This window comes from Nicotiana tabacum, chromosome 7 (genome assembly GCF_000715075.1).
Source record: "Nicotiana tabacum cultivar K326 chromosome 7, ASM71507v2, whole genome shotgun sequence".
Lineage (NCBI taxonomy): Eukaryota > Viridiplantae > Streptophyta > Magnoliopsida > Solanales > Solanaceae > Nicotiana > Nicotiana tabacum.
The window spans coordinates 91604993-91677081 of NC_134086.1; positions in this window are offsets into that span (position 1 = coordinate 91604993).

Here is a 72089-nt window from a genome sequence, read left to right on the forward strand (position 1 = left end):
CTATTTTATGACTTGTGGGGATGGTTGATCGGGATTTGGAAGGGTTCGGGTTGAATTCGGAACACTTGATTCCTTAAGTTGGCCTTAAAAGGCTAAGTTTGACTTCGGTCAATATTTTGAGTAAACGACCTTGGAATAAGGATTTTACGGTTCCAATTGTATGATGATTTCGGACTTGGGAATATGTTCGGATCAGGTTTTGGATGACCCCGGAGCATTTTGGCGCCTAATAGTGAAAGTTGGTTCTTTGAAGGTTTTAGAAGTTTTTTAAATTTGGTTTGGAGCGGGTTTTGGTGATATCGAGTTCCAAATGGGATTTCGAGACCGAGAATAATTCCTTAATGTTATTTAAAACTTACACGCAAAATTTGGTGTCATTCCGAGTGGTTTAAGCACGTTTCGGCGCATTGGGAGTAAATTAAAGAACTTGAAGTTCATAAGTTTGATTGAATTGGTTTTGGGGTACGATTCTTAGTTTTAATGTTGTTTCGGGCATTCTGAGAGTTTGCGCGAGTCCGTTTTATGATTTCAAACTTGTTGGTACATTCGGTCGAGGTCCCGGGGCTCCAAGTGTCAATCGGACGAGGCTCGAATCAAGTTGGAAATTGAGAGCAACATCTGAAGCTCCCAGTTGCTGTCATAATCGCACATGCGCTTGGCCAACCGCAGGTGTGAGCCACTAACCGCAGAAGCGAACCAGCCAGAGAAGGCCAGTAAACGCAGAAGCGGACAAAAGACTGCACCTGCAAAGGCGCATGTGCGAAGCCAGCCATCGCAGAAACGACACTCACACTGTAAAAGTGGGGCCGCAGGAGCAGCCTATGCACTGTAGGTGCGAGAATCGCTGGAGGTAGACCCCAAATTTAATGCGGGACTTAGCCCTTTTGAGCTCATCTATTCCATTATTTGGGCGAGTTTTGGAGCTCTTAGAGAGGGGATTTCACCTTAGCATTTTGAGGTAAGTAATTCCTACTCAATGCAAGTTAAATACATAGTTTATGTGTAGATTATAACATGTAAATTAGTGAAAATAATGGGTTTAGGAGATAACCTAGATTTTTGATAAAAATGAGATTTAACCACGAAATTTGTTATGGAATTTAGTAAAACTCACATATTTGAGTTTATGAGGTTATGAGTAACAACTTTCTTCGATAATTTCCAGAATCCGGGCACGTGGGACTAGGGATGAATTTTCGGAATTTTGCAAGTATGCCTAGGAAATCACTATGATTGTTAAGTTATGAACTATTAAGCATGTATTAATTATTTTATATGGCATTTGACTAGTTTCGACTTGTTTGGCGCCAAATTGAGGATTTGGGCACAATCTTCGACGGGAAAGTAGGCCTTAAGACGAGGTAGGTCGCTTTTCTAACCTTGTAAGAGGGAATTAACCCCATAAGTGAACTAAATTTATATGTGTTGCTATTTGTGGGGTCTACGTGCGCACGAGGTGACGAGAGTCTGTACGTAGCTACTATTCATGCTTATGTCCGGGTAGTTTTAGGCTTACACCATGCTTTGTGGCACCGTTATTTGATTATATCTGTTAATTGTATTGAATTGGGTTAAGTTGAGGATCTTAAGGTTTCAAAAGTTTCAAGTTGAATTTCTTTATTTTGAAAGGAAATGAGGGATTTTATGATTAACTTGAGAAATTTATATTTAACCGCCCCGCAAGTATATTCTACGAGCGGGGTGACTTTTCCACTACTCTCATGGGAGCGGGCATTCGTAGTTTGATGATGAGGTTTCGGCCTAGACCGTTCTAACAGGGCCAGCTCAGGTTCCAGAGGGGTTCATCGCTACCCTGGTACTTCAGGATGCTTTGGTCTTTCTAGTGGGCCTTATGGAGAGTATCACTCAGGCACGCATACTTCCTGTAGAACCATCCATCTCTCAGGCTGAAGGAGGAGCACAGACTCCTGCTACTCGCACTCCAGAGCAGATGACTCCCCAGTTCCAGACTCCAGCAACTCAGCCAGTAGGAGTAGCTCAGTCAGTTGTTGCAGTTCAAACCGCTGGTGGATTATCTATGTCTTTTGAGGCATTGTTGAGGTTGGATAAGTTCACCAAGATTTTCCTGATTCATTACAGTGGGGCAGCTTCTGAGGACCCCTAGGATTATCTTGACCACTGCCATGAGGTGTTGCGGAACATGGGGATAGTAAAGACCGATGGGGTCGACTTTGCTGTATTCCAGATGATAGGGTCCGCCAAGAGATGGTGGAATAATTTGTGTTGACCAGACCAGTTGGGTCACCTACATTGACTTGGGACCAGTTCTCCCAGCTATTTCTCGAGAAGTTTCTTCCTATCACCCAGAGAGAGGACTACCGCAAGTGGTTCGAGCATCTTCAGCAGGGTTCTATAACTGTCACTCAGTACGAGACTAGGTTTGTTGATTTTGCTCGTCATGCTCTTCTCATATTCCCCATCGAGAAAGAGAGAGAGAGAGAGAGAGAATGAGGAGGTTCATTGTGGGACTCGCTCAGCCTATCAGATTGCAGATGGCTAAGGAGACGGGTAGCGAGATTTCTTTTCAGGATACGGCCAATGTGGCCCGGTGAGTTGAGGCAGTTCTAGCTCAGGGGAGTGGTCAGGGGTCTGACAAGAGGCCTCGTCATTCGGGTAGGTTTAGTGGTGCCTCGTCTGCAAGCAGGGATTATTTTGGTAGGGGCCATCCTCCCAGGCTGTTTCATTCAGCTTCTCACGGTGCTTCAAGTGGTCGTGGTTCTCATACGCAATATTCTGATTAGCTACTCTATAGTTCACCACCAACCCCTATCAGTGCACCTCCGTTCCAGAGTTTTTAGGGTGGTTACTCAGGCCGTCAGGGTAAGTTTCAGGGTCAACAGTCCTAACAGACGTGGACTTGTTATACTTGTGGCGATTCGAGGCACATTGCTGGATTTTTTCCTCGAGCCTCAAGCAGTTCTCAGCATCAGGGTTCTCGTGATATGGTTCAGGCACCGGGTGTTCTACCGCCTGCTCAGCTAGCTAGAGGTAGGGGTCAGGCAGATAGAGATGGAGGTTGAGGTATTAGAGGTGGAGGTTAGGCCGCAAGAGGAGGAGGCCATCCATGTCACGACTCGGTTCGCCCTTCGTGAACCATCGTGACGGCACCTAGTCGTAAGACTAAAATGCGGAAAATAAACCAAACTTGCGGAAGAAAAGAAAACATAAATAATGTAGTATAAAAGCGTTTTAAAAGTGCTGCTCGACATACAAAATATAACTCTCAAATCCAATATATATATCTCTCCCAAAACCCGAAAACCCATGAATCACAAGCTAAGAATATTACATAGTGCTCTAACTCTAGAATAGTCTAAAACAAGTAAATAGAGAAGGTTTGTAACTACAAGAGAGAATAGAGAGAGACTCCTCGGTCTGTAGACGCGACAGATATACCTCGAAGTCTCCGAAGGGTCACCTCGCCTCAAGGATGGTAAGTCTAAGTCAAGGTACTTGGATATGAAAACATGCGCAGAAAGGGCATGAGTACACCACAGCGGTACTCAGTAATTTCCAAGCCTAACCTCGGTCGGGTAGCGATGAGGAAGGTTAGGGCCCTACTGAGATAACATAAAAATATAAGATAATACAGTATAAGATAAGCAGAATAGTTGAAAAACTAACACTAAGAATTAGATACTGGAAAATAAGGAATTCAATAACCGAAATAGAGGCAAAACCAACCACAAAGAAATAATCGGGGATCTCTCAGTATCCCGAGGATTTCTTAGTACCCTCACTATATGCCAGGGATCTCTTGGTATCTCGAGGATCTCTCGGTATCCTCAATATATGCTAGGGATCTTTTGGTATCCCGAGGATCTCTTGGTATCCTCAATATATGTGCTAGGGATATCTTGGTATCCCCAGGATCTCTTGTATCCTCAATATACATGCTAGGAATCTCTCGGTATCCTGAACCTTAGTTCAATTCATAAAAACGTACAGGGGATCTCCCGGGATGTCGTCCCGCAGTCCCAAAGTAAAACACATAGTAGTAACACAAGAATACTCAATTAAGCTCAATTTCGTATCAAGTAAACAAGTAATTCTAATCTAACATGTTTCACTTAATTCAATTAAGGCAGTTTAAGCAAATAAACAGTTTAGTCAATTAGACATGCTTCTTCTAAGCTAACAGCAGGTTTAAATTGCAAGTAAAATGAAACAGGAAAGGAACACAATTGAAATTACTTAAAGAAAGCCAGATTTTCAACAATTAGCTCAAGTACACACTCGTCACCTCACGTACAAAGCATTTCAAATATCAAATATACCAAATCCTAAGGGGAAGGTCCCCCACACAAGGTTAGACAAGCCACTTACCTCGAACCGGGTCAATAGTCAACCTGAAACCACATCCTTGCCACGAGTACTCGACTTCAAATGGCCCAAATCTATTCAATTTAATTGTATAATGTAAATAACACTTCAAGTAATTAATTCTACAACGAATTTCTAAGCTAATACACGATATTAGGTAAAATGACCAAAACGCCCCTCTAGCCCACATCTTGGAATCGGGTAAAACTTATATTTTTAGAAACCTCATACTCCCATGAGTTCATGCATACCAAAATTATCTAAATCTAAGGTCAAATACCCAATTAAAAGTCGAATTCTAGGTCTAAGTACTTTCTTCCAACTTTCCCCCAATTTTCATCTCCAATCCGAAATTAAATGATGAATTCATATTTAGATTAATAAGTTACAAGCAAAAAGGAGTAAGGAATCGTTACCCAATTGATATCTCTAAAAATCCCTCAAAATCTCGCTCAAATCCGAGCTCCCAAACTCTAGTTTTGAAAATAATAGTTAAACCATCGACTTTGAAATTTTATAATCTGACCAGGTAAATCCTTCTTCGCGAACGCGGAAGGACCCTTGCGTTCACGAAGCATAACTTTGCTTGGCCCAGTTTTCCTTCATCGCGAACACGATGCCCCTGTCGCGAATGAGGTAGCAGCCTTCTCCCTCCTACGCGAACGCAGGACCCTCTTCGCGAATGCGTAGGCATACTACCTCATAGCTTCGCGAACGCGGGGCCATCATCGTGAACATGAAGCGTTAAGCTTCCACCAGCCCTAGCTCCTCTTCGCGAACGCGAGACCCCACTCGCGAACGCGAAGAAGGAAACCAGAACTGGAGACTTGTTGCATTTTCTACAATTATATAAGTCCAAAAATGACCCGTTGTGCATCCGAAACACACCCGAGGCCACCGGGACCTCAACCAAACTTGCCAACCAATCCTAAAACATCATTCAAACTTTTTCCAACCTTCGGAGCGCTCAAAACAACATCAAAACACCTATTTTTCATCGGATTCAAGCCTAAGAATTCCAAAAACTCAAAAAATACGCTTTCGATCAAAAAGTCTATCAAACCTCGTCCGAATGACCTAAAATTTTGCACACACATCACATTAAACACTACAGAGCTACTCCAACTTCTGAAATTCCATTCTGACCCTCAAATCAAAATCTCACTATCAAACCGGAAAAACTTCAAAATTCGACTTTCGGCATTCCAAGCCTATATTAGCTACGGACCTCCAAAACACAATTTGGATACTCCCCTAAGCCCTAAATCACCCAACGGAACTAATGGAACCATCGGATTTCCATTCTAAAGCCGTCTTCACACTGTTCCGACTACGGTCAACTTTCCAACACATAAGCTCTTAATTAGGAACTAAATGTCCCAAAACACTCCGAAACTCACAACCGAGCATAGAGACATACCTGAAGTAGTGAAAAGATAAGGGTAAAGGCTACACATATCCTTCTCGGTCTCCCAGGTCGCTTCCTCTACCAGCTGACCCCGCTACTGAACCTTCACGGACGCAATGTTCTTTAACCTCAGCTTTCTAACCTGCCTATCCATTATTGCCACTGGCTCCTCAACATAGGATCATTATGATACCTCCGGAGCATCAAGACATGAAATACCGAATGAACTCCTGCCAAGCTGGGAGGTAAGGCAAGCTCATAAGCAACCTCCCCAACACGCCTCAATATCTCAAAAGGGTCAATAAACCTCGGACTCAACTTTCCTTTCTTCCCAAATCTCATAACGCCCTTCCTAATTCGAGCTCTCTATCTCAAGTTTTGATAAAAAAAAAGGCTAAACTCTCGTTTTTGAAATGTTATAGACTGTCCATGTATTTCCTTCTTTGTGAACGTGGCCATACCCTCTCGTTCGCTTTGAACAGTTAAACACTGACCAAAAATCCCTACTTTGCGAACGCGAGTGACCTCTCGCTTACGCGGAACTTCCACTGCCTGCTTCTTCGCGAACGTGTTCTCCACTACGCGGACGCATAGAACAAAGCCTTAGGGTCCCAACTGCTCTACTTCCTCTATGCGAATACGATGCCCTTCACGCATTCACAATGCCATTCTGAACGAACCTTCGCGAACGCGGTCCCACTTCATGAACGCGATGAAGAATTCTCCTCCTACCTCCAGCTCCTCTTCGTGAACGCGAAACTCCCCTCGCGAATGCGAAGAAGGAAACCAGCAACTGGAAAACCAGAAAATGTGCAATCTTTCACAAGTCCAAAATGATCCGGTAACCACTCGAAATCAACCTGAGGCCCTCGGGACCTCAACCACACATACCTACAAGTCTTAAAACACCATATGGACTTAGTCGGGCCCTCAAAACACATCAAACAACAACAATAACACGAATCATTCTCCAATCCAAACTTAATAAACTTTGAAACTTCATACTTCTATAATCGATGTTGAAACCTATCAAACCATGTCCGATTGACCTCAAATTTTGTAAACAAGTTATATTCGACATTACATACCTATTCCAAATTTCGGTATTAGAACCCGATCCCGATATCAAAAAGTCCACTCCCGGTCAAACTTCCCAAAAACTCAACTTTCGCCATTACAAGCCTAATTCAGCTACAGACTTTCAAAACACAATCTGGACGCGCTCCTAATTCCAAAATCAAGCAACGCAGCTAATGGATCCGATGAAACTCCATTCTGGGGTCACCATCACACGGTTCCAACTACGATCAAAATTCTAGAACTTAAGATTCCGTTTTAGGGACTAAGTGATCCAATTTACTCCGAAACCAAAAACAGAATCTCCTGGCAAGTCACCTAAGCTGGAAAAAATACGGGGGAAGCAGCAAATAAGGGATCGGGGCTATTACTCTCAAAATGACCGGACGAGTCGTTACAATAAAGTTAACAAATTCAACAATCAATATTATTATTCTAATTTCGTATTGTCTTTTTTCAATCTAAAATTCATTATTTTTATATTTTTACTTTATCAGTATATATTGCCTTTTGAACGTTTCTTACCTAATATCGATAATGTATCAAGAATTTAAATGAATTGCCTTTATATTATATAGAGAACACAATTATTAGAAGAAATCGATTATTTACAAAAAATTAATATTGTTGCATTTTAAAATAGAAAAAATGAAAATATATATATATATATATATATATATATATATATATATATATATATATATATATATATATATATATGCAAGTGTGCCTGCGAGGGTGCACTTAATTTTTTTTATATTTGATTAAAGGCTTATTATTAAAGTTTGATTTTAGGCCACTAAATGAGTTGAGCCGCTCCTGGGAAGAGAGATTCCTTTATCTTCTTGCCACAAACCAGCACAAAAAATGAGGATAATAGGTTTTTTTTAGGATGAGTCCATTAAATAGGTAGATCTCTTATACTTGTCTGCTTCAAGGGTCATTATATTACTAAATTGGCAAGAGGAACAAATCATCCGAAAAAAGAATTAAGGAAACTTTCTTTTTCTTGTTAGAGATAGAATTCACTATCAAAGAAATCATTCAAAAAAATAATGCAAGAATTAAAAAAAATAGAAGATTTAAATCATTTACAAAGTACACTTAACAATAAAATTAATGGTCATAAGGATAAAATCAGTTGTTTGCCGTGAAAATGGTAATAACAATTGAATTTGATTATGGGACTCTAAAAATATGTGATCTATTTTTATGCTATTTGTTAAGCAGTTGATGCTATGTATGTGAGACTTAGAAACGAAATGAGAGTTAAGGATAAGGTGATAACCAAACCAATAAGTTAATTATCGGGGCCTTGAGCTTGTCAATTCGGGGGCCTAGAGGTTGATTCCGGAGCTCGACTGGGAGCTATCGAAGGTGGTCGAAGTATGACTAACAGTTACAATAAAATCAGTGAAAGCTCTTTATAGCCAATGGTAAGCAATAAATGATGAACAATAATGAAGATAATAAATAGAAGCAATAATATAAAGAGAATGTGTTAGAGAGCAGGGAGAATGTTCTTGTATATTTCGTGTGGAGCAACTGAAGCAATAGGGGTTTACAAAATGACAAGGATCCCCTTATATAGGAGGGGAATCCTAACATAGTACAAAATACATTAATGACAAAGAAGCGGAGATGGGACAGCTAGATAGCACCCTGATTCAGGGTTAGGGCAGTCCACTAGGCTCTGTCAGTCTTAGCCGTGTACCTTGGGAACTCCCCATTTCTACCATAGTCGTGGTCAACATTGTCCCAAGGTCGGGCATCAACGAAACTCGAGGGAGTAAACTCGACCATAGCCTTGTAGTCTCGAGGCTTCGAGATGATCTTCTGAGGTACCTCGATAACAAGGAATTGGACCCTTCGATTTTACCATATACAGATAGTCCCCGCATTTCTTAGAGAGGAGCAACAAGAAACAATTTTGACATCCAACTCTTCGGACTTCCCATGATGATGTAATGTTGATGATATCATACTTATGACGTAAGCCTTCACAATAACCGGGAGATCCCATGGACTTATCTTTTCAGCGTCGTTCAATGCGCTGCCAATTCCTATTCCTCAAAGCGACAGTATCGCCGTCTATCCAGTTTCCAATGATGCATTGATTAAGCCTGTCAATCCGTCTTTCAAAGGCATTGATGGTGTTGTTGGCCATACTATCACCTCTTATAAATGGGGGGAATTCCGGTACTATCTGCTTATCCAAGTTCCTTTCAACACCTTTCCATCCCTTTCTTCCCACTATCCTCTTCCATTGCTACCCACCATGTTTGGGGTCTATGGCCTTAAGGTCTTATGGCGACGTTCTCATCAACCATGCCATGGCCTTTTGCCTAGACTTTTCTTTGCCGAGAGAGATTATACTGTCTTGTCGCTGTTGTTGTTGTTGTTACGGTTGTTACTGTTGTCGTCGTTGATCCGAGGTGATAAGATAGGGGGCCAACTTCTTCCGACTTAGGAGGACATTTGGACTCTACATTGCTGCTCGAGAGAGCGTTCGGACTATACACTGCTGCTCACTCTCCTACCCTGGCCTGGTGTGGCACTTCATCCCCTTGGTTTTCTAAGGGATAAAATGGCACAACCGGCCATTAGAATTGCACGACTCGATGTCCCAGAAGGTAGACGCGGAGTAGCTGTGCAAGTAGGGTTGATGCCCGTCGAATCTTCAACCTCTGGCTTCGGCGGGCTATGTCTCTTATTTCTGCTTCTTCTGCGTCATGTGAGCACGTGATTTTTGCCTCATACGAATTACTCCAAAATAATCCCCAAAATTAGGTCTTTTCTTTGATTATGTGTTGTTTTTAGGAAATATTGTGCGATTTTCCTGTTTGTTTGCATAGGTATATGTGCGTGTGTAATTTTATTAATGCATTTAAAAATACAAAAATAATATAATGTAATATGTGTTGCATGTGCATTTAGGATTTAGTTTTTCAATTTAGGAATTAACAGGTTTGTTTTACAAAAAAAAAAAAAATCACAAAAAATATGTAATTGTTGTAATTTTTGTCATTTAAATGTGCCCTTATGTGATTTCATTGTTTCTTTGATTTGCTTGTTAATTATTGTAAGTATTAATTAATATTTGTAGTTGTATTTAGATTTTAGGAATTGTATTTAAAATCAGAAAATTAAAGAAGAAAAAAGAAAAGAATTCAAAAAATAAAGAGAAAATTCGGACTAGGCCTGTTTTAAGCCCAAAAAATTGCACTTCCTACCCAGCCCAAATTTGTCAACCCAAAAGCCATCAAATGACGTAGTATAGGGCAGAAGCTACGTCGTTTTGATGGTGCCCATCCAGGTAATTTCCAGACAATCAAACGACGCCGTATTGGTATTTTTATCTGAACCGTTGATCAAATAGATCCAACGGTCCAGTTCAGTTCTTTCATTAAACCAAACGACGACGTATGATCGTATTTAATCGGGACCATTCATTGTTTTAAATCTAATGGTTCCCAGGCCCTCCCCATGACCCGACCCACTCCCGTCTGAGATCGACCCATTCCCCCAACCTAAACAAGAGACACCGTTTGGTTAAATAAATTGATCCAGGTCGTAGATCTTACCTGATCCAACGGTCAAGATCAGACCACCCCTCCCCTATATAAACTAAATTCTTACCCCAGCCCCTAACCAAGCACCCCCCTCGCCTTCCTGTTCATCATCGTCTCTGAGACGACACCCCCCTAAACCATAGCCGCCCTAGTTCCCTCTCACCTGAAACCCAGCGGCAAAGACGCCGCCGGTCACCACCTTAACACCCCTGAACCTCCTCGACCTCCTCTTTCCAACCATCACCATAACTCCCCTCGAATCAGGTCCTAGCTCTTCGAATCTTAAATTGAAGGTGGGCCTGAGGACACGACCGTCTCCGATGACCACCAAACTAACACCCAGTGACCTTCCAGCCACCCCCAATACAGATCTTCAAACCGTTTGGTTCGAATCATCTCAGAGCTTCTCGAATCTTCATTTGAAGATTCGAGCCAAACGTGAACTCGTCCAGATCCGTCCCAAATTCAAACCAAATAACCCTAGGCCTCCTTCACCCCTAAGTCGTCTTTGGTTCCCTTCGAATCTGCCGAAAAATGTTCGAACCCCAAATTCGAAGAAAGACAAAACCCTAAAAATTCAAACCATGGAGTCTGTCCAAATTAGATAAAAGATTGGGGTCTAATAGACCTTAATCGAGGTATTCTCAATCGAGAATACTTCGATTAAAGTCTGTTCGACCTCAAAGTGTCCAAATTCAAGTTCGAGCCTGGGTCGGAATATTTCTGAGGTTCTGAGTTATTTTCCTTTTTCTTTTATTCCATATTTATGATTTTTGTTTATCTATGTATCTGTTTAGTATAGTTTTATTAGTTTTCCATCTTCTATCAGTCAATTATTCTCATCTTCAGCGGACTTTTTATTTTGTCCAATTCTTTCACTTGTTTATTGTTTGCTATAATTGTTATATGCTATAATTTGTGTAATCGATCAAATAAGTGTTGTTGATTGGTCTGGGATGTTTGAATGTTAAGATTAGCCTGATAATAGTCTAAGTTATGGTTCATTCATGTCTGTTTCCCCTCTTGCCTCGTTCATGTTCTGAAGTTGTACTAAAATGAGTTCATTGTTATATTTGAACTTAGAATTGAGCCTGTTGGTATATTCAGTTCCTTGAACTGAAGTTATTGGCTACCCTGGATCATTGTTCTTATATTTATGCCATTTGATCTGATTTAAATCCATCCTGGTTTGAATGGTCATTTGAGTTCACATTGAATTGGTTATAGCTGTTCAATCAGAAACTAGTGTTGATAATAAACTTTGAACAGATTGTAAAATCTGTTTTGTATTGGATTCTGATTTTGTATTAGGGTCAGTATTATTGGGAGTTTTCAGGAGTTAGTTAAAGGTTAGTTTGGGGAAAATAAACTACAAGAATACTTGTTTAAAGGCTGCTGAATATTTAAACTTGTTAGTGGACTGATTTGAGACATTCCTAAGTGGGTTTGTGTAAAGATAATAGACAACTAATGGTAGGGTTCAATAATGTATTTGTTTAAAGAATACTGGGGAACAAAAGAAGATGGGGGGCTGAAATTAAGGGAAAAGGTGTCCTTATTGGCTGATTAAATGAAACTTTCAAACTTAGTGCTATGGGAGTGGAAAAAACTGTTTTGAAAAGAAAAAAAAGGGGGTCCGGGCAGTAGGCTGGAAGAAAGGGAGTTAATTGTATAAAGAGGGGGTGTTGGGACTGATTTCACAGACACAGAAGATAGACAGAAAGAAAGGACAGAAGGGAAAAAACAGAAAGAGAAAACAGAAAAAAAGAGCACACACACACACACAGAAAAGAGAAACAGAACAGAAAAAATAGAGAAGAAAGAGAGAAAAATCAGAAATATTGTTTCCTCATATCTGTCCGGGTTTGTTTGGTGATATTGTTTGGATTGAATCTGGAGTTTTTTTGAGTTTACTACTTTGTTTGGTTTTTTTCACGAAATTTTTTGGGGCTGTCCAATCTGTTGAACTGATGTATGTGTGCTGCTGTAAATTTTGTTGACCTTCATATTTCTCTGCTGCTGGTTTTTTGCTGCTGCTATTGCTGAATTTTACCTCTTCTACCCTCATTTCCAGGTATATATATTTAGACTCATGTTATTGCAAAGTTGCAATGTTGCAAAGAAATGACATCTGGAATTCTAAATATGTCTGTTATCCATTTAAATTCATTAGTTGAGTTTCAACAATCAGTCAACTAATATAGCTTATGCTCGGTGTGGAAGCTATTAGTCCATCAAGACCTCTTTTGAAGTTAGTATAAGCTTTGCAATAGTTCTATTTATTTCAGAATATCTTTAAGTATAGTTATATTTGAAATGTCGAGACAGGGAGCTTGGTAGAAAGTTGACTATTCTTTAAACTTTGTATTTAGACAATGATTAATTAAGTGCTTGGTAACATGAAAATATCGAGGGACCACGCTAGTAAACTTCCTCAAGCCTGATATTGTTTAATTCTAGTTGACATAAGTATTCTCGTTTATACAAAATAGGGCCTAATAATGGGGATAACTATAAGTGAGAGGTGAATCGATATAATTTGTTACGATTAAGACATTGGAATATTCCGGATGGTTTAGATGTGTATTTGCGGTATATAATGTCAATTCATTTAATCAAATTTGTAAATTAGTTTTCTTTCTTAATAACAAATGGCCATTTATTTTAGGAATGTGATTAACCCAATTCCTTATAAAATAGTATATAAAAATAATGTCAATGATTTGTACAAAGTATAGATTTAGTATTTGTAAATAGCTTGCATAAGCCGAGATAAAAATTGGTTTGATTTTTATCTATCCCAAACTCAATCATCGTAAGCAAATTAACCAAATAATTAGACCTTTGGACTAAAAACAAGTTGTGTAGAAGAAGGTCGGATTTATAAATACGAATTTCAACATTTTAAGTCAAAGATATACAAAGTAGAGTTCGCTCCGAATAGAATAATGGAAATTCTTCGAAAACTATTAGTTTGCTTATCAATTAAATTTTTCCTAGTTTTTACACGTAATTCGCTTTTGGTAAGTTTTCAAACATATACACTTAGTCTTAAGCTTAGGAAAATAATAAATAACTTGTGCATATAATTATCAAGTACTGAAAATACATAAATAAAATACGAATACCGTATTCACGATAAAAATGGTATTTTAATTGCACGTTATTTTTTTTTTCATCTCATTAATTCTTTTAATTTGAATAGTTTTGAGGTATATAATTCACACGTTTAAAATATAACCTGTGGTCAACACCTAATAAATTTTGATTTTTTTTAAAGAAATCTCGAGACATTCCATTCGGTGATTTCCCATGGCTTTCATATTTAAAAATAGATGGACATAATAAACATTTGTAGAAAATTTATATTACCATCAAAAAATATTTTGTGTAATTGGGGACACGTTCGCGTGACATGATTACATTTCTAAAAATAATTCGGAGTATGCGTTCGCGCAACTTCGAGCAAACTTTCTTAATAAAAGGGGTTTTTTCGGAGGATATTAAATTAATTTATTTCATATAACCCGAGATGTACAGTTCACTATTTAATCATATAATAGTGACGAATGTTCGTAATTTTATTTTAAGCACGCGCAATTTCGGCCATAAATTCTTTTTATAATAAAAATATAAAAAATATTATCAATCTTATTGTGTACACGTATGCGTGACATGATTCTTTACATTTATATATAAAAAAAATACGAATATACGTACGCGTGATTCGTTTCAAAGTAGGTCTATAGTTGTAAACAATCTAACCAAAAGCGGTAACAAAATCATGCAACAAGAAAAAATGTATTTAGTAAATCAAGATAATTAAGCCAAGTATAAAATGGTTAAGCGACCGTGCTAGAACCATGGAATTCGGGAATGCCTAACACCTTCTCCCGGATTAACAGAATTCATTACTCGGATTTCTGGTTCGCAGAATGACAAACAGAGTCATATTTTCCTCGATTCGGGATTAAAACCGGTGACTTGGGATGCCATAAAATTCCCAGGTGGCGACTCTGAAATTAATAAAGAATCCCGTTTCGATTGTCCTTTAATCGGAAAAACTCTCTTTACACCACGGCCCCTCCGGAATGTTGTGTAAAGAAGAGGTGTGACAGCTCTGGCGACTCTGCTGGGAACGAACCCAGAATCTCTGGTTCAGGGTTCAAGAATTCGAGCTTAAAATAACTGTTATAGTTGGCTTTGTTTGTTATCTGATTTTTTTCACATATTTATGCTTAATGTACTAAATGTTGCTTTTTACCGCTTCAATATTATCTGACTTGTGTATATAAAACTGCTACGAAACCTTCTTCTTTCTGAGTCTTCTGAATTTATGGTGCACATGTGCGCGTGGCCCACCTTTCTATTAGAAGTCATACCAAATAAGATGAAGTTGGGACAAGTAACTAGGCCGGGTAGACTTTCGTGCTCCCGGTACGTTGCCCCCATTTCGGCTCAAGCTGTCCGTTTGGGTAAGCCAGGTCTAGAACAATCTGCCTCAGGTTTTTCACTTAGAATAACTCATCCTCGTACCGGATCCCTAGTAAGAACGTCTATTTGCATCATGTACATTTGACCTTGGAGACTCAACACAGGGGTTGGGTCTGTCTAGGGCAGGTGAACCCGAAATGAAAATACCATCCTGATGCATCCTACTTGCTACTTGTGCATTCATTTGCCTCGGATTTGCATATTGACCAGCTTAATTGAAACAAAAATCATTGTGAGAGCCGAGAAATAAAATGGGCTGTTTTAGAAAATTCTCAAAATAGTTTTACATTTTGAAAAAAAAAAGAATTGTTAAATAAATAAAAAAAATGATTTTCTTTTTATGAGTGTCTGTTTTCAAAAGGAGTCTTGATTTTGTTAAAATTAATCGCAGATACAAAATGAGCACCACCCAAAACCCACCATTCGCAAATGTAGATGAGTTTCTATTTCGGCTTCAGATATGGTGGCATGAGTTAGGAGAAGATGGTCAGAAATGGGTCATTAAGCATTTGGGAACTCTCACAGATATTATGAAAGTTAAACCACGTGATGATTTGATTGCGGCGTTAGTAACTTTTTGGGACCATGTTCACAATGTCTTTCGCTTCTCTGATTTCGAGCTTGCTCCTACATTAGAAGAGATAGCTGGATATGCCGGTTTTGACGGAGATTTAAGAAACCAAAGTCTTATATTCCCAAAAGCTCCCTCAGTGCATCGATTCTTTGGTCTCCTGAACATCAGTAATCAAATCAGAAAAAGCAACGTTGTCAAAGGGTGTTGTTCTTTCAACTTCCTGTATTCAAGGTTCGGAAAGCCGGATGGATTTGAAATTCATGAAAAGGGCCTTACTAACAAACAGAACAAAGACACCTGGCAGATTCACTGTCGCTTCACTTTCATGGTGGCTTTTCTGGGAATCATGGTCTTCCCAAACAAAGAACGAACAATTGATATTCGCACAGCGAAAGTCGTGCAGGTCCTCACTACCAAGGAAAATCACACCCTTGCCCCGATCATTCTCTCAGACATTTATCGGGCGTTGACTTTATGTAAATCAGGGGCAAAAGTCTTCGAAGGGTGCAAAATTTTGTTGCAAATGTGGATGATTGAGCATCTCCAACATCACCCCAAGTTCATGCAGTATGGTCCAAACAATGACAATTTCATCGAGAGTTAAGAAAGAATAAAAGATTATAAATCTCCAGAAGGGGTGGAAGCCTGGGTATCTCATCTAAGATATTTAACGGCAAGTCAAATTGAGTGGACTTTGGGATGGCTCCCGGTAAGAGAAGTGATACACATGTCAACCTTGAATAGTTATTTGCTACTATTGGGATTGAGAAGCGTCCAGCCATATGCGCCACAGAGAGTTCTAAGACAACTAGGGAGATACCAAGTGGTGCCTGATGATGAGGATTTGAGTATGCAAGTGATCGAGTTACACCCCGAAGCCACTCTTCCTGAGGCTTTAATTCAGCAGATGTGGAATGGATGTCGATACTTGAATGATGATACTCAAGTTCCAGACACTACAAAGGGCGAGATAAATCCAGGATATGCAAGGTGGTTTGAGAAACTATCCCGCGTGGATGATGCACCAGAACCCGATCTAAGAAGGCCTATAAAAAGACCCCATGTTCAAACCTTTAACGATAAAATCCAAGAATGATTGGTTTGGGGAGAAAAGGAAAAGGGATACAAAGCAACTATTCATGCCTTAAAGGAAAGTGTGAGGAACCTCAATTTGGAGAAAGACTTACAAGCACAAGAAGCAGAAAGTGAAAAGAAGAGTCTGGCTTGTGAAAATAAAAATCTTCACGCTCAATTTCAAAAAATGAAGAAAGCTTCTGAAACACCAATGAGAAGTTGGAAAGATCAAAAAATCATCGCCAATCTTTTGGAAAAAATGCAGGATTATGACTCCATTTTGGCAAAAACCGAAAAGGCATTAGGCAAAGCTAAAGAAAGAATCATCCAATTAAACAAGGAGGCCAGATCTAATAAGGAACGCCAAGTAATGCAATCCGAAGAAGACAGGGCACAATTCAAGAAAGAGAAAGACTGTTGGATACATTCAGAAGCTCAACTCCATGCACAATTGGAAGAAGCGAGAAGGTACAATAGAGAACATCAGCACGTGGACATCGACAGAGAAAGAGCACAGGCAAGACTCGATCAGGCCAGACTCCGAGCTCAATTAGAGTCAGCTTTAGCTCGCGAAGATCGTATAAGAGATATAGCCACAACTCGCCAACAGCAACTGCAAAACCAAGACCAACGTCTCCAAGATTTCAGGGCACAAATCCATGATTTAGCGGTTTACACCTCTCAAAGTTATGTGAACTACCAAGGGATGGATTATGAAAGGTTTATAGAGCATGCACCTATTTTTGCCCGTCATCTGGCAATGGAGTTAGAAAGAATGTATCGTACGCTAGGAGGTCAGCCGGGTCAAGCCCCACCGTGAGCAGATGATCCAATGATTGAAAACAAAAGTGGGGAGTGGAGCATGTTCACAGCTGTTAAGAGTTATGTCTTTTGTTTGATTTAGGTTTGTGTCAAGTTTTTAAAAACCATTTTCTTATAATGTTTGTAATGTCCGTTCCATCTTTGTATTATTTCAAGAATAAATAAAAGTGTTGACAATTGCCTTACGCCGGAACTACGCACGGTCTGATTCATGCGGGGACATGATACGTAGGCAATCTCTATAAGATTCGACCACAATCAAAAGAAGGAATAAAATAAAGAGTGAGTGACAATAAAAAGAAATATCAAGAAAAGCTGGGATGACACAAGCAACCGAGCAAATGCATAATAGAAAGGGGTTATTTATCTAGGAACATTGCATTTCAACGTGTAATTATATATGTATTAAACTCTCAAAACTAACAAGTTTGTTCATTTCCAGAATTCAAGCAGTTAGTTTTTCTAAGAGTATACTGGCACATTATCATTATCACACCATATCAAAAGGACCGATACCCGAAAGCATGTCTATCCCGGATGTCGACACAGGTATTGAGATAGAGGAGATGGACGTCGGTAAAATGAAAGAAGAGATGCTTAAACTTAAGCAACAAATGGCCGAGATGTATCGGGCTTGGTCTACAGGGCAATCACCCCCATCTTACCCAGCTAACCCTACCTCCACCCCATCACTAGCCCAAACTCAGGATAATCCTGGCACTGAACTATCCCCGAGTTTCCCCATCTACCAGCACTACCGAGGCACCACCTCTCATGCACCGCAGTCTCCACCTCCTAAACCAGTTCCATACCCCCCTCCACCAGTAACTCCTGTCTTCGTAGCACCTCCCCCAGCTACATTCCACAAATCTCCTAGTGAGCCTATATTCCAGGCCCAGGACAACCAATACTACCCCCCGGAGCCCACTTTCAAAGCTTCCGAAATCCATTCATTTACTCCTCGTTTTGACCTCCCAACAGAAATTGACAAGCCAATCAAAAATACCGAACAAGAAGAGATGTTCAGGAAGGTCAAAAGCTTAGAACAATCGTTCCGAGACATGCGAGGGTTAGGAGGGCAAGTCAGTGTGGCCTACAAGGACTTATGTTTGTTCCCAAATGTGCAATTACCAGCTGGTTTCAAGATGCCCAAATTCGACCTATACAACGGGCACGACGATCCAGTAGCCCACTTGAGGGGTTTTTGCAGCAAGATGCGGGGAGCTAGGGGAAGAGACGAATTATTAATGGCTTACTTCAGTCAAAGTTTGAACGGATCAGCTTTGGAGTGGTATACCCGCCAAGACCATGGGAGATGGTACACCTGGGATGACCTGGCACAGGCCTTTGCTTGTCACTTTCAATACAATCTGGAAATCATCCCAGATCGACTATCCTTGACAAAATTTGATAAAAAGCACAGTGAAAGATTTAGAGAGTATGGTTTCCGGTGGAGGGAACAGACAGCAAGGGTGGATCCTCCAATGAAGGAAAGTGAGATGGTAGATTACTTCCTACAATCCTTGGAACCCACTTACTATGCCCATTTGGTTTCAGTGGTAGGGAAATCATTCAACGAAGTAGTGAAGATGGGAGGAATGGTATAAGAAGGCCTCAAGTCGAATAAAATCATGAGCTATTCGGCTATTAAAGCAATTACTCAAGCTATTCAAGGCGGAGTAGGAAGGATTGGAAAGAAGAAAAGAGAGGAAGTGGCAATGGTTGATTCAGGAACTTGGTCGGGATCCAGAGGTTCACCTCATTACTACAATCAACATCGATCCCACCAACCAACTTATCACCACAATTCACCCCAACACTACTATCACCCGTCGAAACCTCATTTTTCCGTCAACCATGCGCAAACATACAATCAGCCACCTGCCCACGCTCATTGGCGTGCTCCTGTCATACCAAGTACCTACCCTTATCCACGAACCTATCCCATACCAGGTTTTAGGCCTAATCAAGCACTCAGGGGTGAAAGGTTGCAGAAAAAGAAAACCTTCACTCCATTGGGAGAATCCTACACTAGTCTGTTCCACAGGCTAAGACAGCTAGATATGCTAAGGCCGATACAATCCAAGCTTCCCAATCCTCCTCCAAAGAATCTGGACTACACCGTTAGCTGTGAGTATTGTTCTGGTACACCAGGCCATGATACAGAAAAGTGCTGGCATTTAAAGAATGCAATACAAGAGCTGATTGATACTAATAAAATTGAAGTTCAAACCCCCGAAGCTCCCAATATCAACAGAAATCCAATGCCAGCCCATCAGGAGGCCAATATGATAGAGATAGTACGGGCTAATGGGGAAACAAAGAAGCCGTCACAAACTGTCATGATGATTCGGTCGCATGAAGCCAAGCCAGATGAACAGTTAGCAGAGGAGAAGTCAGTACCTAAGCAGAACAAAAATGGTGATGAGACATCTGTGGTAGTTGAGAAGGGATCTTCGAGCAAAGTTGCCACGAAGAAGGAAGGGTCAAAGGTGATTGTACCAGGGGTGGCCAGCAAACCCATTATAGTCGTGGAAGGAGCCCGTGTAGATCGGGTTATTATCAAGCCAGTAACCTAGTTACCAGTGATCAACAACAAGGCTATTCCATGGAACTACGAACGGGTGACGGTAATGTACAAAGGAAAAGAAGTCAAGGAAGAAGTCTGTGAAGTGCAAGGCTTGACTCGCTCGGGAAGATGTTTTACTCCCGAAGAGTTAAGAAAAACTAAAAATAATCCAACACCAATGAAGAAAGCCGTGAATAAAGAAGAAGCAGAAGAATTCTTGAGAAAGATGAAGCTGCATGTCTATTCTATCGTGGAACAATTGAAAAAGACGCCCGCTCAAATTTCATTATTGTCATTGCTGATCCATTCAGACGAGCACCGTCAAGCTTTAATGAAGATCTTGAATGAGGCACACATTCCTGATAAAATCTCCATGAATCACTTGGAAAAAATAAAAGAAAATCTTTGAGGCAAACAGAATCACATTTTCTGATGATGAATTGTCTGTAGAAGGTACTGAGCACAACAGAGCTCTTTACCTTACATTGAAATGTGAAAACTCCGTAGTGACCCGGGTGTTAGTTGAAAACGGGTCAAGCGCAAACATCTGTCCTCTCTCCACTCTGAGCAAGTTGAAAATAAAAGAGGAGAGAATCCACAAGAATAGTATTTGCGTAAGGGGATTTGACGGTGGAAGCAGAGATTCATTTGGCGACATAGTGCTGGAGCTGACAATAGGGCCAGTTGAATTCACAATGGAGTTTCAGGTGTTGGATATAGTTGTTTCTTATAATTTACTATTGGGTCGACCATGGATCCATGCTGCTAAAGCAGTCCCATCAACACTACACCAGGTGGTCAAGTTTGAATGGGATAAACAAGAAATAGTTGTGCATGGGGAAGACAGTTTAAATGCTCACAGCAGTGCCATCGTACCGGTCGAGGGAATAGAAAATGACCAGGGACCATGGGTTTACCAGGTTTCCGACACAATGTTGGTAGAGAAAATTCCGGAGGGGAAATACATTCCGAATCCAAAGATAACCGTTGCATCAGTCATGGTAGCTTATGAAATGTTGAAGAATGGTTTTGTACCCATCAAAGGTTTGGGATCATCTTTGCAAGGCATTATACAACCAGTATCTCTTCCCGAGAACTGGGGAACATTTGGTTTGGGATTTATACCCACTCTCACAGACACAAGAAAGGCCAGAAAGCCAAAACATAAGGCATGGGTCCTTCCAAAGCCAGTCCCACATCTATCAAAGTCTTTTGTCAAGTCCGATACAAGAAATCACCCAATAACAACAATTCCTAAATCCATGATTAATCCTGAGGAGGAATTAGTTGAAAGATTCGAAAAGCTATTTGACGATGTGAACATGGTGGAAAGCGGTGAAGGTTCTAGCGACGCAGAAGTTCAATTCGTTGGGCCAGAGACAAAGCTTAATAACTGGAAAGCCACTTCTCTCCCCATTCGAAAGGAGTCTTGGTAGTTTATTTTGATTTTCCTTCAGTTTGTTTAGGTTACTTCAGGGTTGTAATCCAAATTTTTATCTTATAGTTTGTTTGAAGTGTGCAAACCTTGTTATCTTTCATCATCCAATGAAATACAGTTTCCTTTCCATTATCATTCCTGATAGTTTTCTTTTTCTTTTTCTTCTTTTTCTGTACAGTCCTTTTTACGCTGGCTTTAGTGATATGGCATGCATAAGGAATCCTCAGCCCAGTCTTAAAAATCAATTTGATTCCGAAATAATAATTCAAGAAGTATATTGTGATTATGAATCAGAATATGATGAGGATGAGGTTTTCGAAGAGATTAGTAAAGAGTTAATCCATTTTGAAGAAAAAACCAAACCTAACCTGAGTGATACCGAAGACATCAATTTAGGAGACACAAATAATATCCGAGAAACTAAAATAAGTGTCCACCTCGAACCAAAGATCCGGGAAGAGTTAATTAAAGCACTCATCGAATTCAAAGATGTTTTTGCATGGTCATATGACGACATGCCAGGCTTGAGCACTGATTTAGTGGTTCACAAATTGCCAACTGATCCAATGGTGCCTCCTGTCAAGCAAAAGTTGAGGAAGTTCAAGACTGATATGAGTGTGAAAATTAAAGAAGAAATCACCAAACAGTTGGATACAAAGGTCATTCGAGTCACTCGATATCCTGTTTGGTTGGCTAATGTCGTTCCTGTGCCAAAGAAAGACGGCAAGATTAGAGTATGCGTCGATTACCGCAATCTCAACAAAGCAAGTCCAAAGGATAACTTCCCATTACCCAATATCCATATTTTGATCGATAATTGTGCCAAGCATGAGATAGGATCTTTTGTGGATTGTTATGTCGGGTATCATCAAATTCTAATGGATGAAGAAGATGCAGAAAAGACGGCATTCATCACACCATGGGGAACTTATTGCTACCAGGTAATGCCGTTTGGTTTGAAGAACACCGGGGCAACTTACATGAGAGCAATGACCATGGTGTTACATGATATGATACATAAGTAGATTGAGGTATACATGGACGATGTGATCATAAAATCAAAGCATCAGGCCGACCACGTCGGGGATTTGAGGAAATTCTTCCTAAGACTTCGCAGGTACAACCTCAAGCTTAACCCTGCCAAGTGCGCATTTGGTGTTCCATCTGGAAAGTTTTTGGGATTCATAGTTAGTCGGCGAGGCATCCAGTTAGACCCATCAAAGATCAAAGCCATCCAAGAATTACCACCTCCAAGGAACAAGACTGAAGTAATAAGTTTGTTAGGGAGGTTGAATTACATCAGCAGGTTTATTGCTCAGCTCACGACAACTTGTGAGCCTATTTTTAAATTTTTGAAGAAGGATGTTGCGGTCAAATGGACTGATGAGTGCCAAGAAGCGTTTGATAAGATAAAAGGATACTTGTCAAACCCACCCGTGCTGGTTCCGCCAGAGCCAGGAAGACCTTTGATTCTTTACTTAACAGTCTTGGAAAATTCATTTGGTTGTGTACTGGGGCAACATGACATCACCGGCAGAAAGGAACATGCCATCTATTACCTTAGCAAGAAGTTCACAGCTTACCAGGTTAAGTACACTCATCTGGAAAGGACATGTTGCGCCTTAACTTGGGTAGCTCAGAAATTGAAACACTATTTGTCATCCTACACTACTTACCTCATTTCGCGTCTGGATCCGTTGAAATATATTTTTCAAAAGCCTATGCCAACAGGGAGACTTGCAAAGTGGCAGATATTGCTCACAGAATTTGACATCATCTATGTGACTCGGACTGCAATAAAAGCCCAAGCATTGGCCGATCATTTAGCCGAAAACCCGATCGACGAAGAATACGAGCCATTGAGAACTTATTTTCCCGATGAAGAAGTAATGCATATCGGTGAGATGGAGCAAATTGAAAAACCTGGATGGAAACTTTTCTTTGATGGGGCTGCTAACATGAAAGAAGTCGGGATAGGAGCTGTGATTATTTCTGAAACCGGGCATCACTATCCTGTTACGGCTCAACTTCGGTTTTATTGCACCAATAATATGGCTGAGTATGAAGCTTGTATTTTGGGGTTAAGGCTAGCTACAGACATGGATATCCGGGAAATCTTGGTCTTGGGAGATTCGGATCTTCTGGTACATCAAATTCAAGGAGAATGGGAAACACGAGACTTGAAGCTCATACCATACCGACAATGTTTACATGATCTTTGTCAACGGTTTCGATCAGTGGAGTTTAGGCATATTCCAAGGATCCATAATGAAGTCGTCGATGCATTGGCTACCCTGGCATCAATGTTGCACCATCCGGACAAAGCTTATGTGGATCCACTGCATATTCAAGTCCACGATCAACACGCTTACTGCAACATAATTGAAGAAGAATTTGATGGTGAACCATGGTTCCACGACATCAAGGAATATATCATAATGGGGATATATCCAGCACAAGCCACAGGGGATCAAAAGAGAACCATTAGACGGTTGGCAAGTGGATTCTTCTTAAGTGGAGGAGTTTTGTATAAAAGAACACCAGACCTTGGATTATTAAGATGCATAGATGCTAGACAAGCTACGACTATCATGTCTGAATTACATTCGGGAGTTTGCGGACCCCACATGAGCGGATATGTGTTGGCAAAGAAAATTCTCCGAGCTGGTTACTATGGGCTTACCATGGAGCGAGATTGTATTAGTTTTGTGCGCAAATGTCATAAATGCCAGATACACGGAGATTTGATTCATTCTCCACCATCCGAGTTGCACACAATGTCGGCATTATGGCCCTTCGTCGCTTGGGGCATGGATATTATCGGACCAATTGAGCCGGCAGCATCCAATGGGCATAGGTTCATTCTAGTAGCCATTTATTATTTCACCAAATAGGTTGAGGCCAAAACATTCAAATCAGTGACCAAGAAAGTTGTGGTCGATTTTGTTCACTCAAATATCATATGTCGATTCGGAATCCCAAAGGTGATCATCACAGATAACTGTGCTAATCTTAACAGTAACTTAATGAGAGAGGTATGTCAACAGTTTAAGATTATACATCGCAATTCTACCCCATATCGGCCCAAGGCGAATGGAGCAGTCGAAGCAGCCAACAAAAACATAAAGAAGATACTTCGGAAAATGGTAGAAGGTTCAAGACAATGGCACGAAAAATTACCATTTGCGTTGTTGGGATATCGCACTACTGTTCGCACTTCGGTAGGAGCAACTCCTTATTTGTTGGTATATGGCACTGAGGCGGTAATTCCTGCAGAAGTTGAGATTCCTTTCCTTCGGATCGTCGCCGAAGATAAGATTGATGATGATGAATGGGTCAAAACCCGTTTGGAACAGTTAAACTTGATTGATGAAAAACGATTGGCAGCAGTATATCATGGCCAATTGTATCAAAGAAGAATAGCAAGAGCATACAACAAAAAGGTGCGTCCCCGAAAGTTCGAAGTGGGTCAACAGGTGTTGAAACGTATTCTTCCACATCAGGTTGAAGCAAAGGGCAAGTTTGCCCCGAACTGGCAAGGACCGTTCATTGTGACCAGAGTATTGTCCAATGGTGCATTATGTTTAACAGATATTGAAGGAAAATGCATAGACATGGCTATCAATTCTGATGCAGTAAAGAGATATTATGCATGATTTTTCTTTGGTATAGTTATTGAATGTTTGTATTTGGCATTATTTCGAAGATTGGAATGACGAAGGCAATTAATTCCGCTATCCAAACATTGTACCCTTTGTTCCCCCTTTTGAGCCATATTTATTTCTTTCCTACCCTCTTTTGGAATCAATAAAAAAAAAGAGAAGAAAAATTATAGAAGTGAACTACGTTTGACCTGATTCCTCAAAGAGGATATGTAGGCGCCTCACGGCTCGGTCATAGGGTGCATAATATGCATAATGTGCATATAATAAAACATAAAAAGACCCCCAAGCAAGAAACTGGGGCAAGAATTGTGCTGGCAATAAGAAAAATGATTCCAAGAGTTGTAATTTTAAACCCATATCAAAATTGTTTTGACTTTTGATACCCTTTCATTCCAACCACATACCAAAAGACCTTTCGATCAATCTTAGAAAAATGCCGAGTCGAGCAAATGGAGGCGATTCATAACACTCTGGTCCAAACAAGAAAAAGCGATGAAAATGAGAGAGTCTTATAGGTGAAAACCCTCACGGGCACCATGAGATGACGGAAGCTGAGAGAAAGTAAAATGAGAGAGTCTTATTGGTGAAAACCTTCGCGGTCACCATAAGGAGAAAAGGAATTAAGAAATAAACAAATGAGGGAGGTTTGTCGGTGAAAACTCTTTAAGGCATTGCAAGTCGAACAAGGTCCGTAAGTTGGCAAAAAAGTAAAATTGGGTTGTAGAAATTTTGGAAAGCAAAGTGAAACAATTGAAAGGGAGATTGGTTAAATAGACTGGGCCGATTAATCCAAAATGCATACCCTGATCATTGGTGCCAGTGACTCTAATCGGATAAGTTCCTTATTCCTATCTCCAACAGTCATCCAAATTTGGATTTTTCTTTTCATTCTTAATTGTCAAAATCGTCATGTTTCGTCACTAATAATCTTACTCTTCTAAAGCTTTTGAGGTAAGTTTCGTTCCAAGAAATAAAAAGGAATGTCAAGGTATACTACCAAGATTCAAAATTGCACAATGCAAAATACAGTCATGGTAGGCGGGAGGTAATAGGATGAAAATAAGATATGGGTGTGAGAAAAGTTGAATCAGAAAAGTGGTTCAGTAATGTCGTGAGAGACATATGATTACGACTGAAAGGGTTTGAAGTGAAAACAACAGTTGGGGATCCTACGGTTAAGGATCAATCATGAGAACAAAACAGTCTTTTCAACCGCTTCAAGGCAGTAAAACAGGACAAAGAGAAACCCCACCCCCAGCAAGAATGCCACAACTAACCACCACGCCTTAAACTAACAAGATTTTCCTTGATTTTGAAACAGGGGCAAAAACAATATTTGTTTCGGGAAACACCCGGTGAGGGAAGCAAGCAGGCGTCCACCTAGAGAACAAGGAAGAACAGTTAAAATAACAGCAAGAAGGCATCCACCTGGAGAACAAGGAAGGACAATTGAAAATATCAGCAAGCAGGCGTCCACCTGGAGAACAAGGAAGAACAGTTGAAATATCAGCAAGCAGGCATCCACCTGGAGAACAAGGAAGAGCAATGGAAATATCAGCAAATAGGCGTCCACCTGGAGAACAAGGAAGAACAGTTGAAATAACAGCAAGCAGGCGTCCACCTAGAGAACAAGGAAGAACAGTTGAAATAACAGCAAGCAGGCGTCCACCTGGAGAACAAGGAAGAACAGTTGAAATAACAGCAAGCAGGCGTCCACTTGGAGAACAAGGAAGAAAAGTTGAAATATCAGCAAGCAGGCGTCCACCTGGAGAACAAGGAAGAACAGTTGAAATAGCAAGCAGGCGTCCACCTGGAGAACAAGGAAGAACAGTTGAAATATCAGCAAGCAGGCGTCCACCTGGAGAACAAGGAAGAACAGTTGAAATATCAGCAAGCAGGCGTCCACCTGGAGAACAAGGAAGAGCAATTGAAATATCAGCAAGCAGGCGTCCACCAGGAGAACAAGGAAGAACAGTTGAAGTATCAGCAATCAGGCGTACACCTGGAGAACAAGGGAATATAATTCAAAAGAGGTCAGGAGCCCCCCTGAAGAACAGAATGGCGATTTATTTTTGACATTGTTGGTTGAAGTCAGGAGCCCACCCATATAATGGAGGAATACACTTAGAATCGATAAGGCAGAGGAATCCGATCGGAATCCCCAGCGGGAAACAACAAAGAATCCCCAAGCAGAGGAAGGAAGTACAAGACTCAATGAAAAACAATACAAAAAGGGAAACAAGCAGTTCAAAATCGGTAGTCTGAAGAGAATACAAGACAAATCGGAAGCAAAAGATACCAAAGGAATCACCAAGACATGAAAGCAACAAGAGACACAAGGGCATGATCTAGATAAGATTTTGTAATTCATATACCATGGTCTGGTCTAGCCTTTTGTTTTTTTTTGTTTTTCTTTAAGCACGGTGTAATAAGGAGGTCAGCAAGCAGTAAAAGCAGCATGCAACAACAGTATCACAGTCCCATGGTATTCCCAGCTACCAAAACTTTCCGAACTATATTGACCTGATTCCTTTATAGCCAAGGATATGTAGGAAACCTTTGAAGTATAGGTTCGGTCAAATCTTTCAAAGGATGCTTCCCACGGAGTATTCAAACAGGCAAAAATCGCTCGTATCCGCTCACTTTATCTTTGCACGAAAACTCTTCGTGTTTTCGGACAAAGAGGGGCAGCTGTGAGCACGTGATTTTTGCCTCATACGAATTACTCCAAAATAATCCCCAAAATTAGGTCTTTTCTTTAATTATGTGTTGTTTATAGGAAATATTGTGCGATTTTCCTATTTGTTTGCATAGGTATATGTGCGTGTGTAATTTTATTAATGCATTTAAAAATACAAAAATAATATAATGTAATATGTGTTGCATGTGCATTTAGGATTTAGTTTTTCAATTTAGGAATTAACAGGTTTGTTTTACAAAAAAAAAAAAGAAAATCACAAAAAATATGTAATTTTTGTAATTTTTGTCATTTAAATGTGCCCTTATGTGATTTCATTATTTCTTTGATTTGCTTGTTAATTATTGTAAGTATTAATTAATATTTGTAGTTGTATTTAGATTTTAGGAATTGTATTTAAAATCAGAAAATTAAAGAAGAAAAAACAAAAGAATTCAAAAAATAAAGAGAAAATTCGGACTGGGCCTGTTTTAAGCCCAAGAAATTGTACTTCCTACCCAGCCCAAATTTGTCAACCCAAAAGCCATCAAACGACATAGTATTGGGCAGAAGCTACGTCGTTTTGATAGTGCCCATCCAGGTAATTTCCAGACAATCAAACGACGCCGTATTGGTATTTTTATCTGAACCGATGATCAAATAGATCCAACGGTCCAGTTCAGTTCTTTCATTAAACCAAACGACGACGTATGATCGTATTTAATCGGGACCGTTCATTGTTTTAAATCTAATGGTTCCCAGGTCCTCCCCATGACCCGACCCACTCTCGTCTGAGACCGACCTATTCCCCCAACCTAAACAAGCGACACTGTTTGGTTAAATAAATTGATCCAGGCCGTAGATTTTACCTGATCCAATGGTGAAGATCAGACCACCCCTCCCCTATATAAACTAAATTCTTACCCCAACCCCTAACCAAGCACCCCCCCTCGCCTTCCTGTTCATCATCGTCTCTGAGACGACACCCCTCTAAACCCTAGCCGCCCTAGTTCCCTCTCACCTGAAAACCGGCGGCAACAACACCGCCGGTCACCACCTTAACACCCCTGAACCCCCTCGACCTCCTCTTTCCAACCATCACCATAACTCCCCTCGAATCAGGCCCCAGCTCTTTGAATCTTAAATCGAAGATGGGCCTGAGGACACGACCGTCTCCGATGACCACCAAACTAACACCCAGTGACCTTCCAGCCACCCCCAATACAGATCTTCAAACCGTTTGGTTCGAATCATCTCAGAGCTTCTCGAATCTTCATTTGAAGATTCGAGCCAAACGTGAACTCGTCCAGATCCGTCCCAAATTCAAACCAAATAACCCTAGGCCTCCTTCACCCCTAAGTCGTCTTTGGTTCCCTTCGAATCTGCCGAAAAATGTTCGAACCCCAAATTCGAAGAAAGACAAAACCCTAAAAATTCAAACCATGGAGTCTGTCCAAATTAGATAAAAGATTGGGGTCTAATAGACCTTAATCGAGGTATTCTCAATCGAGAATACTTCGATTAAAGTCTGTTCGACCTCAAAGTGTCCAAATTCAAGTTCGAGCCTGGGTCGGAATATTTCTGAGGTTCTGAGGTATTTTCCTTTTTATTTTATTCCATATTTATGATTTTTGTTTATCTATGTATCTGTTTAGTATAGTTTTATTAGTTTTCCATCTTCTATCAGTCAATTCTGCTCATCTTCAGCGGACTTTTTATTTTGTCCAATTCTTTCACTTGTTTATTGTTTGCTATAATTGTTATATGCTATAATTTGTGTAATCGATCAAATAAGTGTTGTCGATTGGTCTGGGACGTTTGAATGTTAATATTATCCTGATAATAGTCTAAGTTATGGTTCATTCATGTCTGTTTCCCCTCTTGTCTCGTTCATGTTCTGAAGTTGTACTAAAATGAGTTTATTGTTATATTTGAACTTAGAATTGAGCCTGTTGGTATATTCAGTTCCTTGAACTGAAGTTATTGGCTACCCTGGATCATTGTTCTTATGTTGATGCCATTTGATCTGATTTAATCCATCCTGGTTTGAATGGTCATTTGAGTTCACATTGAATTGGTTATAGCTGTTCAATCAGAAACTAGTGTTGATAATTAAGTTTGAACGGATTGTAAAATCTATTTTGTATTGGATTCTGATTTTGTATTAGGGTCAGTATTGTCACACCTCCTTTTTTCGCCCCCGCGGGGGGTGAAGGAGTTTTTTTCCAATTAAAGGACAATCGAAATGGGATTTATTTATTTATTTTAGAGTCGCCACTTGGGAGATTTAGGGTGTCCCAAGTCACCAATTTTAATCCCGAATCGAGGAAAAGAATGACTCCATATTACAGTCTGCGTACCAGAAATTCGGATAAGGAATTTTGTTAACCCGGGAGAAGGTGTTAGGCATTCCTGAGTTCCGTGGTTCTAGCACGGTCGCTCAACTGTCATATTCGGCTTATTTATCTGATTTTAATACAAATATGAACTTATATGTCAATTTTAACTTTTTACCGCTTTATTATTATTATTTTAAAAGGATGTGAACATTGTTTAAAACATGTCTTTGGATTACGTCACATGAAATGCACCCGCAATCCGAAACACATTTTTATTCAATGTTTTGGGATTTGGATTTGGGTCGCATGAAATGCACACTCGAGTTTAAGAAGGTAAGCTTATTAAAATGCGCGCCTGAAGCAATTAACGTATTATTATTTCTGGGTAAGGCCGTGGAATTTTGCTAAACGGCTCATCCCAAAGTCTAATTAATTTTAATTAAACATTTATCGAGGGTCCCACAATTTTGTATTTTTATTCGGCGAGGCTCGTCTCATTTATTTTTAAAAGACAATCCTAAAATGCCTACATTATTCTTTATTAAATTTGTCTCTACAAAATAAAATAAAAAATGTCTTGATTTATTTACATGCTGAAATCAACCAATAATATTTAATTAAACAACCTTCCTCCAAGTTCCAAAATGGTCTATTTTGATAAACTAACGTGCTTTTTGAGACATGGTAATCATCCAACAATAGCGAATTAACTAGACGAAGTTACTACACCATTTATTTATTTTAGGCAATATATAGATAGTTCGTCCGTTAAGCTATCATCCGATGTTTCACTATATATATTAAACAGCTACATGATTCTGATTAGAGTAAGCTAAACAATTTATATATACAAATAAAATTTAGAATATAATTAAAATAAATCTGAAACTTCAACTCTTCATTTTCGTATTCATGCTACATGTTTCAGTTTACAATAACCAGCGTGTCAGTTGTGTACCTGATATTGGAAGCAAAAGAAAATGAAGATGAGAATCAGCAGCAGTAATAACAATACAGCACAGCAACAACAGTAACAACCCAGGAGCAGACCGGTGGAGTAGTAATCACAAAACAAAAGCTTCAAGCTCTTATGAAAACAACCAACAATTAATGCTGATTTCAAAACAATGAATGAAAACAGAAGATTTTTTTTAGTTTTTTTTTTTATTTGAAAGTTTAAATATTTTTCGGAATTTTTCTTTCTCTCTTAAATATTCAGCCCTTTTTTCTCTGTCCATTTTTTTTTTCTGTTCTCCTCTCTTTATTCTCTGTGTTCTTTTTTTCTCCCTTGTGTTCAAGACTTCCTCTATATAATTCCAACCCTTTAATCAATTAAAATCTATCACTTTCTCCTACCAAACCCATTATCTTCCCACTCACCCCCATTACATTAAATAAATATATCACCCCACCCCATTATATTTTGTCCTCCATGCCTAATATAAACAAATACAAGATTCCCCCACACTAAAATTTGTCTTGTCCCCCCTTTATATTAAACAACCATATCACAACCCACCCCATTACATTTTGTCCCCCATGCTTCACATAAAAAATTACAAAATGTACAATTCCTAAACTACCCCTCCGACCTTATTGAAATTACCAAACTACCCCTGAACGTATTGCAAATTACCAAACTACCCCATCAGCTATAACAAATCAATTAATCACACTCAACCAAAATATATCCAATATGACCAATTTCTACATAAATTCAAACAACAAATCTTATGAACATGATTTCTTAACCAATTCAACAATAATATCACATGAACACAAATTGAACAACAAAGAACAACTAAAATTTGATTGAACAATATTTTTAGCAACAAACAATCCTATTTTCAGATTCAATCAACAACAACAAACAAGTATATTTAGATTTCTAAATTCAATCATATTGAACTTAAAATTAACTCTAACAACATTACAACCAACAATTCCTATATTAAACTTAAACAAGATTATGAGACAAATTCAAGAAATAATCATAAATGATAAACAAGAAATCAAACTATACAAATTTTGGATTCAAGATCAACCAAACAAAGTATGAACATGAATGAATCTATTTTTTAAAACAACAAACATGACGGATTAAATGACTCAAACAACATTAATAATTTCTGGAAAATATATAACAACATGAAACAAATTGAAGAAATAATCAATTAAATTTCAATTTGAATCTAACAAACATCAAACTAACAAATTCTTACCTAAACAATAAAACAAACATGAAATAAACATGAAAAACCACTAATTAACTTTCCATTTGAAATCTGAAAATTAATTCAATCAAAACACATGAACACACTAGAAAATTATTTCAACGATGAACAACGAACAAAACAAGAATCAAATATTTAACGATTTTAACTTCGAAAAATATAAAAACGAAATATGGACAAAAATAAAACTCAAAAACAACTAACCGGAGATGAATCAACGACGAACTCGATTGTAAACAAATCTGTCCGAGCTTCGACTCAACGAAAGACCTTCGAACTTTGACGAGACGAAGAAGATGAAGCAACGTGAAGCAGGAGCAACTGCTGCGATGAGCAGCAGCAGCAGTCCGTCGAGTGAGGAAGAAGAAGCAGCATGAAGTAGTAGCAGCTGGAAGGAGGAAGGAAAGCAGCCGCGACGCAACAGGAGAAAGACGATGAAGCAGCGGCGATGGTGGCCTCGGACGGGCAGCAGCGGACGAGGAAACAGAAGCAGCGATGGAGTTGGGCTTCGATGAAGAAGAAACAACGGCGTCCATGGCGACGTGAAGCTGGTTGACGAAGCAATGGCGATGCAGCAATGGCAGACGCAGCTGAAGCGAGCTTCGCGTTGGGTTGTTCATGGTTTTTAAGGTCGTTCATGGGAGGGCAGCTTGGAGACGACGTGCGTGTGTGTGCTTGCGTTGTTGTGTGTGTATGCAAGTATGTGTTTGTTGTGTGTGTTGGAGAAGGAGAAGGAGGGCAGCCATTGATGGAGCTTGGTGAAGCTTGAGGAAGAAGAAGAAGATAGGAGGGGGGGGCAGATGACTTAGCTTGTTTAGGGTTTTCTTCATTTTTTCTTTTTGTTTTGTGTTGTTTGTAAGATAATAGGGGTGTTGGGTTATGGACTGGGTCGACCCAGTTCGAAATGGACTGGGTCGTTTGGGAAGATTGGGTCATTTTTTGGGCCTGTGGCTTGAAATCGAAGAAGAGGCCCAATTCCGACTTTCTTTATATTTTGCTCTCTTTTCTTCTTTTATTTTTCTAAAACTAAATTATAAAAATACTTAAATTATTATTAAGAACTAAATTAAGTTAAAAAATGCAAATTAACTCCCAATAACAATTAACGCACAATTAAGTAATAATTAAGCATAAAATTGTATATTTGGACATTAAATGCTAAAAATACAAACGATGCCTATTTTTGTGATTTTTATTTTTTGTAAAACAAACTTAATTACTAACAATTATAGGATTAAATCCTACATGCAAAATGCGACATTTTTTTGTATTTTTAATAATTTAACAAATAAACATGCACAGACAAATATACAAATAGTTACACAAAATATCACAAAATATCACAAACATTGCACACCAAGAAAAATTATTTTATTTTTGAATTTTTTGGAAGTAATTCTCATATAGGGCAAAAATCACGTGCTTACAAGTATTATTGGGAGTTTTTAGGAGTTAGTTAAAGGTTAGTTTGGGGAAAATAAACTACAAGAATACTTGTTTAAAGGCTGCTGAATATTTAAACTTGTTAGTGGACTGATTTGAGACATTCCTAAGTGGGTTTGTGTAAAGATAATAGACAACTAATGGTAGGGTTCAATAATGTATTTGTTTAAAGAATACTGGGGAACAAAAGAAGATGGGGGGCTAAAATTAAGGGAAAAGGTGTCCTTAGTGGCTGATTAAATGAAAAATTCAGACTTAGTGCTATGGGAGTGGAAAAAACTATTTTGAAAAGAAAAAGGGGGGTCCGGGCAATAGGCTGGAAGAAAGGGAGTTAATTGTATAAAGAGGGGGTGTTGGGACTGATTTCACATACACAGAAGATAGACAAAAAGAGAGGACAGAAGGGAAAAAATAGAAAGAGAAAACAGAAAAAAAGAGCACACACACACACACAGAAAAGAGAAACAGAACAAAAAAATAGAGAAGAAAGAGAGAAAAATCAGAAATATTGTTTCCTCATATCTGTCCGGGTTTGTTTGGTGATATTGTTTGGATTGAATCTGGAGTTTTTTTTGAGGTTACTACTTTGTTTGGTTTTTTTCACGAAATTTTTTAGGGCTGTCCAATCTGTTGAACTGTTGTATGCGTGCTGCTGTAAATTTTGTTGACCTTCATATTTCTCTGCTGCTGGTTTTTTGCTGCTGCTATTGCTGAATTTTACCTCTTCTACCCTCATTTCCAGGTATATATATTTAGACTCATGTTATTGCAAAGTTGCAATGTTGCAAAGAAATGAAATCTGGAATTCTAAATATGTCCGTTATCCATTTAAATTCATTAGTTGAGTTTCAATTTTTAGTCAACTAATATAGCTTATGCTCGGTGTGGGAGCTATTAGTCCATCAAGACCTCTTTTGAAGTTAGTATAAGCTTTGCAATAGTTCTATTTATTTCAGAATATCTTTAAGTATAGTTATATTTGAAATGTCGAGACAGGGAGCTTGGCAGAAAGTTGACTATTCTTTAAACTTTGTATTTAGACCATGATTAATTAAGCGCTTGGTAACATGAAAATATCGAGGGACCACGCTAGTAAACTTCCTCAAGCCTGATATTATTTAATTCTAGTTGACATAAGTATTCTCGTTTATACAAAATAGGGCCTAATAATGGGGATAACTATAAGTGAGAGGTGAATTGATATAATTCGTTACGATTAAGACATTGGAATATTCCGGATGGTTTAGATGTGTATTTGCGGTATATAATGTCAATTCATTTAACCAAATTTGTAAATTAGTTTTCTTTCTTAATAACAAATGGTCATTTATTTTAGGAATGCGATTAACCCAATTCCTTATAAAATAGTATATAAAAATAATGTCAATGATTTGTACAAAGTATAGATTTAGTATTTGTAAATAGCTTGCATAAGCCGAGATAAAAATTGGTTTGATTTTTATCTATCCCAAACTCAATCATCGTAAGCAAATTAACCAAATAATTAGACCTTTGGACTAAAAACAAGTTGTGTAGAAGAAGGTCGGATTTATAAATACGAATTGCAACATTTTAAGTCAAAGATATACAAAGTAGAGTTCGCTCCGAATAGAATAATGGAAATTCTTCAAAAACTATTAGTTTGCTTATCAATTAAATTTTTCCTAGTTTTTACATGTAATTCGCTTTTGGTAAGTTTTCAAACATATACACTTAGTCTTAAGCTTAGGAAAATAATAAATAACTTGTGCATATAATTATCAAGTACTGAAAATACATAAATAAAATACGAATACCGTATTCACGATAAAAATGATATTTTAATTGCACGTTATTTATTTATTTTTCATCTCATTAATTCTTTTAATTTGAATAGTTTTGAGGTATATAATTCACACGTTTAAAATATAACCTGTGGTCAACACCTAATAAATTTTGATTTTTTTTAAAGAAATCTCGAGACATTCCATTCGGTGATTTCCCATGGCTTTCATATTTAAAAATAGATGGACATAATAAACATTTGTAGAAAATTTATATTACCATCAAAAAAAATTTTGTGTAATTGGGGACACGTTCGCGTGACATGATTACATTTCTAAAAACAATTCGGAGTATACGTTCGCGCAACTTCGAGCAAACTTTCTTAATAAAAGGGGTTTTTTCGGAGGATATTAAATTAATTTATTTCATATAACCCGAGATGTACAGTTCATTATTTAATCATACAAGAGTGACGAATGTTCGTAATTTTATTTTAAGCACGCGCAATTTCGGCCATAAATTCTTTTTATAATAAAAATATAAAAAATATTATCAATCTTATTGTGTACACGTATGCGTGACATGATTCTTTACATTTATATATAAAAAAAATACGAATATACGTACGCGTGATTCGTTTCAAAGTAGGTCTATAGTTGTAAACAATCTAACCAAAAGCGGTAACAAAATCATGCAACAAGAAAAAATGTATTTAGTAAATCAAGATAATTAAGCCAAGTATAAAATGGTTAAGCGACCGTGCTAGAACCACGGAATTCGGGAATGCCTAACACCTTCTCCCGGATTAACAGAATTCCTTACTCGGATTTCTGGTTCGCAGAATGACAAATAGAGTCATATTTTCCTCGATTTGGGATTAAAATCGATGACTTGGGACACCATAAAATTCTCAGGTGGCGACTCTGAAATTAATAAAGAATCCCGTTTCGATTGTCCTTTAATCGAAAAAACTCTCTTTACACCACGGCCCCTCCGGAATGTTGTGTAAAGAAGAGGTGTGACACGTCACTTTCCTCTTCTTTATCTTCCCACTTTCCTCTTCTTTATCTTCGCCCTCGGAGATATTATTCTGGAGGACCAAGATGAAACCCTATAGGAGGTGGAGGTCGAAGATATTGTCGTCGCGGATGCATGCCCGAAGAGATGGTGCTCGAAGATGTTGTTGCCAAGGATGCACCTTTGAGAGTAGGCTAGGCTCTAGGCTTTTTACTATATGTGTACCCTTTTGCTTCTTTGTTTATGTGTAAGGAACCTTCGTGGGCTTTTGTAATCATATGTTAGGACCCCTCGAGGGTTTTTGTAATCAAGTGTTTTCTTAATACAAAGACGTTTTCCCAAGTTTATGTTCAATGCTTGTTATATTTCCTTTCATTTTCACTTATGGAGACTCTGAATACATGACTCTATCGGCTATTGCCAATATCGAACCCAGATGTGAGTGTTTTGTTTTACCTTAGATTGACTAATACGAACTCTCGTGGAACCCTTCGCCATTCCTTGGATCGAGCCTAGATTGAAACGATAAACTCGGGTCATCAGGACCCTTACTTCGAGTTGAATGAAAGTAAAACTTCGAGCCTTGAGACTATGATTTATAACCTAGGCCCCACAGTAGTCTTTGAGGGGAAATTTTCTCGGAGGTCCGAGAATAGGGACTGCCTTTGAGCTTTCGAGAGCAGTCCCCGAATGGAGGTTCGTTCAAACTCGAGCCACCTGGAACTTGCTTCGAACTTAGTGTAGATAGTCTAAAGGCGTTGTAGATAGATCCCGGAAGAGGGTTTTCCCGCACTCAAATGTTACCCCAGGGCCAAGCCCATACGGGTGGAGTTTAAGTGTTTATTTTCTTTGAGCCTAACTCTTTTTTGAGGAAAGTTCCCGATGTCGGGTACCACCTCTAGTCTTGTAATGATGTCATTGGCTTTCTAGAGCCTAACCTTTTTTCTGATGGAGGTCCTCGAGCTCGGGTACCACCTCGGGACTTGCAATGATGTCATTGGATTTTTAGAGTCTAACTTCTTTTTGATGGAGGTCCTCGAGGTCAGGTACTACCTCGGGACTGGCGATGATGTCTTTGGACTTTTAGATCCTAACTTCTTTTTGATGAAGGTCCTCAAGGTCGGGTACCACCTTAGGACTAGCAATGATGTCGTTGGCTTTTTAAATCCTAACTTCTTTTTGATGGAGGTCCTCGAGGTAGGGTACCACCTCAGGACTAGTGATGATGTTGTTGGCTTCTCATAGCCTAACTTTTCTTTGGTAGAGGTCCTCGAGGTCGGGTGTTGGCTTCGTAGGGCCTAACTTCTTTTTGATGGAGGTCCTCGAGGTCGGGTACCACCTCGGTACTGGCAATGATGTCGTTGGCCTTTTAGAGCCTAACTTCTTTTTGATGGAGGTCCTTCAGGTCGGTTCCCACCTCGGGACTGGCAATGATGTTGTTGGCTTCTCAGAGCCTAACTTCTCTTTGGTGGAGGTCCTCGAGGTCGGGGACCACCTCGGGACTTGCAATGATGTTGTTTTTCCATATATAGGGCTGATTATGCTTTTTTGGAGATCCCACCATTCTAAGTAGTTACCCTTCTTTTTCTGCGTTAAGTCTTTCATTACTTCAATACTAACGTACTTGCACAGATTCCTACATCGAGGTTTGTTCACCAGAGAGGGGAGAGTTCTGCCTCCGGCATTCAGGACCAACGAGAGTATACCTTGAAGATTACTTCTTTGATAGGAGAAGAGCACATTGAGTTGGTGATAAAAGACTGAATGGGGGGAGAAAGTAGTATTATAGACATTTTCCCCGTATGAGGGCATCACGGATCGTGCTGATGGATTTTTGAATATGTACACGTATCCTTTCACACTGGGCCCCCTTGATAGGGTTGTGCTCGACTTCTGTTTAAAGTATCGGGTTACCTTGGCGCAGATCCACCTGTCATTTTGGCGAACAGTGTTGATGATGAGATTTTTTGCGAAGAAGGCGGGGCTTGAACTTACGCTCAGTCATCTTATTAGGTTGTACCTCCCTTTCACCATCGAGGTCTGCTAACCTTGCGATATTGATCGACCACGCCCTTTGTTATTGATGATGAGGAAGATAGAGACTGGGAGTGGATGGGTCACTTTATCCGAGTGCGGACCGCTGACATTACCCTCATGGAGCTTATGCCATTCCCTGAGGAATGGAACTATACACGTAAGTGGTGCCTTCTCAATTTTGTCTATGGCGAAAATTGGTTTCGTAGCCGTGCCTTCATTTCCTTTTCTGCAGCGGTTTCATGGGCGCCGGCAACGTTCTTGATTTGCCGGATTGGGTTCGAAAGTTGGCGACCCACTCGACCTGTGGTGAGCGCAAGTGGTGAGCCTTGTCCCGGGGCAAATGGGAAGCAAAACATCATGGTGCATGTTATGCTATTTTTTCCTTTCCCTTCCTTTATTTGGAGAGGCATTTTCCCTTTATACGTATTAATCTTGCTGTTATAGGCATCAGAGAACCTTCCGAGGTGAGGTCGCGCTCCTATGGATAGAGGGAAGGGTTGCCACTTTCGGGCTAAAGAACGACAATAATAAGCGAAAGATGTTTTTTCAGGGCGATGGCGCTCAAAGCAAGGCAAAACGGGATTGGGGCTTTGGAGTGGAAGCATCGTATGATCCTGTCGCCTCCGTGGTTCCTGGTTTTAGAAAGATGGTTTCCCCATTGCGGTCGCCTTCTTTTTCCATTGACAATACTTCAAGGGATACTAGAAACCCGAGGTCGCATACATTGAGTAACCGTGCCTCGACCAGAGTCGACCCTTTCAGAGATGAGGGAACTAGGATGGCAGATGTGCGCTCGGCCTTTGAGGAAGCCCAGCAGCTTCACTTTGTGGTCAGTTTTGGCACAGGCCTTTCGAAGTTCGCACCTTCCTTTCCTTATCGTGTTTTCTTTTGTAGGCCTTCGACAAGCCTAAGTACGGGCTACTTCGTAGTGAAGCCAGGCTGCGGAAAGCTCTGGATGAGGAGAGATCCCTTAGGCTCCTTTGCGATGAAAAGGAAGTCGAGTTGGTACACTTGCGGTATGAGGTGAGCTGGAGCTTGAATTATGAGAAATACCTGAAGAAGTAGGTAATTTTCTGTCCTGGGTGAGCGTTCATTCCGCCTTCTAGCTTCTGAGGCTAACACTTCATTTATTTCAGTTGTATAAAAAGAAGGAGGCCCTGGAGCGCCTTGGGATGAAGTTGGCCGAGCCAGGCATGAGCATGATGAGCTAAAAGCTCGGGCGGAGGCTTAAGCTTTAGAAGGGATCGGAAGGGTGCTCTGGCTAAAGTTCTCGCTTTTGAGGCTCAACTTCGCTTAGCTCGTGATGATGCTTCGAGTCAAACAGATATGATTATGAAGCTCGAGTCCGAGCTTTTGAAGGTTAGGGCTGAGATCATTGATGCCCGGGCTGAAGCCGTAATGAGCCGAACTAAGGCTAACCAGGAGATGGAGTTCTATTTAAAGGATGCTACCGATACTCAAGCTGAGCTGAGAAGGATCCTCAATTGCGAAGAGACGATTGAAGAATATGCTCGTTGTAAGTCTCGAAGAAATACCCTCAAGGAGATCCGTGCTAGAGGTTTCGCCCTCTCGGAAGAGTTGGCGTGAGCGAGGGCAGATGAGCGTGATGCTCGGTTACTTTTGTCTGACGCCGAAGAAAGCAAAGACGAGGCCGGTAGGCCATAGCTCCCCAGGGCGTAGATTTTTCCATTTGTATATAGCATTTTCAAAGCATGTTTGTAGATAGATATTGCATTTTTTCGTATAAGTGTATAAAAGAAAACCTTGTGGCTTTATTTTTTTGTATCTCTTTCTGTCTCGAATTTGGCCAGGTGAACTGGTCTTTGAATTGGTATAAATCCTTAGATCCGTGATATGCTGGGGATCATTAGGCTGGCCCGTAGGCTCTTACCCACTTGGTCGATGCGACCTTTTATGTTGGTTGGCGACAACAGCTCTTAAGTCTTGCTCTTAGGCATATTTAGTTAACTATTTTCGGTTCAGTCTCCGAATCGGGTTTCGACTCGAGCTCATTCAACTCTCAAGTTTTGTATATGTGCGGGCTAGCAATAATGGCTCTTACTCCTTGGGTCGATGCGGCCTTTTATACGGGCTAGCGATAATGGCTCTTATGCTTTGCTCTTTGGCATATTTAGTTAAATATTTTGGGTTCAGTCCCCGAATCGGGTTTCGACTCGATCTCATTTGACCCTCAAGTTTTGTATTTGTGCGGGCTGGCGACAATGGCTCTTACGCCTTGGGCCGATGCGGCCTTTTGGTGTGGCTGGCGACAATGGCTCTTACGCCTTGGGTTGAAGCAACCTTTTATTGGCTTTATTTTTCCCTCGTTAAGGACTTTTTGGAATAATTTTTGCCTGACTCTTCGATGGTTCGATAAAAACCTTGATTACGAGTCATTTTGTGGTGATAATTGAGCACCATAGGAGGTTTGGCTCGGAGGCAGAGTATCTCGAAGCCTGTGATTTGGAGTTTACATGGTCGAAGCTCTTTTGCCTATGTCGAGGGTAGCCTATTTAACCGATTCTTTTCGAAGTAGATTTGAAGTAATTGAAGGCCTGTGATTTTGTAGCGACGGTCGGGCATTCCCGAGTCGCATTAGTTCGGCTGGTACAGCCTTGTGACCAGAGTCATTTGTGTTCGGCCTGAGCCTTTAAGTCCCGAGTGAAGTAGCTTCGGCATCTATATCGAGGGTATGCCTTTTTAGGAAAAGAGTGCAACGGATGCTTTAAAACCTTAAAGTCTTCAGGTTGGGTTAGCACTTTGACTGCTTCGGTCGGGCACCCATAAAAGGGTTAATGTGAAATATAAAATGAAAAGGGTGATGGTTATACCTTAGTGTGGGATGTGTCGGCGACGTTTCAAGGTTTGATATGTCTCAGTCACTTGTGATGAGGACGTGGTACGGTCCTTTGTTTTGTTTAATTGGGCTTAACTGAAGATGTAATTTGATTACCCTTTGGCTCCTTTGCGGGCGGAGGTATTGGTGTCAGTGCCACATCGTGCACCGCGAACATTTCTCTCGCCGCATGTTGTTCCCCGTAGACGGTTTTAATCCCATCCTTTGTTGGCAATTTCATTATTTGGTGGAGGGTGGATGGTACCGCTCTCATGTAGTGTATCCACGGCCGTCCGAACAAGGCATTGTACCTCATGTCTCCTTCGATGACATGGAATTTGACGTTTTGGGTTGTGCCGGCCACATTTATTAGGAGGGTGATTTCTCCTTTTGTTGAATCCGTTAAGGACTCGAGTGGCGGGCACGATTTGGTCAAGTAGTCCAAGCAGCTCTATTACCCTCGACCTGATAATGTTGGCTGAGCTACCTGGATCTACGAATACACGTTTTATTTGAAATGTATTTACGAGGAAAGAGATTGCCAGTGCGTCATTGTGAGGTTGAGACAAGGTCACAGCGTCCTCTTCGCTGAATGTGAGGGCATTCTCGGGTATGTACCCCCGGGTTCGCTTTTCTCTAGTGATGGATATTTTCGGATGCCTCCCAAGATCATGTGGATAACATGTTGCCGCTCATTCGTTTCGTTCTTCTTGGCCGCCTCTCTTTCCCAGAACTAATTTTTGGCTCGGTCGTTGAGGAATTCCCAGAGATGACCTTTGTTAAGTAGTCGGGCTACCTCTTCTCGGAGCTGGTGGTAACCCTTGGTCCTGTGGCCATGCGTGTTGTGAAATTCACACACTAAGTTATGATTTCTTTGTGAAGGATCTGATTGTACAGGCCTAGGCCACATGGCGTCTCTGATTTTACTGATGGAGAACACGATGTCCGATATATCAACATTGAAGTTGTATTTTGATAAGCGAGGTGCCTCTGTTGGCCCTGCATTTCTATCGAATCCGGCTTTGTTGATAAGTCCCCGAGGATTCTATCCTCAGTCTATCCTTCTATCGTTGCAAGGTGGGTTGCGCCTCGGGGCGTTCCTTCTGTCTTCGATGTACGGCTGATATCTTTCTTTGTTTGGATTTGGCTCTTTTGCCAGAAGCCTGCTTAGGTATCTGAGCCCAAGAGGGGCCCTAGCTGGTCATCTTCGACCCTAATCTTTGACTAGTATCGGTTATGGACGTCCGACCAGGTCATAGTGGGATACTCGACCAAATTTTGTTTCAACTGCTTTGAAGTCACTAAGCTTCGTTCATTCAGACCTTAAGTGAAGGCATGCACTGCCCAGTCCTCGGAGACCGGTGGTAGTTCCATTCATTCCATTTGAAAGCGAGATACAAATTCCCGCAGCATCTCGTTCTCCCTTTGCTTAATTTTGAAGACGTCGGATTTCCTCGTGGCCACCTTGATGGCTCCAGCATGTATCCTTATGAAGGAATCCGCCAACATGGCAAATGAGTCTACAAAATTTGGGGCCAGGTTGTGATACCACATCATTGCCCCTTTAGAAAGTGTTTCCCCGAATTTCTCCAACAGTACGAACTCGATCTCATCGTCCCTTAGGTCATTGCCCTTTACCGCACAAGTGTAGGCGGTGACATGCTCGTTGGAATCCGAGGTTTTGTTGTATATCAAAAGGTCTGACATTATGAACTTCTTTGAGATGGGTTTTGGAGTTGCCTCCTCTAGGAATAGCCTTTGTATGAACTTCTTCGAATCTACCCCTTTTAGGATTGGGGGTGCGCCCGGAATTTGGTCGACCCTGGAGTTGTAGGTATTGACCTTTTTAATGTTGGCTTCTATCATTTTCTCGCTCGATTCGATCCTTCTGGTAAGGTCCTCGAGCATTTTTACGATGACAGGATCGGTCATGAACCCGTTATTGCTCGATCTCTCCAGTACCTGTTCGGCTGGGGGAGTTGTCCCCGGTCCTACCGTGCTAGGAGTTTTCTGGTAACTTTGCAGCTGAGCAATAGCCAGTTGTTGTGCCTGCAATATTTCAAAAATAACATGAAGGCTAACCTCCCGTTCTTCCCTAGTTGGGGTTTTCTGAGCTTCTTGTTGTTCTCATTGGTGCACACTCATGTTGGTGTGCGAGCTTATATCGACCTGTTGGACGTCGCGTGAGACTGCGTTCGCTGGAATTGGTCCTGGTGCATTCTCAAGGTTTTGTGGTGGCACACCAACACCTAGATCAGCCACACCGTTTTTTTCGTGATCCTCAAGATTGTTGTTTTCACCTCCATTCACTGAGTTAGACATGTCGACCTGAAATCGAAGATCTTGGACAAGAGAAAGCGTGAAAGATAACTTGCGTTATGTAGTAAAACCAGCAAGAAAAATAATCACTATTATTTTTACCCCCACGATGGGCGCTAAACTGTTTACCGTAAAAATAGTAATAACAATTGAATTTGATTATGAAACTCTAAAAATCGTGATCTTTTTTTATGCTAGTTGTTAAGCAGTTGATGCTATGTATGTGAGACTTAGAAACGAAATGAGAGTTAAGGATAAGGTGATAACCAAACCAATAGGTTAATTATCGGGGCCTTGAGCTTGTCAATTCGGGGGTCTAGAGGTTGATTCCGGAGCTCGACTGGGAGCTATCGAAGGTGGTCGAAGTATGACTAACAGTTACAATAAAATCAGTGAAAGCTCTTTATAGCCAATAGTAAGCAATAAATGATGAACAATAATGAAGATAATAAATGGAAACAATAATATAAAGAGAATGTGTTAGAGAGCAGAGAGAATGTTCTTGTATATTTCGTGTGGAGCAACTGAAGCAACAGGGATTTACAAAATGACAAGGATCGCCCTTATATAGGAGTGGAATTCCAACATAGTACAAAATACATTAATGACAAAGAAGCGGAGATGGGACAGCTAGATGACACCCTGATTCAGGGTTAGGGCAGTCCACTAGGCTCTGTTAGTCCTAGTCGTGTACCTTGGGAACTCCCCATTTTTACCATAGTCGTGGTCAACATTGTCCCAAAATTGGGCGTTGACGAACCTCGAGGGAGGAAACTCGACCATAACCTAGTAGTCTCGAGGTTTCGAGATGATCTTCTGAGGTGCCTCGATGACGAGGAATTGGACCCTCATTTCACCATATACATCAGTTGATAAGCAAAATTGTTCGGGAGATTAAGTAATAGAGTGACAGCACTAAAACACGTTAGTCTTAGTTATTAATTGAACTGCTTTAAATTTTTCTCATCAATGAGTTCCTGTGAGTTGATTAATGTGCCTAGTACAAGAAGCACCCAAGTTAAAGCAGAACAACCAGTGATTATTTTGGGAAAGAATTACAAGAAAAGACACATGACTTCACACCATAACAAAAAATGGCCCATATTTTTAGGTTTTACCCTACCTAGTCCATATTGTGCATATTTTGAAAGCACTAGCAAGTTGAAAATTTATGTTCTTACAATTATTGCTTCTAAAAGCTATGAAGTTAAATATTTATTCTCACAACCATTGCTTTCGCTCTCTCTTCTTCTCACATCTTCTACATATGCTTCAAGTGGCTGAGTATTTTCTACTTCTCCCCCTGTGTCACCTGCTGCAATGTAAGAAAATTAAAAAGTAGAAGTCCACCATTGAAGGCCATTCAAAGATTTGCTTTCGAAAATATGATTTTTTGAGTTTGTTAGTTGTTTGGGATTGGGTGTTGTTCCAATTGATTGCAAATATCAAAAGGAGTTCAAGATTTAAATTTGAAGTGATTTGGAGTAGATTTGAGCAAGATTTGAGTTAAATTTCTGAAAAGACGCATGAAAGAAGACGAAGTCAGCTTTTTGTATAATCTTGTATAATAGTGTATATGAGTATATAAACACATCTTATACATTATTATACACTTTTATATACCTTTATACAAACGTCTATAGACGAACTTCTTCCACGATTTTCAGTTGCAATTCTTGTTCAAAATTAGTCCAAATCTACATTAAATGACTTCAAATTTTATATACAACCTCCTTACACTATTTCTAACAAATTTAAATAATAATCACTCCAAAATTCTCACGAAATCAAATTTGGAATTTAAATCCACATATTTAAGCTTGTTAAAAATCTAATTTTCACTACCCAAGTGGATTTGGTTTGTTGAACTAATATTTGAGTCACAACTACTGATTCGAAAGTTAACTTAAAAGCTTGAGCAATCTTCTTTAAAAATTAAATAGTAATTTCGAGAACTTATTGGGGTTGAATATTGAGTATTAGCCTATTATTTTTGGGCTAGTTGATTGTAAATTGAAATATGGGCTATAAAATTGAGAAGTAGGAGCCCAGTTGTTCTTATGTGAAATTTTTCCTTATTTTGGTACAAAAGACAAACACATTTTATTAAGTTAAAAAAATATGCAAAGTATTTTGCAATTTACATCCCAAAAATAAATTAAAGGGACTTTTCAAGAAACACTTTAACCAAAAAGAAAGAAACTTATCAAATATTAATTTCGAAAAATGCTTTAGTGAACTGCTCCTTCATTTCAAGAACAATTTGGTCCAAATGCTTCAGATTTCTGCATTAATTCGCGTAAATCCCCTAGTTCTTTCGTCGGGGTTTCATTTGACCGAACACCTTTTGTCGTGGCTGCCGAGGACGACTGACTTTGATACCACTGATAGCCCAATTGCATAAATTCAACAAGAAACTTGAGGATTGAGCGGCTGATTCAGGAGTTTACAGAGAAACTCGAGAAGTTCAGCTATGGAGATGTGAAGAAGAAGAGATTGAGAGAGAAGAGAAGTTTGAGAGAGAATTGAAACAATTCTTATTGACGATTCGGTAATTTGTGTAATACAATGTTTGATAAAAACTAAATTACTTTCTATTTCTAATGGATGGAATCTTTTCTATAACTACATAACTAATTTCAACTCACTTCCTAACTAAGTTCGAACTGTTGAGCTGACATGGTACTCTTTGTTGTATTTGCTCTTGAGATCATGGTGGTTGTTGTATATTTTGTATATCATGGAGTTGTTTAGCAAATGTTGCTGCATCAACGTCAACACTGTCTCTAGGGGAGACAACTATAATGTCGGGACCACCTATACCCTTACGTGCAAGATAATCAACTATGAGCAACTGATTTTGCAACACATAAAAGAGGAGAAGTTAACAAACAAAAAGTAATAGTAATGTTTAGATGGTGCTATTTTTTTATTAAAGTAAAATATAAGCTAGACCAAGTAACTATCATACAACTTGTAGTACAGGAGTGGTAAACGGGTTGAGTATTGATCATGAAGATCACAAGCAATCAACCTGTTAGCACCAGCAATTACTTCAGCCAAAAAATTTATTCTGAGGGCATCTCCAACCTTTACCCCATTTTTGGTCCCCAAAATGAGGATTTTTCCATTTTGGGTACAACTTACTCCAACTATTACTCTATTTTTTCCCCCAAACTTTTTTATATTCTTCTCTCTCTTCTATATTATATTATTATCTTTCATTTCAATTTTATTTTTTAATTTTCATTAAACAAATTCCATCTTTTATACTATTCATTTTTTGAGATAATTATATATTTTTTGTACAATTATAACTTATAATAAAATTAACTTACAATTTTATATAAAAATAATAAATGCACGAAAATTAATTTATCAAAACTATACACCAAAGTTAAGATGTAAAATTAATATTATAAAGACATTATATAAACATAATTAGGTATATATAAAGAGATAAATTAAAAGATTAAATAATAAAATAATAATAAAAAAGTGATGAATAGTAATTGGGGAGATGAATAGTGTACCCCATATTTGAGGGAACACTATTCATCCCCCATTTTGGGGACAAAAATGGGGGAGGGTTGGAGCTAAATTACCCCAAAAATTACCCCAATTATGAGGAATGGGGGTAAGGTTGGAGATGGCCTCAATGATTCATAGCCTTCCATAAAGAGAAGAAAAAAATAAAGTTAAGAGTAGTTCAATTAACAAGATACAGAAAACTGAGATCTAATAGAATACCTCATCATTCGAACTTGTCCAAAATAAGAAACCACAGCAGTGGCCCTTTTCGCGCCTCGTATATTACAAGCAACTAACATTTGCATAAGCTCGAATAAATTTTGGCTTATGAGCGCACATAATGACTGCATACTTAAAGTCTTAGTTATTAATTGAACTTTTTAAAATTATTCTCATCAATGTGTTTTTGTGAGCTGATTAATGTGCCTAGTGCACGAAATACTTTCAATCCAAGTCAAACCAAAACAAACAATGATTATTTTGGTACAAAAAACAAATATATTTTATTAATTTAAAAAAACATGCATAGTATTCTGCAAAAGTGTTTTACGTTCCAAAAATAAATTAAAAGGACTTTTCAAGAAAGACTTTAACCAAAAAGAAAGAAACTTTTCAAAAATTTATTTCCAAAAACATCTTAGGGAAAAAGATTGAAACTTTAGTAAGACGTATACCACCAATACTATATAAGCAAAACTAAAAATAATTGCCACAAAATATAAGAATTTTTTTTCACTATTCTAACTAATAATTTTGTGGATAATTACCACAAAATATAAGCTCGATAACATGAGTTCAGTATCAAATATTTTTTCAAAAACGTCTTAGTGAAAAAGATTAAGATATACACAATCAATACCATCTAAAAAATAGAAAATAATAAGAACGTACATTTTTCATCATTCTACTAGTAATATTTTTTAAATACAAGCTCGGTTAACTATGAGTCAGTTCGGCTTGACAAAATAAGAGGTTTTACAATATAATCATATACCATTTGAGAATTTTTATCACTTTTTTGTCCTCTGAAGTAATTTTTCACTTTTTGTAAAAACTAAAAATAAATTCTCCCTTTATTTGTGTGACCGCTAAAAAGAAATTAAGGGTCAAGCTCTCAAAAATTTCACCTAAGAGAAGCAAATCAAAAAGATATCTGCTTTAGTAAGATTCCTTCAACAATATCGTCTCATCCTTTTAAAGTACACTCCTTTAAATTTTTTGTTTTCAGTTAAAAGAAAAAAAAAGATTTTAGGGCAGATTTGAAGAGCAACTAGAGTATATGTGTGTAAAAATGAGAAATTAACCTTTGAAGGCAATGGGTTTGATGATCCGCTGAAAATACAAAGTGGAGAGTTTGCTGAATCCGAAAAAAACGTATAGTAGATGAACCGTGACTAACTTGCATGTAGGGTTTTATTTTCTTATGGTTGATGTGCATTTTTGGCACACTATTTGGCCTAGAAATGAAGCTTGCAGTAGCTCTTTGGCTCCTTTGGCTAAGAAAAACATTTGGCGAGAGGGTAAGGAACTGAGAAGCCATTGTTGGTGTGCAGTGAGCACCAACAGTAGTCTCGTACTATATTTGTGACGACCCGGCCAGTCGTTTCATGAGTTACCGCTCCGTTTCCCCCATTTCTGCTTCTTTATACTTTGTTATTCCTGTTATGTGGTATCGGGTTGGTCGGATCAAATCCGGAATGATTTTGGTAAGGTTTGAATCACTTAGTCTCTATTGAGAAAGCTTAAGTTGAAAAAGTCAACCAAACGTTGACTTATGTGTTAGAGGGCTCGGATGTGAGTTCGGGAGGTAATTTAGGACTTAGGAGCATGATCGAAATAAGTTTTGGAGGTTCGGAGTAGATTTATGCTTGAATTGGCGAAGTTGATATTTTGGCGATTTCTGGTTGATAGGCGAGATTTTGATATAAGGGTCGGAATGAAATTCCGAGAGTTTTAGTAGTTCCGTTGGGTCATTTGGGATGTGTGCCCAAAATTTCAGGTCATTCAGACGTAGTTTGGTTGGGTTTTTTTATCAAAAGCGGAATTTGGAAGATATTAGAAACTTAGGCTTGAATCCGATGTGTTTTGGTTGATTTGATATTGTTTGAGGTGTTTTGAAGATTGGTACAAGTTTGAATAATGTTTTAGGATATGTTGGTGCCTTTAGTTGAGGTCCCGGGGGCCTCGGGTGAGTTTCGTGTGGTCAATCGGACCATTTCATGAAGTTTGGAGTTGCAAAATTTCAGGTTCAGCTGTTGTAGAGAATTCCTCTTCGTGATCGCGTAGGGGTTCTCGCGATTGCGTAGAAGGTTTTGAGGAGCAGTCCAATTTGTTCTTCACATTCGCGAAGGTTGGGTTGCGATCGCATAGAGGTAAGGAAGTTGTTGATCGCGAACGCGTAGTGAAGGTCGCATTTGCGTAGAGTTATGTGGACCAGGGGTGTGGGCTTGGAGGTTGTTCTTTGTGAACACGGTAGTTAGTTCGCGACCGCGTACTGTAAAAGGTATGAGCATCGCGTTCGCATGGTGTTTCACGCATTCGCATAGAGTGACTTTTGGGAGCTGAGAATTTGTGCTTCGCGATCGCGAAGGATGTCCCGCGATCGCGATGAAGGAAATTAGGTCTCGGCAGAAGGTTTAAATTGTCGTCTTGTCCGCGAATGAAGGGTTTATTTCTTCCATTGTTGGTCGTTTTTGAAGCTTTTTGAAGGGGATTGAAGAGGGATTCAAGGGGAATCATTTGGAGGTAAGATTCTTGGACTTAAAACTCGATTCTAGTGTGAATTCCACCTAAATAATCATGGAAATTAAGCCAAAAATTGAAGAACTAAGGCTTGGAAATTTAGACCTTTGATTGAGGGTTTGAAGGACCATTTGAGGTCGGATTTCAGAACTTTTAATATGTATGAACTCGTGGGGAGATGAGGAATCTATTAATGTAAAAATTATTGAATTCCGAGACGTGGGCCCGGGGGGTCGGGTTTTGGTAATCTCGGGATTTGTGTCGTATTTTGATTATTTTCACTTGGGCTTCATTCCCTTAGCATATTTTGACGTCCTCGTTCTGATTTTAGATAGATTCAACGCGAGTGGAGGACGATTCAAGGGGCAAAGGCGTCGCGAGCTAGAGATTTGACTGGTTTGAGGTTAGTAATGATTGTAAATGATATTCTGAGGGTTTGAAACCCCGGATTGCACATCGTAGTGCTATATTGAGGTGAGGCACACACTTGATGATGAGCGTGGGGTCGTGCACTATTGGGGATTGTGACTTAGTCCATCCCGGATGACTACTTTACCGCGTATTTGACTGAAATCTACTGGCTATCATCATTATTTGGGTTGAATGCCATATTTGGGTTTCGTGCCAACTATTTGAACCCTTCGGAGATTTTTACTTGTATTTCCTTACTGTTTTGACTTTATACTTGAACTCCGTCATGTTATTTTCCACTGTTTTCATACTCAGCCAAGTTTACTTAGTTTTAATACTTAAATGATATTTTAAATGATGTTTGGGCTGAGAAATACTATTTTACTATTGCCCGAGTGGCTTGTGAGGATTTTCACTGAGTAAGGCCGAGGGCCTATGTTGTAAGGAAACATTTGATACTAATTATGAGGCCGACGGCCTGAGATATGTACGCCACGAGGTGGCTTGATTGAAATGAGGCTGAGGGCCTAGTGATGTTGCCACGAGGCGGCTTGATATTGCGCTTGGGCTGTAAGGGGCCTCTCTAGGAGTCTGTACACCCCTAGTGAGCGCGGGTACCCATTGTGATGTGAGATTGCCCGAGGGGCTGGTATTGTTCTATGTAATTGCCCGAGGGGCTGGTACTATTCCGAGATATTGCCCGAGGGGCGGATTTGTTGATACTATGCTTGAGGGACGAGCCTTTATGTGTTTACTTTTTACAATTGATTGTCAATTTCCTGCTTAATTATTGAAAAAGGCTTTTCATGAAACTACGTTTGAGTTAAAGAATTTTACCTATCTTTCACTGGTTTACTGTTTTAATTGTTTTACTGCTTCATTATAGAATGCCTTACGTGATTTCTTGTTTTTAGTCTTTATTTACATTTGTTACTGATTGAGTTGGAGTACTCACTTTACTCCCTACACCCCATGTGCAGATTCAGGTGTTGTTGATCCTGCCAGTGCCAGTTAAGGGCTCCCAGCAGACATTCAGAGTTCACGAGGTAGTTGATTGGCGTACGCAGTCCCGTGTTTCTCCTTCTTATCATTTCTATCTCTTTCCAGACATTTGTACTATCTTATTGACTTAGCAAACTTGTACTATGACTTATAGATGTTCATGACTAGTGGCACCCCGGTATCGGGCTGTATTGGGTTGTACTTCCACATTTTATTGATATTACCTACTATTTAGTATTATTAAATCATGTTTTAGACTGTTTTCTTGCTATTTAACTGTTTAACGTCGAATAGGGAATAGTTGGTTGGCCTTGTCTTCACGAGAGGCGCCATCATGACCGGGTTCGGGTTTAGGGTCGTGACAAGTTGGTATCAGAGCCTTGGTTACATAGGTCTCACGAGTCATGAGCAGGTTTAGTAGAGTCTCGCGGATCGGTACGGAGACGTCTGTATTTATCCTCGAGAGGTTGCAGAACCTTTAGGAAAAACTTCGTATTCTTGAAATTCTTGTCGTGCGAACTTATTGATCCGAGTACTAAACTTCTGTCATTCTATTCCCTCACAGATGGTGAGGACACGTGCTACTGGTCAGGATGGGCGACCACCAGTACCACCAGCTGTGGCCACTAGAGGCCGATGACGTGCTCGTGCTCGTGGTAGGGGCAAAGCAGCTAGGGCAACACCTACAGATCCACCAACTGCCCTAGTTCAGGACCAGGTCCCAGCTATGGATGCTCCAGCCGCACCATCTCAGGCACCAACTGTGCCCATTATGATTCCGGGTCTTCAGAAGGCCTTGGCTCAGATCTTATCAGTTTGCACTGGCCTAGCTCAAGCGGTTTCATCCACTACAGCCGCAGCTACTTCTCAGGCTGGGGAAGCCAATCAGACTCCCGCCGCTCGCACACCTGAGCAAGTCGTGCAGGGACTTCATACACCGGGGGCACATCCAGCCCAGCCGGTTACAGCTGCTCAGCACTATGTAGTTTCTCCCATGCCAGAGGATGAGCAGCGTAGGTTGGAGGGGTTTGGTGAAATGCAGCCTCCGACCTTCAGTGGTGCAGAGGGAGAGGATGCCCAGGGTTTCTTAGATAAGTGACAGTGGATGCTTCGTATAGTGGGTATTCTGGAGACCAGTGGGGTCGCTTTCACTACTTATCAGTTTTCTGGAGTTGCCTTCACTTGGTGGGAGGCTTTTGAGAGGCGTAGGCCTGTTGGTGCAGCACCCCTTACCTGGAAGCAGTTCTCAATTCTCTTTCTGGAGAAGTATGTGCCGCAGTCCCGCAGAGAAGGGTTGCGTAGAGAGTTTGAGTGGTTGCGTCAGGGAGCGTTGACTATGACATAGTACGAGATGAGCTTCTTCGAGTTAGCTCGTCATGCTCTTTAGATGGTTCCGACAGATAGAGAAAGGATTAGGAGGTTTGTTGATGGCCTCACTTATCATCTTCGTATTCTCATGACCAGGGAGAGGGTGATTGGTGCTACTTTCGGGGAGGTTATGGATATTGCTCATGAGATTGAGTTTGTTCGTCGCTAGGAGAGAGAGGAGAGGGAGGCCAAGAGGCCTCGAGGATCTGGTAGTTATAGTGGTACTCCTTCGAGGGGTCAGTTTCAGCACGGTAGAGGTCGTCCACTCAGGCATGCTCAGCCAGCTCGCCTAGGTTATCGTGGGGCATTATCGGGTCATGGTTCTCACAGTTCTCATCAGGGCCAATCATCACTTAGTACCCTTCCAGCTTAGAGTCCATCCCGTGCTCCATTAATTCAGGGCTCTTCTATACCGAGTGCATCTGGTAGTCACTCCGGTGTGAGAGGTTCCCTTCAATCCCCTTCTCCAGCACCTGGGAGTTGCTATGAGTGTGGAGAGATGGGTCACATGTGGAGGCAGTGTTCTCGTTGTTTTGCTAGCTCATCTCAGCAGAGGAGTCAGTCATCGGCTTCAGCACCAGTTACTTCACCACCACCCGCCTAGACATCTAGGGGTGGATATCAGTTAGCTAGGGGTCACCCTAGAGGGGGAGGTCGATTATGGGGTGGTCAGGCCCATTTCTATGCACTTCCAAGCAGACCGGATGCTATTGCTTCAGATGTTGTCATTACAGGTATTGTTTTAGTCTGCCACAGAGATGCCTTTGTATTATTTGATCCTAGTTCCACATTTTCTTATGTGTCCTCATACTTTGCTCGTTATTTGGGTAAGCCACGTGAGTTTCTTGCTTTACCTATTCATGTATCTACCCCGATAGGCGTACTGTTGTTGTAGACCGTGTGTACCGGTCATGTGTGGTGGCTATTGGTGGTTTGGAGACTCGAGTGGATCCATTATTATTGAGCATGGTTGATTTTGATGTCATTTTAGGCATGGATTGGTTATTTCCGTGTCGTGCTATTCTGGATTGTCATGCTAAGACAGTCACATTGGCTATACGGGGAGTGCCACAGATCGAGTGGAAAAGTGTGACTGATTATGTTCCTAGTAGAGCGATCTTATTCTTGAAAGCCCATCGTATGGTTGGGAAGGGTTGTCTTTCGTGTATAGCCTTTGTGAGGGATGTCGGTTGTGAGACTCCCAGTATTGATTATGTTCTAGTTGTGAGGGATTTTCCCGATGTGTTTCCTGCAGACCTGTCGGACATGCCACCGAACAGGGATATTGATTTTGGTATTGACCTAGTGTAGGCACTCAGCCCATCTCGATTCCGCTGTATCGTATGGCACCAGCGGAGTTGAAGGAATTAAAGGAGCAGCTTCAGGAACTCCTTGATAAAGGGTTCATTCGGCCTAGTGTGTCACCTTAGGGTGTGCCAGTTCTATTTGTGAAGAAGAAGGATGGCACTATGAGGATGTGCATTGATTATAGGCAATTGAACAAGGTGACAATTAAGAACAAGTATCCCTTGCCTCGCATTGATGATTTATTCGACCAGCTTTAGGGAGCGAGGGTGTTCTCCAAAATTGATCTCCGTTTAGGTTATCACTAGTTGAAGATCAGGGACTCGGATATTCTTAAGACAGCTTTCAGGACCTGATATAGTCATTATGAGTTCTTGGTGATGTCTTTTGGGCTGACCAATGCCCCAGCAGCGTTCATGCATTTGATGAATAGTGTGTTCCGGCCTTATCTTGACTCATTTTTCATAGTCTTCATTTATGATATTCTGGTATATTCATGTAGTCAGGAGGAGCACGTGGACCATTTGAGAGTTGTGTTGCAGAGATTGAGAGAGGAGAAGCTTTATGCAAAATTCTCCAAGTGTGAGTTTTGGCTCAGTTCAGTAGCTTTCTTGGGGCACGTGGTGTCCAGCGAGGGTATTCAAGTTGATCCAAAGAAGATAGAGGCGGTTCAGAGTTGGCCCAGACCGTCTTCAGTCACAGAGATTCGTAGCTTTCTTGGTTTGCCAGGTTATTATCGTCATTTTGTTCAGGGATTCTCATCTATCACATCGCCCTTGACCAAGTTGACTTAGAAGGGTGCTTCATTTGTATGGTCGTACGAGTGTGAGGAGAGCTTTCGGAAGCTCAAGACAGCTTTAACCAAAACTTTAGTGTTAGTTTTGACATTAGCTTCAGGTTCATATACCGTGTATTGTGATGCTTTAAGAGTTGGTATTGGTAGTGTATTGATGCAGGAGGGTAGAGTTATTGCTTATGCTTCTCGTCAGTTGAAGCCCCATGAGAAGAACTACCCCGTTTATGATTTGGAGTTGGCTGCCATAGTTCACGCATTAAAGATTTGGAGGCATTACTTGTATGGTATGTCTTGTGAGGTATTTACTGATCATCGTAGCCTCCAGCACTTGTTCAAATAGAAGGATCTTATTTGAGGCAGCGGAGATGGTTGGAGTTGCTTAAGGATTATGATATCACTATATTGTACCATCCGGGAAAGGCCAATGTAGTGGCCGATGCTTTGAGCCGAAAGGCAGTAAGTATGGGGAGTTTGGCATATATTCCAGTTGGGGAGAGACCTCTTGCAGTTGATGTTCAGGCCTTGGCCAATCGATTCGTGAGGTTAGATATTTCGGAGCCCAGTCGGGTATTGGCTTGTGTGGTTTCTCGGTCTTCCTTATATGATCGCATCAGAGAGCGCCAGTATGATGATCCGCATTTGCTTGTCCTTAAGGATAGATTTCAGCATGATGATGCCAGGGATGTGACCATTGGTGATGATGGGGTGTAAAGGATGCAGGGCCGGATTTGTGTGCCCAATGTGGATGGGCTTCGGGAGTTGATTCTGGAGGAGGCCCATAGCTCGCGGTATTCCATTCATCCGGGTGTCGTGAAGATGTATCAGGATTTGAGGCAGCACTATTGGTGGAGAAGAATGAAGAAAGATATTGTGGTATTTGTAGCTCGGTGTCTCAATTGTCAGCAGGTGAAATATGAGCATCAGAGATCGGGCGGCTTGCTTCAGCGGATGGATATTCAAAAGTGGAAGTGGGAGCATGGTGAAATATGAGCTCTGTACACCCCCAGTGAGCACGGGTACCCATTGTGATATGAGATTAAGTCTGAGGAGTTGGTATTGTTCTATGTGATTGCCTGAGTGGCTGGTATTGTTTTGAGATGTTGCCTGAGGGGCGGATTTGTTGATATTGTGCCCGAGGGGCAAACCTTTATGTGTTTACTTTTCACAATTGATTGTCAATTTCCTGCTTAATTATTGAAAAAGGCTTTTCATGAAACTACGTTTGAGTTAAAGAATTTTACCTATCTTTCACTGGTTTACTGTTTTAATTGTTTTACTACTTCATTATAGAATGCCTTGTGCCTTATGTGATTTCTTTATTTCAGTCTTTATTTACATTTGTTACTCACTGAGTTTGAGTACTCATTTTACTTCCTGCACCCCGTGTGCAGATTCAGGCGTTGTTGATCCTGCCAGTGCGAGTTAAGGGCTCCCGGCAGACATTAAGAGTTCACGAGGTAGCTGTTTGGCGTCCGCAGTCCCGTGTTTCTCCTCCTTATCATTTCTATCTCTTTCCAGACATTTGTACTAGCTTATGGACTTAGCAAACTTGTATTATGACTTATAGATGCTCATGACTAGTGACACCCCGGTATAGGGCTGTGTTGGGTTGTACTTCCGCATTTTATTGATATTACCTGATACTTAGTATTATTAAATTATGTTTTAGATTGTTTTCTTGGTGTTTAACTGTTTAACGTCGAATAAGGAATAGTTGGCTGGCCTTGCCTTCACGAGAGGCGCCATCATGACCGGGTCCGGGTTTAGGGTCATGACAATATTTGTTTTTGTTTTTAGTCTAAGTTTTGTCCTCTTCTATGGATTCACATTGGAGGATGTGGCTGATCCCAATCTCTTTGTGTATAGTAACAAATTTTCCTGTATAATTTTTAAAAAAAATTCTATATGGTGCGGGTGGTACCCATGGTCAAAATCATTGCCTGGTGTCTTGGGTTGCCCTCATGGGCACATATTATATTTTGATTTTAGCTCTTCTTTTCTTTTCTAATTTACTTTTTTATTTTACTCGCTTCTCCTTTCTTTCTATTTTTCTTTTTCTTTCTCTCCATGCATTCAAATCGATTAATTCTCAAATTTCATAATAACAAATCCGATTAGCCAAATCAATAAATCAAACCACATCAAACCAACAAAATTTAAGTTTATCAATCTCGATTTTCACGTACCTTTTCTTGGGATCGAAAATAACAAGGCGTCATGCGGAAGCTATCAATACAAATCTTGAACGATAAATGAGACCACAAAAGAAAAATATACTACTAGGCATAATAATTTAATAAGATTTGATCAATTTACTTACATATGAGAAAAATAATATAAAAGAAAGAGAAAAGTATTGAGAGAAAAATCTCTCCCTAAACAAGACTCTCTTAAGGACTATATTGTGAATGTTATTATATGTTCTTGTTGTGGGAAGTATTTCTTAAATTTATAGATGTCCAAAACTTTTTCCCCAAGACAAAAAATAACCAAATATGGAAGAGAATTATATTTTTCTTTCAGGATAAGTAAAAGCAGTTATGGTAATACTTTTACCTTCCTTTAAGAGAAAAGTTAAACTCAAATATGGTAAGAAAATCAGGGCAAAAATACAAACAAATCTCCCTTTTTTTGCCAGAATTTTCTAGGCAAAACTTGATCCACCTTCTTCACATAATTTTCATCTTTGCTGCTTGTCATGGTTAAAAATAGGTATAGGTTAAAAGTTAGAATAGCGTGCATTGAAAGTGAGCACGGGTTAAAAGTATTGGAACCATACGTTAAAAATGAGTAGGGTTAAAAGTGGATCCCTACTGTAAAACTGAGTAGGGTTAAAAGTGGGAGCTCATGCATTAAAAAAAGTAAGCAAGGGTTGAAAGTAAAGCCTATAAGCATGGGTTAATATCACGACCTAAATCCTAACCTGTCGTGATGGCGCCTAACCTGGTACTGGGCAAGCTGACATTTACAAATAACTCCAACATTTTTAACAGAAAATGGATTTAAAGCAGTTTAAATAGTATTTTCTTATAGAAATGATAAAAAGATCCACAACGTGGAAAAAACTCGCAAATCGGAGTGTCACATAGTACATGAGCATCTAAATATCACAAGTCTGGAATATACTGTCTATGATAGTTCGAAACTAAATACAATAAATGGAAAGATAAGAAAGGAGAAACAAGGTCTGTGAACACTGAGCAGCTACCTCGAAGTCTCCAAAAGGATCAACTGCTCAGAGTATCAACACCCACCATGTTCGAAAACACCTGGATCTGCACACAAAGTGCAGGGTGTAGCGTGAGTACAACCAACTCAGTAAGTACCAAGACTAAATAAAGAGCTGAAGATAGTGACGAGCTATACAGTTATAGTTCAATTCCAGTAGTCTCAACATAGGAAAATAGGCATGCTTTCAAGTCCGGCAATTTAAGTCAAATCAGTTTATACATGTCAAGTTCAAGTAAAACAGGATGTAATATCTCTCAGAAATTTCAAAACAATGACATATAGTAGCTAATTATAATAATAATAAAATTAAATGCATCCTCTCAGAGCAACAATCCCATATCCTCTCATTCACTCCAACCTCAGTATCACTCATTCCTCACAGTCACTCATTCCTCTTAGTCACTCGGCACTCGCACTCAGTAGGTACATGCGCTCACTAGGTGTGTGTACGGACTCTGGAGGGGCTCCTTCAGCCCAAGCACTATATCAAGCCAATTATGGCATCAATCAATGAAACATGTTGCGGCATGCAGCCCGATCCTATAAATATCCTCACAATTAGGCCCTCGACCTCACTCAATCATCAATCTCTCTAGTCTCTCGGGCTCTCAGAAATCATGAAAATCAGCCCAAATAGCAATGATATGATGTATCAACAAGGAACAATAGATAATGAGATATGATATGCAAGTAAAATTGAGACTGAGTATAAACAACAATTAGCAGGTAATTCAACATGTAACACAGCCTTTGTGGGTCCCAATAAATAGCCTAAACATGATTTTTAACATGATTTGCAGTCAAATTTCTGCAACACATGGAGAGTCACCTTCAACTTTACAGTTCCATGGAATGGACCAAGTCAAAATCCCTACGGTGCACGCTGGTCACCTAGCATGAGCGTCACCTCCAAACCAATCACAAGACACATAATACGAGGTTTCATACCATTAGAACCAGATTTGGAACTGTTACTTACTTCAATCCTAGCCAATCTCTACTCCAACACACCTTTGCCTCGCGAATTGACCTCCAACTGTCCCGAACCTAGCCACAAACAGTACGACACAATCAATACAGGCTATAAAATCAATTTCACTAGAAAATACGAAGTTATTAATCAAAAATCTGAAATTGGCTCAAAGCCGACCCTAGGACCATGTCTCAAAATTCAACAAAAATCACAAAACCTGAAAGCCCATTCAACCCCTAGTCAACCATGCCAATTTTATCAAAATCTGACACCAAATCGTCACCCAAATCCCCCAAATCAACTCTAAAAATCCCTAGCCTCAAACCCCCAAATTATACCTTAAAAACACACAAACTAGATGGAAATATTAATAGGGAAACATAATTATTGAATAAATTTAATTACAAGTCACTTACCTCGAGAATTCCTTCGAAATCCCTCTCAAGAATCTCCAAAACCTGAGCTCAAAATGTTAAAAATGGTGAAAATCTCGAAACCCTCGTTTTTAAATAGTCTGCCCAGCAATCTCGCTTCTACAACTAACTTAATCGCTTCTGCGACTTCGCAGGAGCGACTCGACTCCCACTTCTGTGATTTACTCCGCACCAGCAGCCTTACCATCCGCTCCTGCGGACTGGCTTCTGAGAGCTACCAACCGCTTCTATAGACCCAGCTCATCTCTCTATTTTCGCTTATGTGCTCACTCTGCCGCATCTGGAGCCACGTAGGTGTGGCAAATCCTTCGCACCTTCAACCACTGGTCACACCTTGCCCAAGGTTGCTTTGCACTCCACTTCTCGCTTCTGCGAGCTCGCACCTACGATGAAAATTCCGTAGACGCGATTAGACCAACAAATGTCCAACTTCAGCAATTCACTTAACTCCAAATTCAATCTATTAACCATCTAACATCGACCCGAGGCCACCGGGACCTCACCCAAACATACCAGCAAGTCCCAAAACATCATACAAACTTAGTCGAGCCCTTAAATCACCTCAAAATCAGCCCAAACAGCAATGATATGAAGTATCAACAAGGAACAATAGAGACTAAGATATGATATGCAAGTAAAACTGAGACTGAGTACAAACAGCAATTAGCAGATAATTCAACATGTAACACGGCTTCTATGGGTCCCAACACATAGCCTAAGCATGATTTCTAACATGATTTGCAGTCAAATTTCTATAACACATGGAGAGTCACCTTCAACTTTATAGTTCCATAGAATGGACCAAGTCAAAATCCCTATGGTGCATGCCTGTCACCTAGCATGAGTGTCGCCTCCAAACCAATCACAAGACACATAATACAGGGTTTCATACCCTCAGAACCATATTTCGAACTATTACTTACTTCAATCCAAGCCAATCTCTACTCCAACGCACCTTTGCCTCGCGAATCGACCTCCAACTGTAATGAATCTAGCCGCAAACAGTACGATACAATCAATACGAGCTATAGAATCAATTTCACTAGAAAATACAAAGTTATTAATCAAAAATCTAAAATCGGCTCAAAGTCGACCCCTGGGCCCACGTATCGAAATCCAACAAAAATCACAAAACCTGAAAGCACATTCAACCCCTATTCTAACCATACCAAATTTACCAAAATCTGACACCAAATCGTCACCCAAATTCTCAAATCAACTCTTCAAATTCCTAGCCTCAAACCCCCAAATTAAACCTCAAAAACACACAAACTAGATAGAAAAATCAATGGCGAAACATAATTATTGAATAAATTTAACTACAAGTGGCTTACCACGAGAATCCCTTCGAAATCCCTCTCAATAATCTCCAAAACCTGAGCTCAAAATATTAGAAATGGTGAAAAACTCGGAACCCTCGTTTTTAAATAGTCTGCCCAGCAATCTCGCTTCTACAGCCAACTTAGTCGCTTCTGGTCTTCGCAGGAGCGACTCGACGCCCACTTCTACGGTTTCCCTGCACCAGCAGCCCAACCATCCGCTCATACGGACTTGCTTCTATGAGCCACCAACCGCTTCTACGGACCCATCTCACCTCTCTATTTCCGTTTCTATGCTCACACTGCCGCATATGTAGCCACGCAGGTGCGGCAAATCCTTCGCACATTCGACCACTGCTCACACCTCGCCCAAGTCCGCTTATGCGAGCTCGCACCTGTGATAAAAATTCCGCAGACGCGATTACACCAACAAATGTCCAACTTCAGCAATTCACTTAACTCCAAATTCAATCCGCTAACTATCTAAAATCAACCCGAGGCCCTCAGGACCTCACCCAAATATACCAACAAGTCTCAAAACATCATACAAACTTAGTCGAGCCCTCAAATCACCTCAAACAACATCAAAAATTTGAATCGCACATAGTTTCAAACCTAATGAACTTTGAACCTCCAATATCTACAAACGATGCCAAAACTTATCAAATCACGTCCGATTGACTCCAAATTTTGCAAACAAGTTACAAATGACACCACGAAGCTACTCCAACTTCCAAAACTCCAATACAACCTCGATATCAAAAAGTCCACTCTTGGTCAAATTTTCCAAATTTCCAACTTTTGCCATTTCAAGCCTACTTCAATTGCGGACCTCCAAATCACAATCCAGACATGTTCCTAAGTCCAAAATCACCCAACGGAGCTAACAGAACTATCAAAACTCCATTCCAGAGTTGTTTACACATAAATCAATATCCAATCGATCCTTTTTTACTTAAGCTTTCAACATTGAGACTAAGTGCCTCAAATCATTTCGAAATCTCTCCAGACCCAAACCGACTAATCCGGCAAGTCATATAACAATTGTAAAGAATAGAATGAGCAGTAAATGGGGGGAACGGGGCTATAACTCTCAAAACAACCAGCCTAATCGTTACATGTTCCCCCTCTTAAACAAACATTCATCCTCAAACGGGTCTATAAACGTACCTGGAGTCTCAAATAGGTGTGGATATATGCTCTGCATCTCCCGCTCGGTCTCCCAAGTAGCCTCCTTAACTGGCTAACCTCTCCACTGCACCTTCACTGAAGTTGTTTTCTTTTACCTCAACTTTCAAACGTGCCGATCCAAAATGGCCACCGGGTCCACATCATAAGTCAAATCACCATCCAACTGAACCGTGCTGAAATCCAAAACATTGGACAAATCGCTGACATACTTCCAGAGCATAAAAACATGAAATACTGGATGCACACTCGACAAACTAGATGACAAGGCAAGCTTGTAAGCCACCTTTCCAATCTTCTAAAGTACCTCAAACGGCCCAATATACCAAAGGCTCAACTTATCCTTTTTTCCGAACCTCATAACATCCTTCATGGGTGAAACCTTGAGTAGAACCTTTTCCCCAACCATGTAAGCTACATCATGAACCTTTCAATCAGCGTAACTCTTCTGTCTAGACTGCACCGTGCGAAGCCCGTCCTGAATCAATTTAACCTTGTCCAAAGCATCCTGAACCAAGTCAGTACCCAATAGCCTAGCCTCACCTAGCTCAAACCAACCTACCAGAGATCTGTACCGCCTCTCATACAAAGCCTCAAACATACCCATATGAATGCTCTACTAGTAACTTTTGTTGTAGGCAAACTCTACAAGTGGTAGAAACTGATCCCATGAATCCCTAAAATCATTGACACAAGCGCATAACTTATCCTCCAATATCTGAATAGTACACTCGGACTGTCGGTCTGTCTGAGGGTGAAATGTTGTACTCAATTTAACCTAGGTGCCCAACTCTCGCTGTACTACTCTCCAGAACTGTGATGTAAATTTGTGTGCCTCGATCTGAAATGATGGACACTGGCACACCGTGAAGGTGAACAATCTCTCGGATGTAAATCTCAGCCAACCGCTCCAAAGAATAAGTAGTACCAACTAGAATAAAGTGTGCAGACTTGGTCAGCCAATCCATAATCACCTAAATAGCATCAAACTTCCTCGAAGTCCGTGTGAGCCCAACTACAAAATCCATGGTGATCCACTCCCACTTCAACTCTGGAATCTCTATCCCCTAAAGCAATCAACCCGGTCTTTGATGCTCATACTTTACCTGCTGATAGTTAAGGCACCGAGCTACAAACCCCATTATATCCTTCTTCATTGTCCTACACTAATAATGCTGCCTCAAGTCCTGGTACATCTTCGTAGCACCCAGATGAATAGAATACTGCAAACTGTGGGCCTCTTCAAGAATCAACTCACGTAGCCCATCCACATTAGCCACACAAATCTGACCCTACATCCTCAATACCCCATCATCCCTGATAGTCACATCTCTGGAATTATCATCCTAAACCTTGTCCTAGAGGATAAGCAAATGAGGATCATCATACTAGAGCTCTTTGATGCGATCGAATAAGGAAGATCGAGAAACCACACAAGCTAGAACCCGACTAGGCTCCGAAATATCTAATCTCACGAACTAGTTGTCCAAGGACTGAACATTAATTGCAAATGGTCCCTCACCAACAGGAATGAAAGCAAGACTACCCATACTCATTGCCTTCCTACTCAAGGCATCGGCCACCACATTGGCCTTCTCGGGATGACACATAATAGTAATATCATAGTCCTTTAGTAGCTCCGACCATCTTCGCTGCCTCAAATTTAGATCCTTCTATTTGAACAAGTGTTGGAGACTCCGATGATCTGTAAATACCTCACAAGACACACCATAGAGATAAATGCATCCAAATCTTCAATGCATGAACAATGGAAGCCAACTCCAAATTATGAACAGGGTAGTTCTTCTCATGAGGTTTCAACTAACGCAAAGCATTTGCAATCACTCTACCCTCCTACATCAAGATACACCCAATACCGATCCGAGAAGTATCACAATACATTGTATAAGAGCCTGAATCTGAAGGAAAAACAAGAACTAGAGTTATGGTCAAGGCAATCTTGAGCTTCTGAAATCTCTCCTCACACTCATCCGACCACTTGAAAGGAGCACCCTTTTGGGTCAATTTGTTCAAGGATGATGCAATAGACGTGAAACCTTGTACAAAGCGACTATAATAATCGGCCAAGCCGAGAAAGCTCTGAATCTCCATAGTTGAGGCCAGTCTATGCCAACTTTGAACCGCCTCTATCTTATTTGGATCCACTTGAATCCCCTCACTAGACACCACATGTCCCAAGAACGCCACTAAATTGAGCCAAAACTCACACTTGGAGAACTTGGCATAAAGTTTCTCCTCCCTCAACCACTGTAACACAATCCTCAAATGTTGGGCATACTCCTCCTAGCTACGAGAGTACACCATAATATCATCAATGAATACTAGGAAAAATGAGTCGAGATGAGGTTAAAATACATTGTTCATCATGTGCATGAACGCTACTGGGGCATTGGTCATCCTAAAAGACATCACAAGGAACTCATAAAGACCATAACAAGTCCTGAATGTTGTATTTAGAATGTCCGAGTCCCGAATATTCAACTGGTGATACCCAGACCTTATATCAATATTGGAGAACACCCTTTCTCCCCTCAAACAGATCAAAAATGTGTGAATAAAGATACTTATTCTTGATTGTAACTTTGTTCAACTGCCTAAAATCGATGCACATCTACATAGTACCATCATTCTTCTTTACAAATAGAACCGGTGCACCCCAAGGCGACATACTAGGCCTAATAAGCCCTTTATCAAGAAGTTCTTGAAGCTTCTCTTTCAACTCCTTCAACTCAGCCGGTGCCATACGATACGGAGGAATAGAAATGGGCTAAATGCCCGGCACCAAGTCAATATCCCTGTCGGGCAGCAAGCCTGCAGGTCTATAGGAAACACATCCGAAAAACCTCGCACCACTGGAACAGAATCAATATAGTAGGGGTATCAGCACCACCATCCCTCATAAAGGCCAAATAAGATAAACAATCCTTCCCAGCCATCCGTCGAGCCTTCAAGTACGAAATCACTCTATTGGGAATATAGTCTAGAGAACCTCGCCACTCAATCTGTGGCAACCCCAGCATCGCCAATGTCACGGTCTTAGCGTGACAATCCAAAATAGCATGACATAGAGACAACCAATCCATACCCAAGATCACGTTAAAGCCAACCATACTAAGCAATAAAAGATCAACTCTAGTTTCCAATCCCCTAATAGTCACTACACATGATCGATATACACGGTCCACAATAATAGTATCACCCATCTGTATAGATACATGAACAGATGAAACTAAGGACTCACGGGGCATATCCAGATAATGAGCAAAATACGATGATACATACAAATAAGTGGAACCAGGGTCAAATAATACAGAGGCATTCTTGTGGCATACTGAGACAATAGATGTGATCAATGCATCTGAAGCAACAACATCTGGTCTGGCAGGAATAGCATAGAATCGGGAATGACCGTCACTTGATCAGTTTCCCCTTCTAGGGTAGCCTCTAGTTGATTGGGCTCCACCCCAAGCTAGCTGAGCGGGTGGTGTAGTAATTGGTGCGAAAGTTGCAACCTGATTCCTCTACTGCACTAGACCTCCCGATGACTAGAACACTACTTCCACAAGTTCCTAATCTCCACGCACTCAAAGCAACTCTCAGGCACTGGTGGTGGAGACTCAAGGGAGCCCCGAGCACCGGGATAACTGCTAGAAGGACTCAGTATAGATGAACCCTAAACTGATGGAGCATGGGACGAACTCTCAGCTGGAAGGGCACTAAGGGATGACTGACCCTGATAAGAATTGTATAAACCGTGGCTGGATTATGCACCACGGTGAACTGGATGAGCCGTCTGAGCATGCCTGTAAGGACGACCCCTGTCGTAGTGGAACTGACCCTCAGAAGGAACACCAATGAAACCACTCAATCCATGAGTCCTCTTGGCCTCCCTCTCACCTGCTTCTGACTGTGGACCATCTCTATTTGCCAAGCAATGTCGACCACCTCATCAAAAGTAGCACCAGACACCTTTCCCCGAGTCATAAGCAATTACAGTTGATATGTGAGGCTATCAATGAACCTCCTAATCCTCTCCCAATCAGTGGGAACCAACCAAACTACATGACAAGACAACTCAGAAAAACCTCATCTCGTACTGTATCACAGACATGCCATCCTGATGTAACTGCTCAAACTGACTATGCAACTCCTCTCTGCGAGACTGCAGTACGAACTTCTCTAAGAAGAGAATGGAGAACTCCTGTCATGTAAGTAGTGCTTCACCGATCGGCCTGCGCCTATCATAATCCTTCCACCATCTGAAGGCAGCCCCAGTGAACTGAAAGTAGTAAACGAGACCCCACTTGTCTTTGAATACCTATTGTATGAAGAATCCGCTAACAATTGTCCAATAAACCCTAGGCATCCTCCGGCTCTGCCCCACTGCAAGATGGAGGCTAGAGCCTCCCAAACCTCTCTAATATCTTCTGCTCATCATCAGTCATAATAGAAACCACATGGGCTTGAGGATCTGCAATCGACTGGGCTGGTAGTGCCCCCGGTATCTAAAGTCCTTGCATCACCTGCTCTAGTGTGCGAGCAGCGGGAGTCTAAGTACCTCCTCGAGCCTAGGAAGTGGTTGTTGCGACGGAATAGAGACTGCTTGAGCAAGACTGGTGCACACGGTCAGAATCTAAGTCAAGCCCTCTTGAAGGCCTGGAATCACGATGGGCACAGCTGGTGCCTGGGCTGGCCCCACTGTTTGACCATATCCGGTACCTGCTCCTAAGCTGGAGTGACTGGTGGTTCTGCAGGTGCGACCCTAGCTACTGTACGAGTTGCACCTTGGTTTGAGGCATTTTCTCTACCGTTTCTTACCCTGACAAAGCAGGGACACCTTACGTTCTTGAACCGATAACCATCTTTAGGCTAAGCTAGCCTCCGCCATCCCTTGGGACCAATAAGGGGCGGTACATGAATATTCACATGTTGTCCATCAACTACGCCTTTCGGCCTCATATTAGGCCCTAACTCATCCACCTCGACCTCTTGCGGCCCTAACTGGTGGTACTGGTGAATGTCCATCATGTCCGGTAGCACGTGTCCTCATCATCTGTAAGAGAATAGAATAACAGAAGTTTAGTTACCAGAATCAACAATCCACACGACAAGAATACAAGAGCATGAAGTTTCCTAAGGGTTCAGCAACCTCTCGTAGATAAGTACAGACATCTTCGTACCGATCCATAAAACTCTACTAAACCTGCTCATGAGTCGTGAGACCTATGTAATCTAGGCTCTGATACCAACTTGTCACAACCCAAATCCTAACCTATCGTGATGGCGCCTAATGTGGTACTAGGCAAGCCGACATTTACGAATAACTCCAACACTTTTAACAGAAAATGGATTTAAAGTGGTTTAAATGGTAGCTTCTCATAAATAGGATAGAAAGATCCAAACACAACACGGAAAAAAACTCTCAAATCGAGGTGTCATAGAGTACATGAGCATCTAAATATCACAAGTCTGGAATACACTGTCTATGATAGTCCACAACTAAATACAATAAATGGAAAGATAGGGAAGGAGAAAAAAGGCCTGCGAATGCGGGGCAGCTACTCGGAGTCTCCAAAAGGATCAACTGCACAAAGTATCAACACCCACCGTGTCCGGAAACACCTGGATCTACACACGAAGTGTAGCATGTAGTGTGAGTACAACCAACTCAGTAAGTACAGGACTAAATAAAGAGTTGAACATAGTGACGAGCTACATAGTTATAGTTCAATTCTAGTAGTCTCAACATAGGAAAGTAGGCATACTTTCAAGTCTGGCAATTTAAGTCAGACCAGTTTATAGAAACCAAGTTCAAGTAAAACAAGATGTAATATCTCTCAGAAATTTCAAAATAGTGACATACGTCAGCTAAGTACAACAATAATGAAATTAAATGCATCCTCTCAGAGCAACAGTCACTCAGTCTTCCCATTCACTCCAACCTCACAATCACTCATTCCTCATAGTCATGCAGTCCTCTCAGTCGCTCAGCACTCGGCACTCGCAACCAATAAGTACCTACGCTCACTGGGGGGTGTACAAACTCTAGAGGAGCTCCTTCAGCCCGATCACTATATCAAGCCAATCATGGCATAAATCAATAAAATATGTTGTGGTGTGCAGCCCGATCCCATAAATATCCTCACAATCAGGCCATTGGCCTCACTTAGTCATCAACCTCTCCAGTCTCTTGGGCTCTCAAAAATCATGAAAATCAGTCCAAATAGCAACGATATCATGTATCAATAAGGAATAATAGAGACTAAGATATGATATGCAAGTAAAATTGAGACTGAGTACAAATAGCAATTAGCGGGTAATTCAACATGTAGCATGGCCTCTGTGGGTCCTAACAATACCAACACATAGCCTAAACATGATTTCTAACATGATTTGCAGTCAAATTTCTATAACACATGAAGAGTACATAGCTAAGAACAAGTTATTCAACTTCACATTTCCATGGAATGGACCAAGTCACAATCCGTACGGTGCATGCCCACGCGCCCGTCACCTAGCATGAGCGTCGCCTCCAAACTAACCACAAGACACATAATATGGGGTTTTATACCCTCAGAAACAGATTTAGAACTTTTACTTACTTCAATCCGAGCTAATATCTACTCCAACACACCTTTCCCTTGCGAATCGGCTTCCAACTGTCTCGTATCTAGCCACAAACAGTACGATACAATCAATACGGTCTAAGGAATCAATTTCACTAGAAAATAGAAAGTTATTAATCAAAAATCCAAAATCGGCTCAAAGCCGGCCCCCGGGCCTACATCTCAAAATCCAACAACAATCACAAAACCCGAAAGCCCATTCAACCACGAGTTTAACTTTACCAAATTTATCAAAATCCGACACCAAATCGTCATCAAATCCCCCAAATTAACTCTCCAAATCCCTAGCCTCAAACCCCCAAATGATGGAGGATATGAGTGCACTTAAGAAGAATGAGACATGGAAGATCGTTGATTTACCTCCAAGGAGGCAGGAGACCGGGAAGCTTTGCTTCTAGAATGCCGACTACATGGGCCCTATGCCTTTCTTGGTCGGAACAACCCAACCGGTAACTTCCGACAAGTCTTTCTAGGGACGGCGGGGAGGCCAGCTCCACCAGTTGGTTGCCGAAGATGACCCCTCGCCTTAGTCTCCAAATATATTGTTGCTTTTAGTGCTTAGATAAGTTTCCTAATTTAAACACGCCACCTTACTATCACGCCCCTTTTTTCCTCGCAGAATCGGGTTCATGACAATTGGAGGGACAACTCGTTCCTTTTGGGAACTAGGTTTGCATTTGAAGAGTTGCCACCTAATGATTTAAGGTGCATTAGGACACTAAAAAGAGTTCGATTTGAATAACCAGAGATAGGGTAAGGGCTTGAAATTATTCTAAGGGGAAGGTGTTAGGCACCCCTCAGAATTCACTAGTGTGGTTCCTGGCCAGACAATTATTGTGAATTGAGGTGCAATTAACATATAGACAAATAAGGCTCAAATAGGAGGGGGTTTCATAGAAGGGTTTGAAAATGAACAAAAAAGAACGATTAGAAAAGCTGATTTTTAAAAGAAGGAGTTGAAATTCTAAAAGAAAAAAATAAAGAATAAATGGAGGGGGGTCCTAGGTTTATTAAAAATATGGATCACCCCACACAATGTCCGGTAATCACTCCTCAATAAGGGGCTACACGTGATATTATCGCGTGGTCATCATATCCATATCTACCCTTCCCACCCCGTTAAGGTATTTAAAGCGCGGAATGGTCTCGATTACTTATTACATACTATTACCCGTCCCAATCCTATTAGTCCCGGAGGCACTTAGGACTACTAATCCTAAAAGGGAGGGATATTAGGCTTATTTGTAGTTTCAAAAGTAAACATTCTAAGGCGACATACAAAAACACATATTGCATATAAAAAGGGAAAACACATAAGCATATAGGCTCAATTATACCTCCTCAAATAAACACATAAAGTAGCATGACTTACACATACTTCTTAGGTCTGATTTAAAAGCATTAAAGACAAGGGAGATGAGATTGTTGAGGCAGTTTTAGTTTATTACATAACTCAGATAAGAAGTCTGAGTCAGGCCTGCCTACTGGTTGTAATAATTAACAGAAGCAGATTCAGTTTATAGTTATTACCCTAAGGCTTGCCTAAGTGTTTAGACGGGGTTCTATAGGCATGTATCTACTGAATTCAAAAGGTGATGAGACAGTAGAAACTTGAAATAAATTATCTAAAATCCTATAGGTATGCTTGCTAGACCTTGTTGAATAAAGGACTCAGATTATTAAAAGAGGTGCAGAATATACGAAGTTAACTAAATTGGTTACAGGTTCTGAGGGTGATAGCGTCTAATATTACTGATTTTATAGCTAACACTGAGCAAAGTGAATCAAATTCATTTAAGAAACCCCTGTAGGCATGATTTCTATATATCGCTGATTTTAGACCCTTATAGACATGGTATCTAAATGCAGAAACTTGTATTAAACCTTATAGACATAGTATCTAAATGCAGAAACTTGTATTAATCCTTATAGACATAGTATCTAAATGCGATTTGAATTATGAATAATTAAAAGTACCTTATATGCAGGTTTTCTACAAGAAGTTGAATATGTAGAATTGAAAAGTATCCTATAGGCATGGCCTCTAGGTGAAGTTGATTGTGCAGGATTAGAAGGTATCATATAGGCATGGTTTCTATATGTAGTTGAGTATGTAGAAATTAAAACATTCCTATAGGCATGGTTTCTACCCCCTTGCATCATAGTTACCACCCTCTTCACTAGCCAGCCATAAATGTTATTACAACTTATTACAAACCAGAATAAATTACATCATAATAGAAAAATACAAAGAAAGTACAACCAGAGGAGGCCTGATTCTTGACTTCCTCTCTGAGTTACGAGATAAACAACTCAAAGACCATTGATCCAAAGCCTTTCTCCAATTTGAGTGTGTCAGAGTTCCCTAAGAGCCTCAAAGGGACTCCGGGCAGTGCTCACACCCAAATTGTATTACCAGAATAGGGACAAGTGCAGTGTGGAAGGGCCAGCCCTCAAGTGTCCAAGTTCAGAGGGAGCTCATGGGTCCTAAGGCAAGACTCACAAGAGGGGGCAAAACTTAAGTCTATGAGAGAGTGCAAGTGAAGAAACAGAATTCTGAGGGGATAAAGGAGAGGGAAACAGCCACAAACAAGTTAATAGTTTCATACAAAAGGGGTTCAGAGGGGTCGGGAAATTGTAGAGAGTCTATGTATTTAGGCATTAGTTAATTTTGGGCATGCACAGCAATAAGGAGTGTTGTTATGCTTACAAAATCAACCGGAATACACAACACATAATGATAACATAGAGGCTATGATGCCAGGGGAATAAAGTTTTGAGTCATAGACAGCAATACTTAATATTGTCATGCCTCAAACAAGTCGTTAGTATCAAACATATTGGGGTAGGGGTTTAGGACACATAATAGATTCAAAACAGGTAGAAGGAGATCACAACATGCTAAAATAAGTATTGAATTGATCACAAGTAGTAGACAGACAAGAAGGTAAAAGTATTAAGTAAACACATTGTTATGATGCTGGAAATTTAATCAGAACATACCAGTTCAAAGAAGTAAAATATAGTAAAAGCAGGTAGCAAGACTTTGAAAATAGCTTCAGCTTTCAGCCAGCTAAATGGGTCACAGCGTAGTAAAGCAAGAGAGAATGTTTTGAGTGTAAGAGATTTTAGAACTGAGTGTGTTTGTGTGTCTGTGTGTTAATGAAAAAACAGGTATTTATAATGTGAAAACAGGCAGAAAAATAAGGCAAGAAAATAATTATGGAACTGTGTACCAACTAAAATCAATCAGTATAAGAACTTCCTTTAATTAAGGAGTTAAAATCAAATGGTAACATACAATTGCGAAATAAGAAAATAAATCACATAGGGTTGAATATGACCAATAAGGAAGTATCTCGAGTACACAGTAGGTAATAAAGGCTAGGTTCATCATAATCTAATCAAGGAAAGGTCTGTAAGAATCCAATACAAATGT